The following is a 72089-nucleotide window of genomic DNA, read 5'->3' on the forward strand; positions in this document are numbered from 1 at the left end:
GAGCATTGTCCCAGAATGTCAAAGTTGTGGGTTTGACCCACAGCCAAGGTACATGCAGAAATCAACAAGTGAGTGCATGAATTGGTGGAACACTCTCTCCCTATCTCTCTATCTAAAATCAATTTTAAAAAAACTTTAAAAAATCTCTTGTGGCTTGACCCATGATGGCACAGGAGATAGAGCATCAATCTGGAATGCTGAAGTCACCAGTTCCAAGCCCTGGCTTGCCCGATGAAGACACATATGAAAAACAATTATGAGTTGATGCTTCCCGCTCCTCCCTCCCTTTCTTTCTCTCGCCTCTCTCTGAAAATCAATGAAATATATTTTTTAAAATTGTGTTCCTATCGATTAGTGATAAAATTCTAGAAAAAAACAATTCTGCCTGACCAGGCGGTGGCGTAGTGGATAGAGCGTCGGACTGGGATGCGGAAGGACCCAGGTTCGAGACCCAGAGGTCGTGCGCGCGGGCTCATCTTGAGCAAAGAGCTCGGCAGCTTGGACCCAAGGCCCCTGGCTCCAGCAGGGGGTTACTCGGTCTGCTGAAGGCCTGCGGTCAAGGCACATGTGAGAAAGCAATCAATGAACAACTAAGAAGTCACAACGCGCAACGAGAAACTGATGATTGATGCTTCTCTTCTCTCTCTGTTCCTGTCTGTCTGTCCCTGTCTATCTCTGCCTCTGTAAAATAATAAAATGTTACAAGTGTCATTAAAAAATGCTGAAGCACGACCAGTTGAAATTTAAAAAAAAAAAAAATTCTAATTGCAACAAAAACAATAAAATGCCTAGGAATCAACTTAACAAAGGATGTGAAGGACCTGTTCACTGAAAACTACAAGACATTATTGAAAGAAATTGAAGAAAACATAAAGCAATGGAAAGGTATTCTGTGTTCACAAATTATAAAAGAATTAACATAGTTAAAATGCCCATATTATCCAACTCAATTTGCAGATTTAATGCACTCTTTTTCAAAATCTCAATGGCTCTTCTTAAAAAAATAGAACAAAAAAATTAATAAATTTCCATACAACCACAAAAGACCCTAAATAGCCACAGCAATCCTGGGATGGGAGGAGGGTGGAGCTGGAATCACCACACTCCCCAACTTCAAATTATACTACAAAGTTACAATAATCAAGACAATATAGTATTGACAGAAAAACAGACACAGAAATATGAAACAGAATTAGCACTTTGGAATACAGTATGATGGTTTCGTATAAAACTAAAATACTTTTACCTGGCAATGCAATAATCACACACCTTGGTATTTACCCAAAATGAGTTGAGAATTTTTGCCACACAATAGCAGTTTTCTTCATAATGGCAAAAACTTAAGAGTAACCAAGATGTCCTTCAGTGGGTGAATGGATAAATATACTGTGGCACATATAGACAATGCACGATTGCTCAGTGCTAAAAAGAACTGACTTATCAAGCCACAGATAGACATGGAGGGATTTTAAATGTTTATTACAAAGTAAAAGAAGCCTTTCTGAAAAGGCTACATACTGTATCGTTCCAATTATATAACATTCTGGAAAAGGCAAGAAAGTGATCAATGTTTGCAGGGAGAGGTGGAGAGAGATGAACTCGCAGAGCACAGAGGATTTTCAGTGCAGTGCAAATACTCTGTACAGTATGAGATTTTAATGTTAAATACATGTCATTAATCATTTGTTCAAACTCACTGAAGGTACAACATCAAGAGTGAACCTTAATGTATACATGGGCTTTGGGTTACTACAACACGCCAATGTAGATTCATCACTGGTGTACAATGTACCATTCTGATGAGTGATGTTGATATAGGGGGAAGGTATGTTTATATGGATGCAAGGGACATATGGCAACTCTCTGTATCTCCCACTCAATTTGTTACTGGAGCAAGTTGGGGTTTGAGTTGCCTAACGCCACAGAGCCAATACACAGAAATGAGGAACAAGTAGAATATGAGTGTCTTTAATCAAATTGCCAGCAACCTGAGAAGGCAGTGAACTTCAGGTCCAAAGAACTGCCTTAATATCCTCAGTTTTCAGGCCTCTTTTATAGGGTGACCAGGGTTAGTTAGGGATGGGAAATGAATGTGCCTATGTGACCTTTCTCAGGTCCAGATTCTACTCTCCAGTAGCCTCTGGCATGTTTTTCCATCCTTGGAGATAAGATTTCTAGCCTTGTTACTTTTCTCAAGGACTAGAATCAAGTCCAAGTGCTCCGTAGTCAGGGCTGTGGACTCCTGAGTTTCGTCTGGTTTTCAAGGCCTGATAACCTGGCTAGAGAAGCAGTTCAGCTGGCATCCCTATGCCAGGAAAAAAAAAAAAGCACTCAAAGAATTCTACAGTATAGCGTGTAAGAATAGTATATTGAAAATATAACTATTGACTGTCTTAATCTCTGAGTTCTTCCCACATGATTCCCAGGGGAATATATGAAATATAAGCTTTTCACCACATTTCATAGAGAATGAATAAATCAAGAGAGAATAAAAAGCAAATGTACTCATTAACTGTTTCCTAAACCTTACATAATTTCCTGTTGATTACAACTAAAAGCTACTATTACTGAAGCCAAATTTCTAACTGTTGGGTTCCCCTCTCCAGTTTTCTTGGGTAAGCACAAGAGTCTGGGTTTGAGGAGGCTGTGCTGTACTACTGTTAGAGGCTCCATTTCCCTGTGACTTAATGCCCTGGGCTAGAGGGGAGTAAGTGGTGGCAGTGTAGGAGCTGCTGTGACCTCAGGCAGCCCACAGGGAAGGAGCCTAAGAGACCTCTGAGTAATCTGGGCCTTTGTTTTCTTCCTGTGCAGTGGCATCGCCTGCCATGAAGATGCGTTTGTCCTGTGTCACCTCCTTGGAGAAAGAGCACCTTTGGGTGTATCTGAAGATGCTGGGCTTCAAGCCCGGGCAAGCCACTGCTGCCTGCTAAAAGATCATGTCACATATGCCGCCTGGGGTGAACTGCTCGACAAGATGAACCGTGATGCCTTTCAAATAGTTTCTTATTTCTTGTTTCAAATGCTAGACCAGTCTCTCACCAAATAAGGTTTCAAACTATGTTGCCCTCCATTTGACCAAAAATGTGATACTGAATTTCGGAAACATTGCTGTGAATGGTTAAAAAAAAATTTCTGCTGAATGTGGAGGTGGCTTTCCTCAAGTTGTTGGTTCAGTATTTCTTTCTCCTGATGGTCCTAAGTTTATTCATCTGATGTATCATTTTGCAAGATTCGTTGCAATAAAATATATAAAAACCTATTCTAAAGGTTCATCCAAACATTTTGCAGAGACATTTAATGTAAAGCCACAAGATTTGCACACATGCATTGCCAGGTCCCTTATAGGTCCCATATGTAGCACGTAACAGATTTTTATGAATTTTACAAAGAGAAGATTTTGTTCTGTAAAAGTATCAGGAAAATGCACAATTATCATTAAAGAAGTATGAAATTTGAGATCAGGCCCTGGCCGGTTGGCTCAGCGGTAGAGCGTCCGCCTGGCGTGCGGGGGACCCGGGTTCGATTCCCAGCCAGGGCACATAGGAGAAGCGCCCATTTGCTTCTCCACACCCCCCCCCACTCCTTCCTCTCTGTCTCTCTCTTCCCCTCCCGCAGCCAAGGCTCCATTGGAGCAAAGATGGCCCGGGTGCTGGGGATGGCTCCTTGGCCTCTGCCCCAGGCGCTAGAGTGGCTCTGGTCATGGCAGAGTGACGCCCCGGAGGGGCAGAGCATTGCTCCCTGGTGGACAGAGCGTCGTCGCCCCTGGTGGGCGTGCGGGGTGGATCCTGGTGGGGTGCATGTGGGAGTCTGTCTGACTGTCTCTCCCCGTTTCCAGCTTCAGAAAAATACAAAAAAAAATAAATAAAATAAAATAAATTAAAAAATAAAAAAAATAAATTTGAGATCAGAATGTATAAGACAGTAAAACCAATTTACAAAAAAAAAGGAACTTTATGATGATCAGTGATATATACAAGAGAAAATTCAAAAGGTTCTGTCTCTTGGGCTTCAGTGAATGAAACGCTCCTGTTTTTGGAAAAAGAGAGAGAAGTTGTTATTTCAGTCCTTAGTCCCAATATAGTTTAGATCAGGGGTCCCCAAAGTATGGCCCAGGACGGCCTTTTACCCGGCCCCCGTCGCACTTACGGGATTCAGCTAGTTCCCTGATTCATTTCAGGATGAAAATGCTGAAAGCACCAGAGCGCTTACAATTGAAATAATGCGCCCCCGCTATACAGGAACTCTCTTTCCTGTATTGCGCTTGGTGCTCACTGTCCTACCTAGATGATCACGTCGCGACGTTGTAGCGCGCACCGTGCGTATCTAGACCTGACAGACTGAAGACCGAGGCACCGGGTCCACAGCGCAGCAGCAGCTGCCGCACTAGGTAAGTATTTTTTTATTTATTTTTTAATTGGATTTTAAAAATGGACCTACATTGTGGGCAGAGACCTGAACCTACATGGGAGGCAGAGACCTGGACCTACATGGGAGGTAGAGAACTGGACCTACATGGGAGGCAGAGACCTGGACCTACATGGGGGGCAGAGACCTGGACCTACATGGGAGGCAGAGAACTGGACCTACATGGGAGGCAGAGACCTGGACCTACATGGGAGGTAGAGAACTGGACCTACATGGGAGGCAGAGACCTGGACCTACATGGGGGGCAGAGACCTGGACCTACATGGGAGGCAGAGAACTGGACCTACATGGGAGGCAGAGGCCTGGACCTACATGGGAGGTAGAGAACTGGACCTACATGGGAGGCAGAGAACTGGACCTACATGGGAGGCAGAGAACTGGACCTACATGAGGGGCAGAGACCTAGATCTACATGGGAGGCAGAGACCTGGATCTACATGGGAGGGCAGAGACCTGGACCTACATGAGGGGCAGAGACCTAGATCTACATGGGAGGGCAGAGACCTGGACCTATATGGGGACAGAGGGCATGGACCTACATAGGGGGCAGAGACCTGGATCTACATGAGGGCAGAGACCTGGACCTACATGGGGGGCAGAGGGCATGGACCTACATGGGGGGCAGAGACCTGGATCTACATGGGAGGGCAGAGACCTGGACCTACATGAAGAGCAGAGAGCATGGGACCTATATGGAAGGGCAGAGAGCATATATATATTGGTATTTAACTATTATCAATTTGGAATCCCTAGGAAACAATGACGTCAAGAAAGAGGAAAAATTGCCTCAGAGTGTAGGATATTCAAAGAACAGTGGACTTATGATTACTTTTTCATGCAGTACAAGGAAAGAGCTGTGTGTTTGATATGTCAGAATATAGTGTCTGTGTTCAAAGAGTATAATTTGCGTTGACACTATCAAACTCAACATAAAGATAAATATGATTGTTTGGTTGGAGATGTGAGAAAAGATAAAATATTAACTGAAATATTCATTTATAACTGAAAAATTCATTTATAACTCAGCAAAATACTTTTGTGAAGCAGAAGCAGCTAAATATTTCATTACTGCGAGCAAGTTTTCAAGTTGCCAAGCTAATAGCATGCTCTGGCAGACCATTCATGGAGGGAGAATTTGTTAAAGAGTGCCTTCTTTCTGTTGCCAAAGAGATGTGTCCAGAAAAGGCAGACTTATTTAGTACAGTTAGTCTTTCAGGATCTACAATAACACGAAGGATTGAAGAAATGGGGGACAATTTGCATCAGCATTTGCAAAACTCTGCAAGAAAACTTTCTTATTTTTCCTTGGCACTCGACGAGAGCAATGATGTTTGTGATTCTGCACAACTTCTAATTTTTATTCGTGGGATAAATGACAATTTTGAAGTCACAGAAGAGCTTGCTGCACTGCAAAGCATCAAAGGAACAACTACAGGAGAGGATATCTATGAAAAGGTTTCCCAAACTGTGAAGGATTTGGAGCTGGACTGGGCTAAACTATCCAGTGTGACAACTGATGGTGCGCCTAGTATGGTGGGGCCTAAGAAAGGAGTAATTGCTCACATTAACTTAGAGATGGAAAAACTTAACCATTCTCATCCAATAGCCATACACTGCCTCATCCACCAACAAGCGTTATGTAGTAAATCACTGAAGTGGGACTCTGTTATGAAAATTGTGGTATGTTGTGTTAACTTCATTAGAAATAATGCACTAAACCACAGGCAATTTCAGGAATTTCTGTCTGAGCTAAATATGGCCTATGAAGATGTTCTGTACTACACCAAAGTCCATTGGCTGAGTCGAGGGAGAGTTTTGAGACATTTCTATGACTTACTTCCACAGATTACAGCTTTTATGCTTTCAAAAAACAAAGAAGTACCAGAGCTCAATGATGCAGAGTGGAAATGGCACCTCGCCTTTCTGACAGATGTAACAGAGCAACTCAACAGTTTCAATGTGCAACTTCAAGGAAAAGGGAAGCTCATCTGTGATATGCAATCACATGTAAAAGCATTTGAAGTAAAATTAGGCCTCCTTATTAAACAAGTGAAGGAGGAAAATTTCTGCCATCTCCCCTTAACTCAAAATCTGTTAGCAGAAAAACCCTTGATTGCATTCCCAAAAGAAGTATGTGTGGATTCACTGGAAAAGTTACAAAAGGAGTTCCAATTTAGATTTAAAGAGCTTCATCTCCATGAACAGGACATTCAGCTTTTCCGTAACCCATTTTCTATTGACATTGAAAATGTGGATTCAATTTACCAAATAGAACTGGCTGAACTGCAGAATTGTGACTCTCTGAAAGACACATTCAAGTCAAACAACTTGCCTAATTTCTATGCCTCTCTCTCATCACAGACATATCCTAATATCAGGAACCATGCTCTTAAAATGTCAACAATTTTTGGCAGCACTTATGTCTGTGAACAGACATTTTCTAGGATGAAAAATTTTAAATGTCCAACCCGATCTAGACTAACCAATGAACACTTGCATCATTTGTTGTGGCTAGCAGTGACAAATATGGAACCGGACATTGACTATCTGATTAGCCTAAAGCAAGCCCATAGTTCCCATTGAAATGTTGGTAAGTTTGTTGATTAAAATTTATTTTAAATATTGTATTTGTTCCTGTTTTGTTTTTTTACTTTAAAATAAGATGTGTGCAGTGTGCATAGAGATTTTCATAGTTTTTTTAGTCCGGCCCTCCAATGGTCTGAGGGCCAGTGAACTGGCCCCCTGTGTAAAAAGTTTGGGGACCCCTGGTTTAGATGGTACTTATGTTGCTATCAATGTTCCTATTGAGAGACAAATATGTCAGCTGCACATAGAAAGTATTTATGAGGCTGGGAAATTGAACCTGTTAACAGTTATTCAGTTATTAAATGAAGTCTCAAAAGTAATGAGATATGAATGTGGTCAGGCTGACCAAGCAAGACTGACAGTCAACCTTTACTTCCTTGAAAAAGAGACCAAATATCAGAGAGAAAGATTATTGGACCTGCATATATAAGTCATAAACTAAAAGAAGATCCTACAACTGTAACACATTCTATTGTTGAAAAACAAGGAGAATGGCATAAAAAGTGGAAAGAGGCCCTGGCTGGTTGGCTCAGTGGTAGAGCATTGTCCTGGCATGTGGAGGTCCCAGGGTCGATTCCCAGCCAGAGCACACAGGAGAAGCACACATCTGCTTCTCCACCCTTCTCCCTCTCCTTTTCCTTTGCCTCTCCCTTCTCCTCCCACAGCCAAGGCTCCACTGAAGCAAAGTTGGTCCAGGCACTGAGGATGGCTCCATGGCCTCTTCTCAGGCGCTAAAATAGCTCCAGTTGCAAAGAAGCAACACCCCAGATGGGCAGAGCATCGCCCCCTGGTGGGCATGCCGGGTGGATCCCAGTCAGGTGCATGCAGAAGTATCTCTCTGCCTCCCTGTTTCTCACTTCAGAAAAAAACAAACAAACAAAAATACACACACAAAAAAAGTGAAAAGAATTTCGTGGTCTGTCTCCTTTCAGTCTAATTAAAGGCTGGACTCCAGCTGTGGATCTCTTACTGCCTGTAAAGATGCATATACTTCTTCCTCAGAAGTATTCTTTTGAAATATCCTACTTCACTTCCAGATACACCTAAGCAGCACAACCAGCATAATCAGGAAAATGATTGTGGAAGAGCCAGAGATGTTCTGGGAACTGTATATAACCTAGCCAACAACCCTGCATCTTACCTGTTGCAGCCAACTTCTTCATTAGATACAAGCAGTGTCACAATATTTGAAAAAGACATAAAGATGACAACATCTAGAGAAAAAAATGAAATAAATTCTAAAAAAGCACCAGACTATGAAGGGGAAGACTCTCCATCATCAAGCATTGCAAAGAATACAGGGAGCAGTGCATTGGGAGGGCCTCTGCCCATTAAAAGAAAAAATGATCCATTCCAAAAAAAGCAAGATCATCTGACAGCAAAGTTTGCAAGGATAGTTTTGTCTGATTCACCACAGCCCTTTACAGGAAAAGAAGTAAAATTAGAGGAACTAATTCACTTTTTAGTTTCTAACCCATTCTTAACAAGGAACCAAATTCCCTGAACTCCGGAAAACTTGATCAGGGATATTAGGAACTGATGGAGAAAAGCTGTTGAAATGGAAGATAGTAGAAGAACAGAACCAATTCAATGGTTATGGAACTTAGAGAAGGAATCCTCACTTGTGTTGCATAATCACAGAGAATTTAGCATGGCCACTTGTTTCTCAACAACCACTGTATCCAATGATAGCCCTTCTCATTTGCCTGAAGAAAAGGCTATTTTAGATTGCCTCCAGTGTGTGCCTCAGAAACATGTGGTGACTAGTGGCATAGGTGAAACAATAACAAACACAGTATCAGTCAGGTATGTTAAATAAGAAAATACTTTGCAAGCAAGATTTAGAACATACAGCTTTACAGAACAAGCTTCTAGAAACTAGCCAAATAGAGACACTTTCTCCTCCTGTAAGGAATAGGCAAGAGGTGATAGGAATGAAGGTGGGAAGTATATGAAATTATCAGATTATTAGCAAGCTTTTTACAAAGCTCCTTCCATGCATAAAAGTATGTTAGGGAATTCTTCAGATCTCAAGGGGGAATAATTCCAGCAGTTTTAACGATGTTGATTTTGACATATTACCTGACACTCTTCCGGAAGTTGGCCATTTAAGTCTTAACAGCTCCAATAGTACAAAGGCTGACATTAAACTAGAACCAAATAGTCCTATGCACAGTAGCATTTTCCCAGAAGATGTGGGAGAAAGACACACTGCCAAAATCAGATTCCAGATTTCAGATTATTTACAGTAGCTCTGAGGCTCTAAAAAAAAATCTCTTATGAAGAAAAGGGAAGAAACTTACCTCTCCAATTCTGAAACACCTGAAAGACACAAACCAGAATTGTGCCCTACTCCTCAAAACACACAGACAGGGGATATGCTTAACATTTTGGACACTCAGGATTTGCACACTGACTATACAAAATCATCTTTACACATGTCTCTTGGTGAAAGAAAACCGTCTCTTTCACCACTATTTAAGTTTTCTCTGGCAGAACAAAAACTGAGGACCGCAATACTGTGTAGTCTTGAAGAACTTCTGCCTAATTTAAAAGAAGAAGAAATCTCCATCTCAAGATATTCAAAAGAATCAACATCTGACTGGAAGAGATGAAGCAATAGCCCAGTTCATTTAACTATGATGCACACTCCAACTGAAGCAAGTTGTTTTAAAAACTGACTTATAATTTAAACACACATTGGAAGTGTAACTCTTTTTCAAGCTCTAAAAAGTCTTAAATAATTCCTTTTAGCTTCTTCTAATACAGCGGTTCTCAACCTGTGGGTCGCGACCCCAGCCGGGTCGCCTAAAGCCATCGGAAAATACATAATGCATATCAGATATTTACATTCCGAATCATAACTGTAGCAAAATTACAGTTATGAAGTAGCCACCAAAATTATTTTTTGGTTTGAGATCACTGCAACAGGAGGTACTGTATTGCGGGGTCACGGCATTAGAAAGGTTGAGAACCACTGTTCTAATGTTTTTAGGTAAGAAGAATATTTTGTATTTTCTCTTTGTATTGATATGGGGTTGATATATGAAGTATTTAATAAGCAACCATCAAGTTTTATAAAGCCAATTTGATTTTTTTTTGACTACTCATGTAAGCATTCAGAAAATGGGAAAGTAGTAGTTTCATTTATTCTGTTATAATTTCAGTTAATTAAATTCAGGATGAGTAGTTTTTTATGTACTTTTGCTAAGAGGTTAACATAATAGCCATTGAATTTACTGAGCTTTCATTTTAGGGAAATAGACAACTTTTCTTGATGGAACATTCTAGTATTAACCAGAAAAAAAATGAGAAAAATAGTGCCTTGAGATGTGTGGTCAACATGACCGATTATTCAAATATGTTGGGCCTGAAAAATGATGTTTGATGGAATAAAATGCATGTGATAAGTGAAGACTGGGGCAGATTGAATTTAGTAAAAAGGAAAAGGATAGGAGGTGATGAGCATTTTTAAGGAACACTGTCAAAATTCAGTGAGTTGTATGGCAGATTTATATTTAGTTTAATTTAGACATTGAGAATTTAATTTAACCCTGGCTTTATATTTTAACAGAAAAGGATGTAAATTAAAAAGTTAACGAAATTTTCGTTGTAAAACTAAAATGCTCTAAAGATAGTCTTTTGAGGGAATTAGATGAAAGAAGGTAAAGGGATTAGCCAAAAAAACCATGTACATAACACACAGATATAGACGACAGGATGGCAAAGGAAGGTGGAGGTAGGAGGAGAAGGGCAACCCGGGGGTGGGGCAGGAAAAGGCTTTGCTTGGGGCGGGGGTGGGGGTGCACCATGCAGTGCACAGATGGTGATATATTGAGTTGTGCTAGTGAAACAAACCTGTATGGTTTGGCAAACCATGTCATCCTGATAAGTTAAAAATAAAATCAAGAATAGCAGAGAAAATGGTTATAATAATTAGGGATATATATTATATGTATATATGCAGATTTGTAGCTAGACTAATTTCCCATGTAGCAGACTTCAGAGCAAGGAAAATTATCAGAGCTAAGACAGGCGTTACATAATGATAAAGGAGTGAACACTCCAAGAAGCCATAACAATCTTTAATATGAATGCTCCTAACAAGAGAGTACCAAAGATGAAGCAAGAGCTGACAGAAATGCAAGGAGAGATAGCTAAACCTATTATTATAGTTGAATCTGTCAGCACTCTTTTCTCAGTTTTGACAGATTCATTGGACTGAGATAAGTAAAAATTTTATTAAACTGAACAGCACCATTAATCAACTGAATCTAATTGACATTTATAGTTCATCCAAAAACAACAGAGTATATACTCTTCTCAAACTTAAATGTAACATTTACCAAGATAGGTCACATTCTGGGCCATAAAACACACCTTAAATTTTCAAAAAACGGAAATCATACAATGTCTGTGTTCAGCCCACAGTGATATTAAACTAGAAATCAGAACTCAATTACAGAAAGATAACTGGAAAACCCCAAAATACTTTGAGATTAAATAATATGCTTCTAAATAACATGAGTCAAAAAAAATTCTTAAGCAATATTTTAAAATAACTGATAAAGAAGTTGTATCCACAATATCCACGGAACTTTTAAAACTGATAAAAAAACTATCAATGCAATTAAAAAGTAAGCAAAAGATCTGAACAGACACCTTACCAAGGAAGATGTATAGTGACAATTAAGCATATTAAAAGATGTTCCATATTTTTATTATTAAATTACAAATTAAAACCATAAAATGCCACACTAAATCCCTATTAGAATAGCCAAAATCCCAAAACACTAACAATATCAAATTCTGGTGAAGATGTGAAGAAATAGTAAGTCTCATTCATTGCTGTTGGGAATAAAAATAATATAGCCACTTTAAGAAGGTTTGACAATTTCTTTTTTTTTAATAATTTTATTTATTTATTTATTTTTAATGGGGTGACATCAGTAAATCAAGATACATATATTCAAAGTTAACATGTCCAGGTTATCTTGTCGTTCAATTATGCTGCATATCCATCACCCAAAGTCAGATTGTCCTCCGTCACCTTCTATCTAGTTCTCTTTGTGCCCCTCCCCCTCCCCCCTTCCCTCTCCCTCTCCCCCCTCCCCCCATAACCACCACACTCTTATCAATGTCTCTTGGTCTCACTTTTATGTCCCATCTACGTGAATGTAAAGTAGTACAACCATTATGGAAGAAAGTATGGTGGTTCCTCAAAAAACTGAAAATAGAACTAACTACCTTATGACAATTTCTTACCATACTAAATACAGACTTACTATACAATCCAGCAATGTGTTCCAAGGTATTTAGTCAAATGAGCTGAAAACACATACACAAAAATTTCCAAATAAATTCTTATAGCAGTTTTATTCATAATTTTCAAAAACTGGAAACAACTAAGATGTTAAGTTAATTGGCAAACTGTAATACATTCATATACTAAGATATTTCCTGAAAAAAAAATGGAAATAAGCTATCATGCCACAAAAAGATGTGGAGGGACCCTAAATGCATCTCCTAAATGATATGAGCTAGTCTGAAAAGGCTAGAAACTGTATGATTCTACATGTATGGCAATCTGAAAAAGGTGACAATTTAGAAACTGTAAAATGTCAGTGTTGTCAAAGATAATGGGGAAAGAGGAAGATACAAATAGGTGGTGTACAAGGAACTTTTAAGGTAGCAAAATTATTCTTTATGATACTGTAATGGTAGATGCATACCATCTAGGTATATATCCAAAGAAATGAAAGCACATGCCTGCAAAATACTTACATATATATATTTATATATATATTTATATATATGAATATTTATATATATTTATATATATAATACTTACATATACATATTTATATATATACGAATGTTTATAGATTTACTCAAAATAGCTAAAGCCTAGGAAGAACTCAAAGGTTACCAAAGGAGAATGAATAATAAATTATGATCTATTTATACAATAAAATACAAGTCAGCAATAAAATTAAATGTATTGCTGAAAAAATACAAAAATTTGGAGGTCACAAATGTTGAGCAAAGGTATATAGAAAGAAAAGTGCATATTTTATTATTTTGTTTATATGAAATTTTAGAGCTGGCAAACAAATATATGTTGATGGAAATGAGATTACTGTTTTCCTAGGCTAAGGGCACAGGGAATATATGACGATAATCTAAATATTCTTTATATTGATTAACATGGTGGTTCCAGCTTTGTATAAATTTGTCAAAATCATTTCATTGTCCTCTGAAATTATTAGTTTTATAATCTGTATAAGTATAACTTCAAGAAGTTTGGTCACTAAAAATAACATACTTTCTTACATAAGTCAAGATTTAATTAGACTTAAATAATTAGTAAACTTATTAGCTTTCATCATTAAAAAAATTTTTTAATTTTATTTATTTATTTTATAGAGACAGAGAAAGAGAGAGTCAGAGAGAGGGATAGACAGGGACAGACAGACAGGAACGGAGAAATGAGAAGCATCAATCATTAGTTTTTCGTTGCGCGTTGCAACACCTTAGTTGTTCATTGATTGCTTTCTCATATGTGCCTTGACCGCAGGCCTTCAGCAGACCGAGTAACCCCTTGCTCGAGCCAGCAACCTTGGGCTCAAGCCGGTGAGCTTTTGCTCAAACCAGATGAGCCCGCGCTCAAGCTGGCGACCTCGGGGTCTCGAACCTGGATCCTCCGCATCCCAGTCCCCAGTCCGTCGCTCTATCCACTGCGCCACCACCCGGTCAGGCCATCATTAAAAATTTTGATAGAATGTGTTTTAGAAATAGTCGACTCAGTTGCTCAACAACGCTGTTGAGGAACCAGGCTCTTTCCATTGCTCTGCTTTGGTATCCACGGTGTTCCTCTAGTTGTAAGGCTAGTTTCCATCATGATCATAGCAAGGAGAACTACATATGTCTTTGTTCATATTCTTTGAGATAGGGAGATAAGCACCACAATTCTTTTGAGAAAAAGAAGAGGTAGTTTATGGGAATAACTTGCAATTTGTGCCTATGGCTAAACCAACCATTATGTGGTTATTTTGATCACCCTGGATTAATTAATTGATATTCACCCATAGAGCTGAATATGAGGTTAGCATCCTGAGGCACCTGGGCTGCTGCATGAGCAAAGTGACTCTCCAAACAACACTGAAGTTTTGCTTGTAAGGAAGAAAAGATAAATAAGCAACAACATGCACCAAAGTCCTAAATATAAAATCCCATTTGCAACAATTTTAACTAATGCAGAGCATTTTGTTTTGTGGACAGAATATGATAAATCAAACCCTTATACTGAACATATGGTTTCACAGTTAAATTGTCACTTTATTTCTTTCATCCTGAAGTTGTTAAATATATCTTTGACAAAGTGTGCACTTTTGATGATTCCTTTATTATCAAAGACAGAACTATTAATTCATGTTTTGGTGTTAAAATCAGCTAGTGAAAATTAACATTATACAGACCCTGAAGAGTTGTCAGGTATCAGGAGATTCCCACCTTTCAAAGAATCATCCAGGTTCATCATTTCACTTCCAATGGGCTAAAGTACCTATATTTCGCCAGTTCTGGACGTTTCACTAAGTTTCCGCCTCCTCTTCCAGTTGTTAAGTGTCAATTTGACCCCAAAAGCTTGACGCATTGGTAGATTTATTATTTGTATGTGCATTTTTCCCAACACAATTTTTTGATTGCACATCCTTACTGGTAGAAAAAATTATATGCACACACATTATAACCACAAACCTATGATGTAATATAACATAACAAATCCACTATACAATAAATAAGAATTAGATGATAAAAAGAAAACTGAACAGTTTAGTATTGCATTTATTTACGGATAGTACAATTAATCTACACTTATTATTATATTGTTACTTATCTTTTTTGCAGCAGTGTGATTGAATATGTTTCATTATTTTGCAGTATCTGGAACTGCAATATAATTTGAAGGCGCCTAAGTTATATATTGCTGAATAATACATCACTCCAAAACATAATAACTATAAACTATTTTGTTATTTTTCACAATTCTGTTCATTGATTGGGACTCAGCTAGTTGCTTCTTCACTTAAATACCACTATCTACCACAAATCTTACATAAAATCTATCACACACAATCTTGAACTAATAACATTCTGGAAATATTAATGAAAATAGTCTCTGAACCACACTCCTATAATGTAGGTATAGGAAGGAGAAAAGTTCCAGCACTGAATGACATTATCATTCTCCATTTCACTGCAGTTCAAGCACATCTTCTATTCTGATAATCAAAGGCATTTAGTGGTTCTTTTGTCCTCCCTAATTCCATCCTCACATTATTGAAATAATAATGTGAAAAGCACATTGTAAATAAATATTGCCCAGAATTTTCCCATAGATAAAAGAGAAGTGGTTATCAGGGGGAGGAGGGCGGAAGGGTAGTAAAGAGGGACAAATATATGGTGACAGAAAATGATTTGACTTTGGGCGATGGGCACACAACACAATCAACAGTTCAAATGATATAGAAATGTTTACCTAAAACCTGTGTACTCTTACTGATCAATGTCACCCCATTAAATTTAATTTCCAAATTAAAAAAAAAGAACTCAGCATGGGCTCATTCAGCTTGAATGTGGAGTCACCAGCTTGAGCGAGGGATCATGGTCACTGGCTTGAAGCCCAAGGTCGTTGGTCTGAGCCCAAGGTTGGTATGAGCAAAGGGTTACTGGTTCAGCTGGAGCCCCCCAGTCAAGGCACGTATGAGAAGCAATCAATAAACAACTAAAGTGTTGCAACTTCGAGTTCATGCTCCTCATCTCTCTCATTTCCTGTCTCTCTCGGTCTCTCTATTGCTTAAAAAAAAAAAAGAGTGGTATATATAATTACTCATTTAAATCAAGAAAATCAGGGTATAATTTTAAGCCATATTGGGATAGTCACAGCAAGAATCAGCTTTATCATGATCAAGTATAGCTACTATAGTAAAGCAATGAATTAGTGGCTTTATTATAAATATCATATATTTTATATTGTAGAAAGAAAATTGTTGTGGACCGTTAACGGCAAAAAGCCATGATAGATTTGAGGCTTAGCAAAAGGCTAAGTTATCCCCCCTCCATCTCCATATTTGGCTTTGATGCTGAGTATTTGCACCCACTCCGCTTGCTTCCTTGGGTTGCAGGAAGCAATATACATGCCCTTCCTCTGACTCTTTGTTTATTTCAGATGTTTGTAAATTTCACTAATGTATCTTGTTTTTGCCTTGGGAGAGTTCCTGTCTTAGCCTTTGATGTGCAACTTTGTATCAGGGTCCTTGATTTGCATAGATCTATATAATAAAGCGAACTGGGGCTATGAGGCGCTCAGAAAGTGCCAGGCAGTTTGAAGAGTCCTCCCGGTCCCATCGTTTTTGTTTTGACAAGTGTGTTTCTTCAATTCCGCACCATTATTAGGAGCTGCGCTGGTTCGCGGCAAGTGGCGCCCGAACAGAGGACTTGAGTATGAGTACGAGGAAACTAAAACTGAAGGAAGGTGACGGAACTCCCCAAAGTGAAGTGCGCACAGTGAGTAAAGAAAGTTTTGGGGGAAAGTGTAGTTGGGAGTAAAAGATTATGGGAAAGATAGGGTCAAAAATAAGGGACCTTTATGTAGAAATGTTTCCGTATGAAGACAAATCATTGTCTGAAGAGCATCAGGGTGAGCTGGAAACAGAGGGATGTGAACACAAGAATAACTTAGAGTCTGAGGATGACAGGGGGGATGAAAAATCCACGGCTATGGCTGCCTTAGCCACGGGGCCTCCGCTGCCCTCAGCTCCTTCCTACATTCAAACCTCTGCTCCTGTGTTCCCTTATCAGGCTGATTGCAGAGTCTATAGCTCAAAGTCTGGGAAATCCCCTCTCCAACAATCTATAGACCAGGCTCGAAATATAGGGGAAACAATAAATGATGGCTTTACCCATTTTCCTGTTGTAGAAAGACAGGATGATACAGGGAGACTAGTGCGAGAACATAAACCTGTACCTTTTAGAACTCTGAAAGAGCTTAAACTTGCTTGTGTTCAGTATGGGCCTACTGCCCCCTTTTCACTTGGTTTATCAGATATTATTAGTATAAAGGCTCTTCCCCCCAAATGACTGGAAGGTGATTGCTTGTGCTTGTCTCTCCGGTGGTGATTATTTGCTGTGGAAGTTGGACTTTCATGAAGGGGCTGTTGAGGTAGGAGAAAAATCTCAGCATAGTCAACCTGAGCCACCAGTTACAGCAACTATAGAGTTTGAAAATGGATAGGAGATTCAGGTATTAGGAAAGTTACAGCTTTTCCTGTCATGATCTGATTTTTCTTTAATGTTTTAACTATGATCTTCTGAACTATCATTTTGTTTCTTTCTTGTTCTTTGCCTGGAGGTTGAGGCAGGGAACCTGTGTTGGATCTGACTATGGAAAATATCCCAGCAGCTGCAGAAAGCAAATTTTCTCGGGGAGATTTTGTTTAGTCACATCCTTCAGTCCCTCTGTCAGAAAATGCCCTGACTAATATCAGGCAAGCATCTTTCTAATCTGGATGTGCTCTGAAATCCAGGGTTTCTCTCTGGTTTGTCTGGTTCATCTAATTCTTGTTTCTGTTTAGTCTTTGTTTAATGTTGTCAAAATGTGTCTGTTTTTAAGGCCTGAATTAAGGCATTTTTTGCATGCAAAAATTGAAAATGCTGGCTCTAATATTTAGAAAAAATAAAATGTTTTTAGAACTTGTAAGGAGCACTCATTTAAATTTAAATAGAATAGAATGTAGATCCTTAAGACTTACTAATTTGGTTAGTGCATTGTGAGGTGTGTTCAGAGTTAGGAGCCAAATAGCAACTTAAACTCCTGCAAATTTTCTTTGTCATGCTCTTTTTACTTTAAATTTTTTTGAATACTTATGTACAGGGTCATTCAGCAGCAGAGAGACTCTGGAACCCTGCAAGGAAAACCTTCCCTGAAGTACAATGGAGAGACCTGCTCACAGGAATCTGGCAAGGGCCAGACCCTGTTTTCTTATGGGGCTGAGGATATGTGTGTGTTTTTCCTAGGTCTGCTGAAGCTCCTCAGTGGATCTCTGAATGACGGGTGAGACACCATGATTCTAGATGAGAGACTCACTTCACAAGAGCAATTTTATGAGGCTTATTTTACTATGCTCTCTTCCCTTTCTCAATTCCTTATCTAAATTTTTTTAATGTTTTAGATCATTTTATTTCTTTCCTGCTCCATTGTCTGAAAAGAGGGCAAAAGGAGGGCCTGATTTGGGTGTTGCTGAACAGAAATCTCATATGGCCGTCTTGAGATTTTTCTAGAGAGATCTCTGTTTAGTATATATCCTTATTACGTTCCTATTAAGGAAGCCCTACTTAAGACCAAGCAGGCCATAGTTTAATCTCTAAAACCCCAGGTTTCACTCTTGATTTGTGTGATTGTATGTGAAGTCTTTGTTTAATGTCTAAGTGTCTTTGTTTATAAGACCTGATTAAGTCCTTACATGAAAAGTAATAATAATAATAATTTTGGAAATGCCGGCTCTAGTATTGAAAACAAAATAAAAATAATTTCATTTCCCTACATAAATATAATTTTGTTTGGAATAAGTAAAGCACACTCATTTTGGATCCAAAAGACTTGCTGGTTTGGCCAGGCTGCTCCAGGCCCCAAGTGGAAGGCTTGGGGCAGCATAGATTTACATAATGAAAGTGTAAAAAAAAATTTTTTTACTATAGGAGAATAATGAAGATCACACTGGGATTTTTCAGTTTTGATATGTACTCTTTAAGGTGCCTGTTAATTAATATTAAGGGGGTGTTTTGATAAGTGTGGAAATGTTGCTTGAAGGTGCATTTACTATATTTTTGTTAAAAGTTAACAAAGTCAAGAATTTCTTGCAATCTTTGAAGTCAAAATATTGTAAAGTATGCTTAACATTTGCTTGAAGATTCAATTGTAAATAATATAAAAAGAAAGGGGGGGGGGAGTCATGTCCTGGAGCTCCTGCAGGTCTACCCTATCATGCTTTTTACTTCAAACAATTTCTTTTGAATGCTGATGTACAAGAGATGCCAAATTTTTTTGTCCTGCAAACTACTACCCCTTTTTTTATTTTTATTTGATTCCAGCTAATAACACTGTTTTGTCTTTTCCCAAATAGCTCCAGATATATAGGCAGATAGGGACTCTCAAGCCCTTCAGCAAGATCTTCTGAGCATGGCTTTTAAGGTACCAAGAGGCAGAAAAGCCCAAAGGAGATCAGGTAAAATACTAGCTCTTGGCATATGCCCTCAAAAGCTCCAACGCTCCAACTGGAACTTAATCAGGGCCCTGCTTCAATAGTGGAAAGGATGGTCATTTAAACCAAAGCCTGCCAGGCTTACATGCCTTTGCTGTGAGGAAGAAGGAACACACTGGAAGGTGGGCTTCCCCCTCGCTCCTCTAAGGGAGGATTCAGTCTCTTCCAGCCCTGCTCCAGCCACCTGTGACCTAACCTTGCCCAGAATACTGGGATTTGCCACTGAAGGCTAAAAGGTGCCCAGGGCTGTTGACCCCATCTATGACACTGTGGATGAGCCTGGGGTATTTCTTCCAAGTAGCCGGTAGACTGGTCTCATTTACACAAGGGCCACTTAACTATGTCTTGCCTGAATATTCAGGGTTTTTTTATTCTTCCCTCGAAGCTCTCTGTTGTGGGTATTGATAGTCCTGTTTTCTGCTGCTTTGTTTAATATATAGTCTTTTCTTTATTCCTCCTGACTCAATGCCCCACTCATATTTTAGGCTAAGACCTACTCCTAATTCAGAGCTCATTTTTCCTTTTTTGCCAACTTACAAATTTACCTCTGCCACCCAGCTTAGTGTATCCCAAGATTCTCCTCACCACTCCATGGCTGTAAAGCTCCAGTATAGGACCCCTGGGTTCATCTTTCCAGTTTAAAGAAAATGGAAGCTCCGTCTTCATGCGTGCTGCAGATGACTTTTCCAGTCTACCTGGGTCATTGCCAGCTGGCAGCAGCGGTCACTGGGACTTTAACGCTAACTGCAGAGTGTGGAAGTGTGACAGCAATTCCAGTGCCATGTGGACTTTTCCTGAATGTGGACTTTTCCTGAACTCCTGCTCCTGTGACAGTTTTTGATGGACTGAACTAGGGTTGGGTTGCATTTGCAGAGATTTGGAATGGTGTTGGTGCCAACTTGGACTTGGTGAACACTTTAAGGACATTACTCTTTTATAGATTCTTGTTGTATTAGCTTAAAGAGTTTGCTTAAAGGCTTTAATCACTGTGATGTATTAGTCTACTTGTTTTGGGTATCTGTTAGCATTGGCTATACTAATTTTGTGTTTGTTCTGTATTTTTTCTGTCTGTCTCCAAATTAGAAAATCAGATGAGTGTAAATCTCAGCACACAAATTAAAAAGAAAAGGGAGATATGTTGTGGACTGTTAATGGCAAAAAGCCATTATAGATTTGAGGCTTAGCAAAAGGCTAAATTATCCCCCCTCCATCTCCATATTTGGCTTCGATGCTGAGTATTTGCACCCACTCCACTTGCTTCCTTGGGTTGCAGGAAGCAATATACATGCCCTTCCTCTGACTCTTTGTTTATTTCAGATGTTTGTAAATTTCACTAATGTATCCTGTTTTTGCCTTGAGAGAGTTCCTGTCTTAGCCTTTGATGTGCAACTTTGTATCAGGGTCCTTGATTTGCATAGGTCTATATAATAAAGCGAACTGGGGCTATGAGGCACTCAGAAAGTGCCAGGCAGTTTGAAGAGTCCTCCCGGTCCCATCGTTTTTGTTTTAACAAGTGTGTTTCCTCAATTCCGCACCATTATTAGGAGCTGCACTGGTCCGCGGCAGAAAATGTGTACAAACTTTAGTCAAAGGGGTAATACAGTTATGGCAGGGGCCATTTTGAGTGACAACTCATACACAGAAACCATAAAACATAATCAAAGAAGAAATGTGTCAAAATACCTGGTGAATATAAATCTATGTCAACTCATCAGTGTTAACCTACAAATAAAAGGCCAAAGTGGGAAGTAACAAGCAGTTATTTGAGATCCAAAAACTATTCTGGAAGCAATGATTCATGTAGAAACTTAGTATTCCAAGTAGGAGCTGAAGGCATGCGGTATTTCAGAAAAGTGAGGAGAACAATTATATGAATAGAAGGGAGGGATTTCTATAGGTGCAGATACACTAAACATAGTCATGCTAATTCTAAAGAACGTCTTTAATTTTCAGTCAAGATTCATTATATTGCTTTTTGTTATCTTTGCAAACTTTTGTTTGGGGTACAATGCTGCTTTAGGCCCAGTTCAAAGGTTATTTTGACAAGTTTTAATAATTCAAAGGTTTGAGAAATAGGATATTCAAGGCACTTTCTCTGGGATAGCAGCTCTGACTCCATTTAAAAATGGTTCCATTTACATTATTTTCACACCAGTAATAACTTCTAATTTTATAATTCTAAACATCCAATGCCCAATCTCTGCCTGAATTATGATATTAAATGAGAATGCAAGACCAAACAGAGAATGTTAAAAAGCTTAACAGCCTACTGTACCAAAGCTGAAACTTACCTTCCATTGATATGTATTACATTCCAACTGATACATAATATACTTTCAGTAAAACTAATAAATCTTTCTGAGAGAAATAAAATATAATGGTTGGTATTATTTTGCTTTACACAAACCTATAAAGAGATAAATCCAGACAGATGAAAGAACCACATCATATTATTATAACAGTATCTAAACCCTTCACAATTAGACAAAAATTGGGACAGAAGGCTCATGCTTTCCCCCCATTTGTCTGAAAATAAGCTCTTGAGTATACTGTCTGCACATGGAAAATGTTCAATAGCTGTTCATTGTATGAAGGCATTGCCAGTGGAAATAGGATTCTTCCAAGGAGTTGTAAAAAAATCACTTAGAGGACTCATGCATAGAGGATGTGAGCAATTGTGGTAATATTTATTGGGGTGAAAGGAAATAACACCCACTCCTAGATGTAAAGCGTAGGAAGGCTGTAGTAGCAATTGCTCCCAGGTACCTGATGTCTCAACCACAACCAGGTAGCTCAATTCTATCTCACTGTCGAAGAAGTCCAGCCTTTGGGCCTCAGGCTTGTACTTGTCTTCATCAACCTTAGGAAAACCAGAACCCAGAGATGCAGAACTTCTTTGCATCTCATTCTCCTGTCTGCACATCCACTGCCGAGGCTGAGCTTGGGCCCACGTGGCTGATAGAGAGTGCGAACAAAACTCAGACTTTTATTAAGCTTTGATTATATCTCCTTGGGTTTGGGAATGGGGAAGTTTTCTTTCTAATTATCCCATCTTCTTCCAAATCCTTCATGGGCTTGTGCTGGATCATCCACTTATCCAATCCCTTTTCTGGATTTTTCATGGCTCCATACTCTGATCCTATCCAAACCTTTTCCCAGATTTTCCCAGACTGGAATCCTCCCATTTATTGCACCCTTTTAGGTCCTTTTGCACATGCCTCATAGTAGAAGGACCTCCCTCTGTATCATCTTGGTTTCTACTGCACATGTGCCCAGCAAAGAAATTTCTCTTACTGTTTTATCCCTCCCCCGGTAATCTATGAAAAAAAGATTAGAAAACCAGTCCTTCCTTCCTACTGAGAGTAAGGAAACCAAAGAATGTTAGTCTCCTTGGCAGGGCAATCTGGAAGTGGTAGCTTTCTAGTTAATCTGGTTTAATTAGATGTTTGGTTCCTCTGTTTTTTGTTAACATCTAACTAACTACTATAATAAAGGAATTTATGAACAAATGCGTACACTGATTTTATATGTTGAATAGGTGACAGCCTACTGAAAAATTCTTTGGATGTCACTTATACAGGTTTACACATATACATTAAAAAGCAAATTAACTTTCTCTTTAATGGTGGATACCAATTTAACCACATGTTCATAGAGAATTTCCCATTCATAAATAGATCTTGATCATCTTGCAAATTCGCTTGTGAGATTCGGTACAAGAGACATCATTCAAGCCCCATGAGCCCCATTGTGAACGAGTATTCAGTATAACACAATGCTCGGCAAGATTACTGGGTTCACCTTGATGCCAAAATCTGAAAGGGGAAAAAATAGGATGAGGATGTGGCTTCAAACAGTGAGAAGAGTAAGGGACAGTGAGGGAAGGAAGTGGGGTTGAATTGTGTGGAAATCAAGGCAAATAGCCCCAACCATTTTTTTCCACTTATCAGGCAGTTTTATTCTCCGTCCTAGTCTCTGACATTTCCCTTGAAAACTGTGTCTTACATCACCCAGATTCATGTCATCTATTGTATTAAACACTTTCCCAGCAAATAACCCAGAGAATCCCTTCTATTTGTTCATGCCCTGTTCCAGGGGACTGTCAGTCCGTAGGCTCCCATCAATAATGACGATTTTTTTACCCTAGTCCCAAGTCTGTATGTAGTTTGTTTCTTTCTTTTTTTATTTTTCTGGGGTTTTTTTGAAATCTAAATAAGTAGTTAAAATTTATGAATCTACTACTATGCCTTTTATCTTGAAAAGTAATTTAATTTCCCTCATTTAAATATTTAAAAAATAAAGAATAGAATAATAGCCCTATAGATTTTACACACTTGATATAAGGATCAAAAATGGGAATGTACTAAAAGGCACTAAAGTATTAAGAGGTTTTGGGGGGGGTTTTGTTTGTTTGTTTGTTTGTTTTTGTATTTTTCTGAAGCTGGAAACGGGGAGGCAGTCAGACAGACTCCCGCATGCGCCCGACCGGGATCCACCCGGCACGCCCACCAGGAGGCGCCCTCTGTCGCGACCAGAGGCACTCCAGCGCCTGGGGCAGAGGCCAAGGAGCCATCCCCAGAGCCCGGGCCATCTTTTGCTCCAATGGAGCCTTGGCTGCGGGAGGGGAAGAGAGAGACAGAGAGGAAGAAGAGGGGGAGGGGTGGAGAAGCAGATGGGTGCCTCTCCTGTATGCCCTGGCCGGGAATCGAACCCGGGACTTCCGCACGCCAGGCCGACGCTCTACCGCTTAGCCAACCGGCCAGGGGCAGTATTAAGAGTTTTTAAAGATCCATATAAATGTTAGACATTATAAAACTATCAGAATTTAGCTCATTTGTTTTATGAGAGATAAAAAATATTATGATCTTTATTGACATGATTATGTGTTTGTTTGGAGATATAAATGTGTTGGTTATAGCACAGGCTTTGGTGTCAAATGGAACTGAATTTAAGAACCATTGTCATCACTGCTAAATAGCATATGCTAAATTATCTAAACTCTTTTAACCCAGTTTCCTCAGTGAGGAAAATAGTGATGTGCGCTTCGTAGAGTTCTCTTGATAATTAAATAAGATAATAAATAAAGTTATTTAACTTAGTGCCCAAGAGTGAAAGAAGAGTGAGCTATTTTATTTAAATATCTGATAGTTTGGACACTCTAAAATATCAATGATTCAGGACCCAAGATTCCTTTATTTAATTCTATACTCACGTGGCACTTTCATTGTATGATGTATGATCGTCCCATTGCCAGTCTCCTTTACCCTCTGGGTCTGACAGCCCCACATAATAAGCGGTAGTTTTCTGCAGGTTCTGAGTAATAAAATCCTAAGCAAAGAAAAGAAACAAGTTATAGTTTTTAGAGTATGCAGGTTGAATTGAGTTCTTTATGGCTTTATGGAGAAGAAAAGAAAAGGACGGTCCAGGAAGGACCACCTAGGAGTCCTGCCCAGGAGTCTAAGCCTTCTCTTGCTGTGCAGTGCAGGATTAACCATGTCACTTGGGAGCCTGATGTTTGTCTTAATCTATTTGGGATGTTATAACAAAATGCCACAGATGGCGTAGCTTATAAACAAGAGAAATATACTTCTCACAGTTACAGAGACTTGAATTCTAGATCAGAGAACAAGAATGGTTGGGTTAATCCATCTTCCTGGTTCATAGCTGGCACCTTCTGGCTGTGTCCTCACATGGTGGAAGGCAAGGTAGCTATTTGGGGTCTCTTTTATAAGGACATTCATCTTGTTTATAAAGACTTCAACCTCATGAACTAAGCATCTCCCAAATGCCCCAATTCCTAATACCATCACTTTTGGGAATTAGAATTTTCACATATATATTTGGACAGGACACATTCAGAACGTAGCAATGTTCAATACATATAGAATCAATTTCTATCTGTGATCATAATGAATTCTCATCTTGGATTCACTCCCCCTCTTTTCTTCACTAAGAGAAGGTAGTCTTCAAAGTTACACATGAGTAAACTTTTGCAGGCTAAGTCATTTTCTTTGTGCAATCTCAAAGATTCCTTTACTTTATTTTCCTATTTAACTTAATATTTATCTGTTCATTAATAATCTATAAAACATTTATATGTTGAAATATTATATTTCAGGTAGAAGTAATTTTTATTCTTTAACTCAACCCTCACATATTATATTTTCAATGTTCTTTTTATTTAGGGGGAGTTTAGTTTTATGGAGGTAGAAAGAAGGTATGAAATGTAAATCCTTAATCATCCTTTCCTGTCTATTTTATCGAATGCCTTTTGCCACAACACCAATATCCCAAATAATGAAAACTTCCCTTAGTCAAAAGAGCTGTACAAACCCAGGCAGAATTTTTTACTCCATTATCTATTAAAACATACCTGCTCTTCCTTGGTGTTGATCACTAGCAGATGAGCTCCCATTCCTGAGCAGTTCTTTTTACTCTCTGACCAGTTTTTGTCTTCAGTAGAAATAAAGTAGCAGTTCAAACTAAATGACTTCCAATTCTTTGGGCAGCAGTTCCAGTATTTCTCTGAATTGGCAGAAGACCGTGTCGGTGCAATATAAGAAAAGTAATTTGCAAAGCGTGTGTTAAAATTACTTTTTGTTTATGAAATTGTTTTTATTTTAATAAGAGGAGGGGAGGCAGATAGACAGACTTCTGTATGCTCCCTGACCAGGATCCACCTGGCAAGCCCCCTACCAGGCCAATGCTCTGCCCATTTGGGGCAGTTGCTCTGTTGCTCAGGAACAAAGCCATTTTTTTAGCACCTGAGGCAGAGGCCTCAGAGCCATGCTCAGCACCAGAGGCCAACTTTGCTTGAACCAATCTAGCCATGGCTGTGGGAGGGAGAGATGGAGGGAAGAAGGAGAAAGGCTGGAGAAGCAGATGGTCACTTCTCCTGTGTGACCTGACCGGGAATCAAACCCAGTACATTCACACACAAGGCCAATGCTCTACCACTGAGCCAACTGGCAATGGCATGTTAAATGGCATGTTAATGGCATATGTTAAAATTAAAGACCAAGGGAACTGCGTAGACACCAAGTCAGACAAAGAAAGACAAATACCATATGATTTCACTGACATGTGAAATGTAAAGTATAAAATTAACCAACAAAATAGAAATATGCTCATAGATACAGAAAACAGAGCAGTAGTTGCCAGGGGGGAAGGAGGTTGGGGTGCATAGTAAAAAAGGCAAAGGGATTAAAATGTATAAATGGGTAGTTACAAAATAGTCCCAGAAATGTAAATCATAGTATAAGGAATATAGTCAATAATATTATAATAACTATGTATGGTGCCAGGTGAGTACTTGAAATATTGAAAGAATCACTTTATAAAATCCATGATTGTCTAACCACTATGCTGTACACCTGAAACTAATGCAAAAATATTATTGAATGTAAACTGTAATTGAAACATGATGTTTTTAAGTTAAAAAATAAAAATAAACCAAAATCTAGAAATCGAGAGTAGAATACTGGTTGTCAGGGGCTGGTGGTGGGAGTTCTGGGAAAATGATGGCCAAAGGTCCAACAGTTCTGTGATAACTAAGTCCTGGAAATCTAATGTACGGAATGATCACTATAATCAGCAATACTGTATTACATAATTCAAAGTTGTTAAGGGAGATTCAGGATGGCAACAAAGTAGGTGGAAGCTACACTCATGTCCTCCCAGGACTAAACTGGAATTATAACTAAAATATAGACAAATCAACCTGAATAACTAACTGAAGACTAGGTGAAGAAAAAGCTTATAACCAAGAATTTATACAAGAAGCTACATCAAGAGTGGTAGGAGTGGAGACACGATAAGGGCTAACCCTGGTCCCACAGGTGGCAGCTAAGAATCTGGAGGGATATCTCAGCTATAAAGATTCCCCCTAAAAAAAAAAAAAAAAAAAAAAAAAAAAACAAGCCAGGCTCCCCTCTCCAGGGAAGCAGAACTGTGAAGAAGAGCTTACATAGGATCTGGCTGTGAAAATTAGTGGGGTTTCTGATCACAAAAAAGAGACATGTCTTCTAGAGACATAGGTACCTTCTTAAAGCGCTAATGCACAAAACTTGTTCACTACCATTCATGTTGGGCTCTGGCAGAGAAAGGGCAGAATGGATGAGAGTCATACAAGGATAGAATGGGGTTTGCAGCTCTGGGAAGAAAGTTGAGGGAACAATCACCAAGATCCTCTGTGCTAAGTCACTCTACTGCAGGGGTCGGGAACCTATGGCTCACGAGCCAGATGTGGCTCTTTTGATGGCTGCATCTGGCTCGCAGACAAATCTTTAATAAAAAAATAATAACGTTAAAAATATAAAACGTTCTCATGTATTACAATCTATTCATTTCCTACCGCTCATGTTCATGGTTGCGGGTGGCTGGAGCCAATTACAGCTGCCTTCCAGGACAACACCAAACTTTTATTGGATAATGCGTAATGTACACGGATCATTGTATGCTCTCATGAAATTACATTTTAAAATATGTGGCGTTCATGGCTCTCTCAGCCTAAAAGTTTCCTGATCCTGCTCTACTGCATCAAAGACATCATCTTTCTTGGTGAAGCATACGCTTCCATACGGCATAAGCCAGAAGAAATACAACAGACCCACTCTCTGGACTTCCTATTGACCCACCCTTCAAAGCATCTGCCCTGCTGAAGAGTCAGCCACTCTTCAGGGTAAAAGATCAGGGCAGACTAAAGTGTTGTCATTGACTGAGTTGTGTTTCTTTAAGGCATCGGTCATTTGCCCGACTTTCTTGTGAATCTGAATGCTGCCTCCTCCCTTATAAGAGATCTGTTAGACCCATGTTCTTGGTTCTGAGCAGCCCCATCCTCTCAACTCTTGGTGACTCCACCCTATGGAAGTCTGATCAGAATCCAGAATAGACTGAGTTGTGTGGCTCTGAGATGGAAGCCACACTCCCAGCTTCTCCTTAAGCCTTACCAACACCTCCCCTTCTCGTGACTCCCAGCTGCCTCACCCTGTTAATATCAGGCTCCTAGCAGAACCTGAAACAGAATGAGTTGGGAGGCTCTAGGACAGAAGAAATGTTTGCGTCACACGCCCAACAGGTAAAAAGACTTTCTTTCACACAGCCAAATCTTGGTCTGTTTGGGCCTGATATATTCTGCTAACCTCACCCTGATGACTCCCTGACACAAAGGTGTGTGAGCACCCTGACAGTGGCAGCTAGTCTTGGTATATACCTGAAGACATTTGCTGAGTGGCCTCAGACCCAGCACAGGCACTAAGTTTTGAGCCTGTATAGATCTGGTGAACACCTCTTGCTCTTATCTGGTAATTCACTAAGAACTTATGGCATGCAACTCAAGTACTACCAGAGGCTCTTTCAGTTAGCACATGATTAGATAACCACTATGATGTCTATCTGAAACTAATACAGAATAATATTGAATATAAACTGTACTTGAAAATAAAAAAATTCTAAAAAGACAATTTTCTTGCACAGATATATTAGATATTCACATAAAAATTTTAGATCCTATATATACTACTCACATAAATTAGGGTATATTTTATTTCTTCATATTCATTTCTGGATATTACCTAATTTTTGTGAGTAGTATATTCCCACACTTAGGGCTTGAAATGATCATGAGACTCAACCTTTTAGTGTAATTTACTTGTGAATCTTTTCAGAAATATTGATTGGAGATCCTTACACAGTGTAATTAGCAACTAAACTATAGACACATTAATTTTTACCTTGTATGGTCAAATTTTCTTTCTTACATTCCAAAGTTGTGTGAGTGAATTCTTTTATAGTCTTTTTTTCTTTAAGAAGCTGAGAATATTTTTGAAAGAAAACTGAAAAAGAGAATAAGACCATTCATTTCCCTGGTAGTGTTATGACTTTTTTTAATTGTTACTTTCTTTCATTCTTTACGGAACAAACCTACAAATGCCCATTTAGTTGTGTAGAAAGATCCTGACTATGGGAAAGATTTACTATCACCCCACACTTAATGCAATCCAATCCTACTGATTTTGAAACCAGAGATTTCTCCAGGAATAGCTACAAGATTAATAGTTGAAAAGGACATGATGGTTCTATTATTATGGGTCAAAGGTACTTACATCCATATTCTTTTTCAATACTAAATGTATGATGCACATAAAAGCTAAGCCTTGGAGGAGGAGGAATAGAGAAAAAATGGCTTCTGCTTCTAAATATCACACCAGAAAAACCACCCTTGCAATGGTCATCAATAGAATTCCAGGGTTTCAGTTTTGTTTTCTTCCTCTTTGACCTTCTTCAATACTTGACCCCAGTTCTCTTTCCCTTAACTGTTGGCTTCAGCCAAAACCACTGAGCACAGTCCAGATTGCCAAATCACAAAATCATGAGCTAAATAAACAGCTATTGTTTTCATCCACTGTTTTAGTTTGTTTTTTTAAGCAGCAGGAGATAATTGATGCAATAACCTTTCAGGGGGAAAAAAATTCATTCTCTTAAGAAATGTTTACAACATTTTTCATGGTTGAAGCCCCACTTCTTTCTCCCACCTAGATCTTTATTTCTCACAGTTCACTTCGCACCATGTGTTCTAGTCTTTTATTAGTAGGTTTCCCCACATTTTCCCATGTTCTTTCTGTGCCATCTCATTCAGGAAGTCTATCTAAGCCTCCGCTGCTTCTTGTCTATACAATACTACCATACAATGTTGTAACCACTGTTTCAAGTGACCAGTTACTACCATTCTCTGAACTTCTTGATAATAATGGCTATGGCTTGGATTCTGTCTGGCACAGTGTTGGAAATAAAGCAGATGGCCATCATTGCTTATTAAATGACCAAGTAAATGAATAAAATATCATTCCAAATATGTACTAGTTCTTATGCCTTTTAACAATTTAATAAATTCTTAAAAACAAAGATATGCAGAAATCCACCTATTTGCCAAATTGGCCTTTAGAATTTCACATCTTGAGAAGGACAGAAATAATTAAGGTGAAAATTCAATGGGAAACTTTTCTTGGAATATTTCTTTCCATATTCTTGTTTACTTTCTCATCCGAAAGCAAGTATCTATAAACTCAAAACGTTCTGGCTTTATAAACACCAAGGAAATCTAAATTTGTCCTCACACAATGTCTAGTATAAAAATGGCGCCTTACAGATTTCACTCTACAACACAAACACATGGATACACATATACTCTTCTGTTGCTATAAAGAGTAGATTCCACTATTTTTATAGAAAAGTAACTAAATTCAAATAAAAAACATTTCCAATGGATTCCCACTAATTATGTCACTGCCCAACCCCAAGAACTTTTTTCCCTATATTTCTGTTAAATGTCAGAATCTAATGGCTATTCTGTCTTTGTGTAAGGCAGACATTCCTTATAGTTTCATTTGGATACTTACTGATAAAAGCAATAAAAAATGAGATTGCCAATAACAACAGAAGTATCAGCAATGATGGGAAGAGAGCCTTGGGAAAATCAGGGTTACTTTTGTGAGGACTGGTCTTCTCTTTTGGAGCTAAAGAAGAAATTAAATTAGTTTTATCAGTAATAAATTCTGACCTTTACTTACTCTTTCTCCTTCTCTTTCTGTTCACCCTTTTCTTGGATGGCATACTATTACTAACAATGTGACACTAGACATAATATAAAAATAGAAAGGAAATAATAATGTTCATTGTAGAAATTTTAGAAAACATATAAAATTACAAGTCCTTACTATAGAGGATAACTATTGTTAATATTTTAGTATATATTTTTCCAACAACTTTTACAGTGTTTATATAAGGTCTACCGGAAAGTTCTGTTCATTTTTGAAATAAAACAAAATACAAATTTTTCTTACCATCAATAAACTTTATTAAATAATATATTTCCACACCAATCCTATCTTCCGAATATGGTCCAAAATGGTTTGCTGAGCTGAATTAAGCCTTTCTGCGATCTCCGATGTTGTCAGAAAAAGATCTTGCTCCAACATGGTCTTAACATCATCGTCATCATCGATCAAAGATGGTGGCTTATCAGAAAGGTTGAAATCACCTATTTCGAATTTTTCGAACCATCTTCTGCATGTCCTATCAGAAACTGTACCTTCACCAAACACTTTCAATAAATTTCTACATGCTTCTGTAGCATTTCTTTCTTGTTGAAATTCGTATACAATACAGTGGCATAAATGAACTTTATCAGTAGCTATGGGTACACTATCACTTCACACATAAGACTAACATGAATCAACTTTGTTTTAGTTAATTTGCTACGTCAGTATGTATACATTAAGTGATAAAAATAGAGAGGCACACATGCACCAGCTTATTGGTTGCTTGCGTAACTGTACTAGCCAATGGGGTGAAGTTGCCACGGCTGAACGCAAATTGAGCGGGTCAGGGGGAAGGTGAACATTTGTTTGCATTGGCAATCATCTGTTTTACATAAAAACTATGTCTTAACGTAATTTCTTTTAAGAATGCCTCCTAGAAAATACAGCACTGAAGAGGAGAGAAAAGGAGCTAAAGCTGCACAAAAACGGCTTTCTCGACAAAAAGAAACCACTGAGCAGAGAAAGACAAGGCTTGCTTCAGTCACAGAGCAAATGTGTCTTTCTCGGCAAAATGAGACTGATGAGCATAGAGAAACAAAGCTTGCCTCAGATGCAAGACAAAAAAGCCTGTCTTGACAAAATGAGTCCCTTGAACAAAGGCAGGAGAGAAATGCAAAAAAACGACAGAGTAATGCTGACCGAAACGCAAAAAGGATGGTCCTCTGCAAGGCGAGCTTAAAAATGATGGAAAGACCTACACAAGAAATGTTGTGTACAAAGAGATCTTTGACATGTGAATTAACATTTTATTATTTAAATCACCTTTATTTATTGAGCTAGTGGTGGCTCTTAAGAAATGTACTGCCAGTGGTTTCCTTCATTGCATTCTACTTTAAGCAATTAAGCAAACAGAAGAGGGAAACCCCATGGGGCACTAAGCAAAGGGGCGTCCTCGCCGCCTGCCCTGGGTAATTCAGTTTGAATTAGCAGACACCTTTGCACAAATCATTTTAATTACAATTTATAATATCTAGAACAGTGGTCATTTCATATGACCTCCGGGCTTTCTAGTATATACATACGCATTTTCCTACATGATTGACACACTATATATACTAGTTTCTGACCTGTTATTTTCTTATTTTCTATATCATGAACACTTCTCATGCCATATTTTCTTCTACTACACTCTCTATTGTGGTTGCATAGTATTTCATTATATATTTAATTAATATTCCAGGCTATGACTTTATTGGAGTTATTACATTGCTTAATAAAATTATATTGATTTCAGGTATATAATATATACATCATCTGTATATTGTATTGTATATTCACCACCCAAAGTCAAGTCTCCTGTCACCATTTATCCTCCCTTTCCCTCTGGTAATCACCATATTGTTGTCAGTGTCTATGAGTTGTTGGGTTTTTTTGTTTTGTTTTGTTTTGCTTCATTTATTCACCTTTTTCACTCACCCCCCCAACTCTTCTCCACTCTGACAGCAGTCAGTCTATTCTCTCTATGAGTCTGTTTCTATTCTGTTTCTTATTTTACTACTTTAAATAATGTCATAGCAGATAAACCTTTATAGTCATCCCTTATCATATGCATAAGATAAGATCATATCTTTCTGGTTACTATTTCATGGTTAAAAATTATTTTCTCAAAAAAATGACACATGCCAAGTGAGAGGAAACCCTTCAGTGATGTATATTATAATCTCATCTTTAGAAAAAATGCAAATATTTTTGGTATATTTATGCCTGGAAAGATATATACTAAAATGTAAGTTATAGTTATTTCTAGGTGGTAAGAACAAAATTTAAAGTTTTATATGACTCTAGTTTTTTTTTTCTACAATGAACATTTTAACATCTAATAAAGAAGTTATATACATGTTTGAGGGGTTTAGAACAGTTTTCCTCAGCATTTTTCATATCTTCATAGAAATGTTTTGGAAAACATGAGCAATCATGATCACCCTCTCATGGCTTCTTATATTCTACATGCTTTTTCCTCTCTTTTTCTCTATATGTGAGATAATGTAGGTGCTACTAAAGTCATTTTTTATCTACTACCAAACTCAGTCGAATCCATCTCAGAGATGCAGTATGCAATGGATTTTCTGATCACAGAGAAATTTCAAGGGACTTTATAGGACTTTCTAGTCTTTTATTTGCAAGGATCTTTTGTTCCACGTTAGTCCAGAATTAGCAAATACACCCATAACCCTCTCCAACCAAGCTCTTTTCCTCTAACTGGTCAGAAAACAAATCCCACTAGTTCATCAATCTGTAGGAATCATAGATAATTTAGTGGGTTTTGTTACTCCTGACTGCAGTCTCACTGAGCCTCAGAAAACACTGGACAACTTTCCCCCATAATTGTCACTCTCCTCAGCTCAGGACTATATAATGAATTTCTCACATCTTAGTCTGTTATAGTACAACTATACAAGTCCTAATACGTCTCTACAGGCAACTTAATCTTCTGAGAATCTTATATTTTCAAGCTGTGACCAGTCAGAAAACCAGCAACTAATATCATCTATTCTTGTTTTATACTATTGTCTCTCTATCCTTCATCTCATCATTAATTCTGACCACCAAAAAACGTTTCTTACCTGCAGGAGGCTCTGACTTGGTGCCTGAGGACTTAAATTCATTTTGGAATCTTACTTCAGCATAAGTGATCTCTGCAGTCATATTGCAAAGAGATCTGAATAGAAAAGGGAAGAGCTCTCTTCAAATATATCTTTTTCTTCTCTTCCTTAAAACATTTTAAAATGAAAACCAAACATGATGGTAACTTGTCATACTTCCTATTATGCAACTAGTGAGAACAGAGGCCCCAGAGAGGCAAGTAACCCTGAGAAGAATCTCATGAGAACTAAAATCCTCAATACAGAGGTCCATTCTCCAGAACCAGCACAGTGAAGATTAGAGTCTTTAAATATATGCTAGCAAAGATAATAAAAGGAGGAACTCAAGATTAGGAGGGAAAATAGGAAGGAAAAGAAAAGAGGAACCAAACAATAAGAGAAACCTTTTCTGCAAATGGTGTTATCTGAACTCACCTGCAAGAGTAAAATTCAAGTATTTATGTGCATCTACATGCTAATATAATTATTTGTTGGCCAATCAGTCTTGGCATAAACTCACCTAGGCTGCTTTCTCTTCTCCATTTGTAGCTAATTAGGCAACTTTCTGAGATCACATTCTAAGAGGATCATTGACAAAAACGCATGTCAGCTTCCCACTTTCAACAGTCAGCATCCGGTAACGCATTGGGGAAGTGAGACTTTGGTTTGCATGCCTTCTGAATCTTCTCAGTGCTCTCTGCTTTTCCTTGTTGTTCTTAACTACTCCATCATGAATCTTCATTCATTTGGCTCCAGTCACCTACAGTATCTTCTGAAAGTGGGTCTCTCTGGTAGATGTCAGAGGAGTAGGCAGCCTTTCTCTATTCCATTCATCTATAGCCCTTTAGTCCCCACAACAGTATGACAAAGGTTATACAAGTATATGTAAATATTTTTTACCAGTTAGGATAATTTCATGAAATCATGATTTAGAAGGAAATAAACTGAGTGCTACATATAATTTTTTTCCCAAAAGCCAAGAGAAAAACACTCTAAAAATAAAATCTTCTGTGTGAAATCTTTCCACAGATTCGTTCCCAGCTCATACCTAATTCAGCTTCCCCAAATAATCCTCTTTTTTTAAATCTCTCCCACTAACGTCATCCTGTAACACACACACCCCTCTATATTTATTTTTATATTTAAACATATTGAAAGTGAGTTCACACTAATACCTCTAATTCTAATACCTCTAATGAACCAAAGAGTTCATTTCAGTTTTCTCCCTTTCCACATTTCTAACTCCCATCTATGAGCGTACAAAATCTTCTTCCATTATCTTGAACTGACCTCCTTATTTGATCAATCTCCTGGATATAACCAATCCAGGAGAAGCTCTTCTCTCCCTGATAGGGCTCTGATTTCCCTATCCAGGCTCCCACTGTTGTTGATGCCCTCTTCATTCTGCTTGGGTGTTCTTGCACAACCCCCAGGAACAGCCTCTTTACCTTGTTCAGATCTGACACCCTACACAAGGCCACCAGTAAGAAAGCCCTCCTTATTCTCTATGGACTCTCACCCCACTTAGACTCTAATATCCTATACAAGATCACTCTCATGTTTGTAAGCCTTTCTCACCCCACCTGGGCTCTGCTCCACCACGTGAACAGCCTCTGTATCCTGCTTAGCTTCTGAAACCCAAACAGTAAGGGAAAGGGAAGAGTTAATTCTTACAAATTTCCTAGTAAATCACTACTGAGACTAACAAGCACTTTCATGTGAACATGTGTGTATGCACACACCTTCCTCCCAATAATAATCATTGATTATCAGAGGCTTAGCTATCTAAGTTTCTAAGGAGAAAGCAAAATATATTCCTTTCCATGAAGTAAGTCATATTCTAACTGAATTATGCATTGTTTAAATAATTTAACCAAGGAATCTTTAAGGCAGTTAGAATTCTATTTTTAAGTATTTAAAATCTTAAGGAAAATAAGCTTTACTAATATCACATGGATTTATTGTATCACAAGCAACCTTCAAATGTGAGTGTCTCACAACAACCAACATTTATTTCTCCCTCACATGACATGTGGGTTCAGGATCTGTAACTCTGCTTGGCGCTTCACTACGCATTTTCTTATTCTGGAACCTAGGATCACAGAGCAGCTCCTTGTAATCTGAAACATATAGTAACATTCAGATCCTTTATTCAGATAATGTGCATATTATATCCACTATGATTCCACTGACTAGTGCAAGTCACGAGGACAAACTTGTGAATGAGGCAGGGAAGTATACTCTACTTACAGAGAGACATGTTAAGGGCATCAAAGTTTAATACTCTCACAGAAATAAATAAACACTTGAGAACAATAATTCTATCTATCCCAATCCCTTCATCTTAGTCATTTGGGTTGTCATGACAAAAGTGTTCTAGACAGGGTGGCTTAAACAACATTTATTTTGCACAGTTCTGTTGACTGGGAAGTAGCTCACGGTGCCAGAAGCAATATCTGGTGAGACTCCTCCCCTCTTCCTAGTTTATAGATTGCCATCTTCTCACCGCATCCTCACATGCCAGAAAGGGCAAGGGAGTTCTCAAGGGTCTTTTATAAGGACAGTAATCCCATTTATGAGAGTTTCAACCTCTCGACCTAATCCTCACAAAATCTAGTCCATAGCATTGTTTAAATAATTTAACCAAGGAATCTTTAAGGCAGTAATCTCAAAAATGGGGTACACAAGTGCCCCAGGTGGTATAAAGGCACAGAAATAAAGTACTAGAAATTCTATTTTTAAGTATTTAAAATGTTAAGGAAAATAAGCTTTACTAATATCACATGGATTTAGTGTTGGCTGCATGTCATGTGTGGTAGGGAATCTATCATGAGGAAGAGTGAAGGTTCTACAACTCTGAGAAGTTGGTGTGCCCTCACTTTTTCATTCCCTTCCTGTACATGGCATCAAACCTGTGCAATCAAGAATTTGGCTGGTCTTTTTACCTAGTTCCTGGAAGGTACCCTCTAAATCCTTGTATTTCCTGAGTAATAAGAGTGTCTTTGTTATTCATGCTGAGCATTGATACATTATATTAATGAAACCACTCATAGTGAGCTCCTAAATATCATAGTTTATGCTAACAAGATGATTCAAGATGGGGACTGGCCAAGCCCAAAGGACAGATCATGGGATTAGAGGGTTGGGGCTTTGAGCTGCGAGATATCAATCCAGACAGGAGAAGAAAGCAGGAGATAGAATTCAACCCGGGTCAAATGATTCCATCAAGCATACCTATTGAAGGAGTTCAGAACAGGTCTTCCCAAGATGTGACATTTTGGCGTGTGACTTACTTTGAGATGAAGATAATTGAGACCCTGTGGACTCATGAGACACTTTTGCCTCTTCTTTAAAACATTTCTGTAAAAGTCTTCCCCATAATAAAACATGATTTTATGACATTTCTATGTAGGACAAGGCAAACTTCTAATTATTGAACATCCGTCCTTCTCATTGTCCTGCAAACGACCTTCTGGCCCTCTGAAGATCCAAGGTGCCTTGCCTCATCCTTAGCTCAGAATTTTATATATACCTCACTTTAACCTTCTGTTTCTGTACCTCCTATGTACGTGGCATTCCCATACATACATATGTAATTAAATTTGGTTATTTTCTCTTTTTAAACTATCTCATGTAGATTTAACTATTAGACTAGCCAGAAAAACCTGGAAGGGCAAAGAAAAATTTTTTCTTCAGCACACTATGTAATAAACCCCAATTAAAACTCTTGGCACAGAGGCTCAGGTGAGCTCACCTGGTTGGTGATACTCTGTGTATTGTCATATATTAATATGCCATGAAGGTGACACACCCAAGGGAACAATGAAGGCTTCCCGACTGGGACCCTCCCAGACCTCGTTCTGTGTGTCTTTCTATTTGGTTGGCTCTGATTTATATCCTTTTGCTCCCACCCAGCCCCTTAACGTCCTTCCCATCTAGCAACCATTCTCTGCATCTAATTTTTTTAATGTTTTATTTTACTGATAGTTTTTAGAAAGAGGAAGGGAGAGAGCAGGGGCGAAAGACAGGAACATGTGTTCCTGTATGTGCCCTGACTGGAGATCAAACCAGCAACCTCTGTCTGTACTTTGGGTTGATGCTGAACTGCGTTATCCGATCAGGGCTAAAATGTTCTCTGTATCTTTAAGTTTGGTTTCCATTCTGCTTGTCTATTACTTTTGTTATTTAGATTTAATTGTTGATAGCTATGTATTTATTGCTATTTCTTTTTCTTTTGTTGAATTTATTGGGGTGATACTGGTTAACAAAAGTATACAGGTTTCAGGTGCACAATTACACAACATATCATCTGTACCCTGTATTATGCATTCACCAGCCCAAGTCAAGTCTCCTTCTATCACCATTTATCCCCCATACCTTCCTGCACCTCCCTTCACCTCCCTCTCCCAGCCGTCATCACACTGTTTGTTGTCTGTGTCCGTGAGTTTTTTCTCTTTTTTTCATTTTTGCTCATTTCCTCTAACCACCCCCTCCCCAGACCCCACACCCTACCAACAGCTGTAAGCCTGTTCTCTACTTATGAGTCTGTTTCTATGTTGCTTGTTAGTTCATTTTCTTCATTATATTCCTCATATGAGTAAAATCATATGGTATTTGTCTTTCTTTGACTGGCTTATTTCTCTTAACATAACACTCTCCAGGTCAATCCATGCTGTTACAAAGGGTAAGAGTTCATCTTTTTTTCCCCCACAGCCAAGTAGTATTATTCCACTGTGTAACTGTTCCACAGGTGTTGCCATCTTATTATTCATATTTTTTATTTCTTTTCTTCTTCTTCTTAAAAAGGACTCTTTAACTTTTCATTTAACACTGGTTTGGTAGCGATGAACTCCTTTAGCTTTTTCTTGTCTGGGAAGCTCTTTATCCTTCTATTCTAAATGATAGCTTTGCTGGGTAGAGTAATCTTAGTTGTAGGTGCTTCTTTTTTTATTAAGATTTTATTTATCCATTTTTATTAGAGAGAGAGGAAAGAGATAGAGAGAACAGGGGGAGGAGCAGGAAGCATCAACTCCCATATGTGCCTTGACCAGGCAAGCCCAGGGTTTTGAACCAGCAACCTCAGCATTTCCAGGTCGATGCTTTATCCACTGCGCCACCACAGGTCAGGCCGGTGCTTCTTTTTTTTATTGCTTTGAATATTTCTTGTTGATTCCTTCTGGCCTGCAAAGTTTGTTGAGAAATCAGCTGTCATTTTATGGGAGCTCCCTTGTAAATAACTAGTTGCTTTTCTTTTGCTGCTTTAAACTTTTTCTCTTTGTCTTTAACCATTAACATTTTAATAATGATGTATCTTATAGGTCTTTTGGGGTTTATTTTGTTTGAGACTTGCTACACTTCCTGGACTTATATGTGTATTTCCTTCCCCAGGGTAGGGAAGTTTTTCTCATAGGTTTTCAACTCTTTGAAATTCTCTCTCTTATCTATTTGGCACCTCAATGATGTGAATGTTGGTATGCTCGAAGTTGTCCTAGAGACGACTGTAATTGGATGGGGATCAGGCCCAGAGCCAGTCTGCCTCAGGTAGGCTGGTATTGTGTAGGTTCTTGACTTCATGCAGGAAGATTTTACATGAGCCCAGGTGATTTTGAGAGTAGGTTTATTAAAACTGGGGACAGTGAAACAAAAGAAGGTCTTAGAATAGAAGAAGCAACAGGAGGGAGCCTAGGTGGTTCTTGGCTTCGGCTCCCTAAACACATTATAGAAAAGAAGTGAGCCAAGGCAGAGCTGCTTTGTCTCATTAGGAAGTAAAAGTCACAATGACAGAAGTGAACCAAGGTGGGGCTGCTTTTAGCTCATTGGAAAACCAAGGTTGCAGATTCGATCCCCAGTTCAGGCACAGACAAGGTCTTTCTTCCTTCCTCTCTCTTCAAAATCAATCAATCAATAATTAATTATTTTAAAATGTTCTTGGTACTAGTCGCTCTCAAGGCCATTTCACCCTTGCCTTTCCTGGTAATGTGAGTCAATAATTCTCTTTCATCGTTGTGAATCAACATAGGTTTCCTCCACTTAAAAGCAAATACTCCTCCTTAGTAGAGTTATCAACAGTGAAAAGGATTGCAGTAATGGTTAACACATTTGAGCCTACTATGTTCTGTAAACTGTGATAAATACATTGCTTTCATTATCTCACCTAATATTCAAAATAATCCTTAAAAATGAATTATTACCATTTCACCAATGAGGAAATTCAGAGTCTGAGAAATTCATTAATTGCCCAATGTCACATATCCAATAGAAGCAGATTTAACTTTTTTTTTTTCTTTTGCACTTTTCCGAAGCTAGAAACGGGGAGGCAGTCAAACAGACTCCCACAAGCGCCCGACCGGGATCCACCCGGCATACCCACCAAAGGGCGATGCTCTACCCCTCTGTGGCGTTGCTCTGTTGCATCCAGAGCCATTCAAGCGCCTGAGTCAGAGGCCACAGAGCCATCCTCAGCGCCCGGGCCATCTTTGCTCCAATGGAGCCTCGGCTGCGGGAGGGGAAGAGAGAGACATAGAGGGGGAGGGGTGGAGAAGCAGATGGGCACTTCTCCTGTGTGCCCTGGCCGGGAATCGAACCCGGGACTCTTGCACACCAGGCCAACGCTCTACCACTGAGCCAGCTGGCCAGGGCCAAAACAGATTTAACTTTAACCCAGAGCTGCCTAATTCCAAAGCCCAAGTTTGTTCATATTCTAGAATATTAACTTTCAAAGAGTGAGCTATCTAGGCAGATATTGGAAAATAGTTTTTCAAAGATATAACAAAAAATATTTTCTGACAAATTGTCATTAATATTCTTTCAAATCAAAGGTTTCATCATTTCTAAAGACCAAAAAGAAAATTAAGTATTTTGATTTAAAAAAATAGAGTTTATATAGTGGCTGGTGAAAAACAGGAAAAGCTTTGGGTCTCCAATCACTCTACTGCTGAATATTATTTTTACACAAATCCCATGCAATTAAAATATGTTGTGACAACCTGTCAACGGTTGAAAGACATTCTTCCTGCCAAGAACCAGCCCCTTCGAGTCTCCAGTACTGAATAATTCCAGGTTGACCTTCAACCACCAAATATGAAGTTATCCTTAAGAAATATAAGCTAAGAGGAGTCGGGGGAGGTAGAAGAGGGTAAAAGGGGGGAAAGATGATGGAAAAAGACTTCACTTGGGGTGGTGAACACACAATACATGTATTAGACAATTGATAATGTATTATACCAGGGGTCCCCAAACTTTTTACACAGGGGGCCAGTTCACTGTCCCTCAGACCGTTGGAGGGCCAGACTATAAAAAAAACTATGAACAAATCCCTATGCACACTGCACATATCTTATTTTAAAGTAAAAAAACAAAACGGGAACAAATACAATATTTAAAATAAAGAACTAGTAAATTTAAATCAACAAATTGACCAGTATTTCAATGGAAACTATGCTCCTCTCACTGACCACCAATGAAAGAGGCGCCCCTTCCGGAAGTGCGGCGGGGGCCGGATAAATGACCTCAGGAGGCCGCATGCAGCCCACGGGCTGTAGTTAGGGGACCCCTGTATTATACAATTGTACACCTGAAATCTATATAATTTAATTAACCAATGTCACCTGAATAAATTCAATCAAAAACTTTTTAAAAAGGAAAATAAATAAAAATAAAGGAAAATAAACTAAATTGGCAATAACATCACTGGACCTTCTGTATGATATATAGAAAAGTTGTTGAGAGTAAATCCTAAGAGTTCTCATCATAAGATTTTTTTTCTTTTTTCTTTTCTTCTTTCTTTTCTTTGTATTGTCTCTATACGAGAAGATAGGTGTTAGCTGGCCCTCATGTGATAAATATTTCATAATATATGTAAATCAAACCATCATGCTATATACCTTAAACTCATGAAGTTATATATGTCAATGATTTCTCACTAAAACTTTTATCAAAATTTGTCTAAGCTCCTGAGCATAAATTAACATAATTAGTCACCTTTATTTATATTCCACTTTTTTTCAGCTTTCTTGAGACAAAATTGATATATCATTGTGTAGGTTAAGGGTGTAAAGGAGATGATTTGATATACATACATATTGTGAAATGATTATAATAGATTTAATAAACACCTCCAGAATCTCATATAATTGTCATTTTCTGTGGTGAGAACATTTATAACCTTCTCTCTTACAAAATGTCAATTATATTATACAGTATTGTTAACTATAGTCACCATGCTGTACATAAGATCCCCAGAACTTATTCACCTTAGAGTTGAAAGTTTTACCCTTTGACCAACCCTAACCACCCAGTCCTTGGCAACTACCATATCACTTTATTTCTATGAGTTCACTTCTTTAGATTTCACATATAAATGAGATCATATAGTACTTGTCATTTTTCCAGCTTTATTGAGATATTACTGACATATCACATGTAAGTTGAAGGTGTACAAGGTGATGATTTGATATATATATATCACAATGATTACTATAACAGGGTTAACACATGCCTTCACATAATTGCAATTTGTGTGTGTGGTGATAAGATTTAAGATCTACTTTTAACAATTTTCAAGTATACAATACAGTATTTTTATTTGTCACCAAAGCAAAGGCAACAAAAGAAAACATAAACAAGTGAGACTGCATCAAACTAAAAATCTGTAGAGTAAAGGGAATCATCAACAGAATAAAAAGGCAACATACACATTGGGAGAAAATACCTGCAAAGCATATATCTGATAAGGGGCTAAAAACCAAAATATATATAGAACTTATACACCTCAGTAGAAAATAAATCCAATTAAAAAATTAGCAGGGCAGATAAAACCCATGCCTATATGGTCAATCTATGATAAAAGAAGCAAGAATATAAAATGGGGTAAAGAGAGTTTCTTCAATAAATGGTGTTGGAAAATCTAGACAGACACATGCAGAAAAGTGGTACTAGACTTCTTTCTTACAACATAAACAAAAATAAACTCAAAATGGGTAAAAGACTTAAATGTAAGACTTGAAACCATAAAACTTCTAGAAGAAACATATGCAGTAAACCCTTTGACATTGGTTTTAGCAATATAACTTTTGAATATGTCTCTTAGAACAAAGACAACAAAAGCAAAAATAAACAAATGAGACTACATCAAACTAAAAAGCTTTTGTATCACAAAGGAAAATGTCAACAAAACAAAACAGCAACCTACTGAATGGGCAACCAACTGAATAGGAGAAGATATTTCCAAAGATATATCTGATAAGGAGTTAATATCCAAAACATATAAATAATGCATTCAGCTCAGCATTAAAAAACAAACAATCTGATTTATAAGTGAACAGAGGACATGACCCAAGAGGCATACAGATGGTCAACACACACATGAAAAGATGTTCAACATCCCTTCATCTTTAAATTCCATCCTGCAACCCATTACTATTATATTATTGATTTAATTCACCCATCTTGATAATGTAGATAGGTCATACAGAATGGCAGTGAATTGTCATAAATTTAGTCAACTGGTGACTCCAATTTTAGCTGATATTCCATATAAGAGATCTAGAGCAAATCAATGTAGTCCTTGGTCCTTAGTGCATACATTAACATGAAAGATATATTTTCTTCCACTTAATAAATAATCAAGAAAAATCAGAAGCAATTTTCTTTTTCTCCTATCAGAAACAACAGCACACCTTCACCATCTTGCCTCAGATCTATATACATTATTAACTCTTTCATTCTGTCCTACCATTTATACTGCAAATAACTGAAACATCTTACCATTTCACAGGATATTGTGCTGGTTCATCCCACTGATGCAGATAACATGAGAAGAACTGGAGTATCTGGTTTCTTAGATGCCTTTGTAAGAGGGGTCAAGGTGCTGATTTTTTGTGTGGTCCCCAAACTAGCAGAATCTAGCACCTGGGAAGTTGTTAGAAAAGCAAATTCTTGGGTCTCACCCTACACCAACTAAACCAATAATTTGGAGGTTGGGATCTAGGAATCTGTGCTTAAATAAGTATTCCAGGTGATTCTGATGGATATCTAGGGCATTAAAATATCCCCTCTTGAATGAAAAGTGATAGTACTTCTATAACACACTAAAAAAATTGTCTGAGCCTGACCAGTGGTGGCATGGTGGCATAGTGGATAGAGCATCAACCCGGGACACTGAGGTCCCAGGTGCAAAACCCTGAGGTCGACAACTTGAGCATGAAATTTCCAGCTTGGGCGTGGGATCATCAACATGATCCCAAGGTTGCTGGTTTGAGCTCAAGGTTGCTAGCTTGAGAAAAGGGTCACTGGCTCCGCCTGAGCTCCAGGTAAAAGCACATATGAGACGCAATCAATGAATAACTAAAGTGACACAACTATGAGTCGATGCTTACCATACTTTCCCATGTATAAGATACAACCTTTTTCAAAAAGTTTGGGGTCTAAAAACTGGGTGCATCTAATACAGTGGTTGTAGATTTTTTTACTTGCATTTTCTGCTTTTTCATGCTTGTTTCTGCGCTCATTGTTGAAGACAGCAATTCATCATCAGACACAGATGAGGACAAACTAATGGATGGGAGTTTTAACAGTGATGAGGAGTTGTATAAATTTTATGAGGAATAAAACTTGAGTTCAATAACTTTATGTAATACATATTTTTTCATATTCCAGGCCCCAAAATAAAGGCCTCTTCTTATACATGGGAGCATCTTATACATGGGGAAATATCGTATCTCTCTGTTTAAAAAAAATTTGTCTGAAAGCACATATATTAAAGATGTTTAATAAAGTGATACATACTGTCAGGATATCTTGAGAAGAGTGTTATTTCTGGGAGTTGATAGATATGCTCTTCTGTATTATACAGTATTTAGAGAAGTATTTAAGCACGTTATGTGCATGAAGTAATATTTGCAGTACACTGAGTGGAGTGTTTGTTCATGAGTGGAAGAGATAGTTTTTCTGTACAGCATTTATGAAAGTGTTTATTAAAAAATAAAAATAATAAACATCCCCTCCAAAATAACAAGTTATTATATAAATCTCTTTGGATTGTTTTTCTGATTTGGGTGTTCAAACCCATTAGTTACTAGAAAAATTAAAACATTCTAGGATTTAGTGACATAAAAAAAAGGCTGTCCAAGTGAGTTAGGCTACACTGTACAGAATTTGCATGTAGTCCAAATAAACCAATAGTATTTGAACTCTCTTTGGCAAATCCATGCTGATTGGAATCTAAGGGAAACCCTAGTAGTACAATCCAAGGGAGGCCTCTAGGATTTTTCAGAGAAAATCATGCCCTCTCAGCAAGTAACCATTCTATTCTGGAGAAATGCTTTAGCTTGCTATAGGACCATCGCAGATTCAGAATGCATGAACATGGAACAAGAGGTGAAAATGCAACCTGGGTTGGGTCACAGTCATGAGCTGAGAGTCATCTCCTCTGAGTGGGAGATTCATTAATGGTTAATGGTTTGAATTTAAATGCACATAAAGGAGATAAAACGAAACCTCAGACAAACATTAAGCTAGGAGTTGAAACTGAGTTCTCTACCTAATTTGGAATTTCTGTAAAAATGTAAATTAACTGAAAAGGAAACTAGAAAGAGAGGACCCACCAGTATTAACTCTCCCTGGGCTGGAGATTCGGGCGGGGGGGGGGGGGCAGTAGAGTAGGAAAGCACAAGTAAATCTGGAATATCTTGTTCCATCAAATATAAAGGAAGTAAATAAATTAATTTCCAGTGTCACCAAAATAGTGGAGACCACAGCTTCTGTCCTCAAGAAAAGATCAATATTAGACAGCCATCCATGAACAAAAACAGCTCTAGAAGAACTCTGGGTTCTATTAAAGAAACAATAATAACAAAAAATCAAACTAACAAAAAAATCCAAGAATAACCTCACAAGAAAAGAAGGAAGACAGTTTCATTTAGCTTGCCTGCATCATCCCACCCCCAAGACAGCACTGCTCAGCAACCAGAGGGAAGTATCCAGCTGGAAAGAGTTCCCCTTACCAGGAAAGGAAGAGTGAAATGAGTGATCAGCTTCCTTAGCCTTTCAGGGCACTTCAAGAAGGTCCAGCTTCAGTTTCACCCCACCCATACTGGCAAAGCTGAGACATATAGAGATGGCTAGAAACAAGGAAGCAAACAGGGCTACCAGCCTCAGCCAGTTCAGTGACCTGCGCTGCAGAGAAAAACAACAAATATCACCATGCAGAAACCAACAGCCTCAGCAGACCACTGAAGATTTCACCGGTTTTCACACTACAGGTTTTGTTTGTTTGTTTGTTTGTTTGTTTTTGTATTTTTCTGAAGTTGGAAACGGGGAGGCAGTCAGACAGACTCCCGCATGCACCCAACCAGGGTCCACCCGGCATGCCCACCAGGGGGTGATGCTCTGCCTATCTGGACTGTTGCTCTGTTGCAACCAGAGCCATTTTAGCACCTGAGGCAGAGGCCATGGAGCCATCCTCAGCACCTGGGCCAACTTTGCTCCAATGGAGCCTTGGCTGCAGGAGGGGAAGAGAGAGACAGAGAGGAAGGAGAGGGGGAGGGGTGGAGAAGCAGATGGGCGCTTCTCCTGTGTGCCCTGGCCGGGAATCGAACCCGGAACTCCTGCACACCAGGCCGATGCTCTACCACTGAGCCAGCCTGCCAGGGCCACACTACAGGTTTCCATATTTACTGGTGTCATCCACCTGAGTCCCTCCCTACTCTTTCCAACCCTAACTGGAACCCTTGAACCACAGCAGCAGCTAGCCCTGGCCACTTCAGCTGCAATAATACAAGATGCCAGCATAGACTCAGCCGCTGACCCCAAACACCATGTGCACGCTTGAGGGCTAGCCTCCCTCGCTGTGCACCTGCATGCTGTCACCAACCACCACTGCAGGGCACACTCCAGAGGAGGATACTATGCAACCACTAGAGAACACACCCACAGCCAGGGATTCCACAGCAACCAGTAAGCTGATAGCTGGCTCCAGCCCCTGCTGCCTTCCCTGGACCCCATTGCTATATATGTGTCTGCCACAGGCTCTAGCCACTTCACAGGTCCCTGCAGCTGGTCTCCACAGCAAAGTGTGCACACACCACAAGCTCCAGCTATCACCACTGCCTGCCATGGTATCTAACCCTGGATCTGGAGGCATTGCTAAGGACCCCCAAAGCCCTACATTCTCTGCAGACCCCCAGAAGTGCTCACAAACATCACAGTTGTCGATGCTGTGGGCTCCAACAGCCTGAGCTGAAGATACATTCTGTTCCCCACCCCAGCCCCCATTCAGTACAATTACATACCCCAGCACTTGGAACCCCGTACCACTAGACTTGGTGCCAAGCACGCTCCAGCCTGACCCCACCCACAGGGGAAAGTGTTCCCTTACAAAAGTCAGTCATAAGTCTGGTGGAGGTGACTGCTTCTTCAACTGGTCAGACAAGTATACTGTAACTACAGGGATAATACAGAATCAAGGAAACAGTTAAAGGAATACAGCAAACCTCCAGTAACTGTCCCCAAAGAAATTGTAGATCAGGAATTACCTGACAAAGAATTCAAAATAATTGTTCTGAAGCTGCTCAGAAATATCCAAGAAAACAAAATAAACAATTTAGTGATCTCAGGAAAACAATATAAGAAAAAAGGGATGTTCAACATAGAAAGAGAACATTAAAAAGAATCAAACAGACTGACTGGTGTAGTACAGTGGATACAGCATTGACCTGGACCACTAAGGTCACTGGTTCAAAGCTCTGAGGGTTGCTGGCTTGTGTAGGGGATTGTCCACACAATCCCAAAGCTCAGAAGCATGAACCGAAAGGTCACTGGTATGAAAAGCCCAAGGTCGCTGGTTTGAGCAAGGGTACACTGGCTTGGCCAAGACAAGAAACATATGTGAAAGCAACTACAAGTTGATGCTTCTCACCCTCTCTCTCCCTTCCTGTTTTTCTCTCTCTCGCAAAAAAAGAGAAGAAACTAAAATTTTGGAGCTAAAAAATGCAATGATTGAACTGAAGAATTCAATAGACGGCTTCAATAGCAGCTTTAATCATGCAGAAGAAAGAATCAGTGAGCTATATACAAGTCAATTAAAATTATACAGAGGAACAAAAAGAACAAAGAATGGAAAGGGAGGAAAAAACCTTATGGGACTTATGGGAAACCATTAAAACAAATAATCTATACAACATTAACATGCCAGAATAAGAGGGAGAAAGGAACTTCATTCTGAGTCTGCGAGTTGGGCCCAGACTGGCAAAAGTGGTTTTTGGGGTCCATTCACAAAAAAGATGCTCAACACCAGGAATCAACAGCAAAATTCAAATCAAAACCACAATAAGATATCACCTCACACCTAGTAGAATGGCTATCATCAAGAAGACAAGCGCTGGCAAGTGTTGGCAAGGATGTGAAAAAAGGGAACTCTTGTACACAGTTGGTGGGAATGCAAACTGGTATAGCCACTATGAAAAACAATATGGAGGTTCCTCAAGAAATTAAAAAATACAACTATAATATGAGATTCTACTTCTGGAGATATATCCAAAGGAAATGAAAACAGGATATGGAAGAGTTGTATGCATTCCCATGTTTACTGCAGCATTCTTCAAAATACTCAAGATAGGAAAAAAAACTAAGTGCCCATTTACAATGAATGAAGATATGGTATATGTATACAAGAGTATTATTGAGCCATGAGAAAGAAGTCAATTCTGCCATTTGCAACATGGATGGACTTTTCAGGCATTATTTTAAGTGAGGTAAGTCAGACACAGAAAGACAAATACAGTGGTCCCTTGTCTATCGCAGGGGTTAGGTTCCAGAACCCCCCACCATAGGTGAAAATCCATGAAGTAGCGACCTTATATTTATTTTATTATTTATATATATTTTAAGCTTTATAAACCTTCCCCACATTCTTATAAACCTTTCCCACACTCTTATAAACACTTCCTATGCTCTTACACACTTTCTACACTCTTAAACCTACATAATTTTAACAACATATAAAATTCTATATGGGTACTCACCAGTGAATATACAGTAATATTGTTTTAATATGGGGTTTTTTTTGTTTTTTGGTTTTTTTTGTGACAGAGACAGAGTCAGAGAGAGGGACAGACAGAAAGGGAGAGAGATGAGAAGCATCAATTCTTTGTTATGGCACCTTAGTTGTTCATTGTTTTCTCATGTGTCTTGACTGGGGGGCTACAGCAGACTGAGTGACTCCTTGCTCGAGCTAGTGACCTTGGGCTCAAGCTGGTGAGCCTTGCTCAAACCAGATGAGCCTGTGCTCAAGCTGGCGACCTCGGGGTCTCGAACCTGAGTCCTCCGCATCCCAGTCTGACACTCTATCCACTGCGCCACCACTAAGTCAGGCTCTTTTAATATGTTTGAATTAACATTTTTATATTGTTTTCACTTTTTTAGGCTAGAAAATGCTTATTTTATCGCAAAAATAATTAAAATAATATATAAAATACCTGTATACCACAAAATCCCATGATATAGCAAAAAATCCATAATACAAAATTAGTATATACAATTTAAAAATCCACAATACAATGAGACCACAAAAAGAGACCCACGATATGGTGAGGGACCACTGTACTATGTAATCTCACTTATGTGTGAAATCTAAGAAAGCCAAATTCATAGGAACAGAGTAGATTGGTGGTTACCAGGGACTAGGGGGTGAGAATTGCAGAGATATGACTTAAGGGTACAAACCTATAACCAGTAGATACGTAAGTCCCAGAGGTCTGATGAACAGCAGTCTTTATAAAAAACAATACTGTACTATAGACTTCAAAGTTGCTAAGAGACTAGATCTTAACTGTTCCCACCACACGCACAAAAAATTATTATTTTTAGATTTTATTTACTGATTTAGAGAGAAGAGAGAAGTGGGGGAGGAGTAGGAAGCATTCACTCATAGTAGTTGCTTCTCATATGTGCCTTGACCAGGGCAAGCCTGGGGTTTCAAACTATAGAAATGATCCCTGAAAGTATAGTCTTAAACCTGGGGTTTCAAACCCGCAACCTCAGTGTTTGAGGTTGATGCTTTATCCACTGCACCACCACAGATCAGGCAAAAAAAGGAAATAATTATGTGATGTGATAGAAGTGTTAGTTAACATTATGGTAGTAATGATTGCAATATATGAATGTATCAAATCACCTGTTTTACATCTAAATATGTACAATGTTATATGTCAGTTATATCTCAAAAAATTAAATGTTTTTTAAAAAGGAAAGAAACTCCCATCATGTTGGTCTTATACTTGCCATCTTATTACATATCCTGATAGCCAGAATTGGAATGCTGAACCTAGCAGCAGTGGTAGTAGCAATGAAGAGCTTACCAAATGCCAAGTCCTGTTCTAAGCACTTTAAATTTTTAACACATTTGTCACAATAACTCTATTGAGTAGGAATTATTCTCATTTTTCATGAGGAAATGGAGGTTAACAAAGGTTAGATAACTTCCCTAAGGTAAAAATAAACAGTAAGTAGCAGAGCAAAATTTTGCACCAAGGCAGTCTGCCTCCTCCCAAATCCATGCTCATAACAACTCTTTACTGCCCATTAATCATCTAATTTGGTGGAGTTTAGAGGTCATTAACAAGTGCATTCCCCATTCAGATAGTTAAGTATTAAAGTCAAAGAAAGTATTATTCCGTACTTCTTTTTCTGCCTACCCAAATATCTATTTTTCCACATTCCCAACAAACCTTGGACAGGAATGCATGTTTAGACACCATAAACAAAATGTCTCTTGAAAGTCTTCATTTATGGTTTTTTATTTTTAATTTTCCATTGACTTCAGAGAGGAAGGGACAATGAGGGGGAGAGACAGAAACACCAACTCACTCTGTTTCACCTAGTCGTGCACTCATTGGTTGCCTTTCCTATGGGCTTTGGATGGGGATCACACCTATGATCTCGGTGCAAGGGGATGACATTCTATCCACTGAAGCAACAGGCCAGGGCCTATTTCTTTTCAGATGCTTCCCCTGTGTGCAGAAGTTGAAGCAGAATTTCCTAGTTGTGCTAGTTGCTACAAGGAGCATGCCCTCTAGTGGCCCCATGCTGATATGCAGCCAGATAAAACATTCACAGAAAAGGACTTCAATGACATTTCCTTCCTATCAGAGGTTTAGTGGCAGAGCACACAGACCACTAAAAAGCAAATTTCTAAAAATCCTTAATAGGCCTTAATGCATTATTGTGTTGGGGTGGATAACAGTATCCTTAGATTAATAAGACAAAACATGAGGTCACAATGAACAATTATTCCACTCCTGGCTCAGAGCTTTTTTTTTTTTTTTTTTAATTTATTGGGGAGACATTGGTTAATAAAACCATACAGGTTTCAAGTGTACAACTCAATAAAACATCATCTGCATGCCGCTTTTTAAAAAGATACCATCTCTATATATTGATAGCTTTAAAAAAGGAGAACAAAAATAGCACTTCTTAAAATTTTTTAAAGTAAATTGCTGTGAAAACCTTATATGTGGAATCTAAAAAAACTAAATAGATGAACAAGCAGAACAAATATAGACTCAAAGATACAGAGAACATTTTGAAGGTTGCCAGATGGGGAGGGGGTTGGGGAAAGATGAAAAAGAGGAAGAGACTAAAAAGTACAAATTGGCAGTTACAGAAGTCACAGGGATTTAAAGTACAGCATAGGAAATACCATTAATAATATTGTAACAACTATGTATGGTGTCAGATGGGTACCAGACTTATTGGGGTATTACTTTGTAAGTTATACAAATGTCTAATCATGGGACTGTACACCTGAAACTAATACAATATTGTATATCAACTGCAATTTAAAAATAAAATATATATTTTTTTAAAAAGCTAAATTTTTCTTTAAAAATAATTGCTGTGAAAACCATCACAAGCTTATACATCCCCCAAGATTAAGGGACTGACAAATAAAAATTACTCTTTTTCGGCCCTGGCCAGTTGACTCAGCGGTAGAGCGTCGGCCTGGCATGCGGGGGACCCGGGTTGGATTCCCGGCCAGGGCACATAGGAGAAGCGCCCATTTGCTTCCCCACACCCCCCCCCTCCTTCCTCTCTGTCTCTCTCTTCCCCTCCCGCAGCCAAGGCTCCATTGGAGCAAAGATGGCCGGCACTGGGGATAGCTCCTTGGCCTCTGCCCCAGGCACTAGAGTGGCTCTGGTAGCGGCAGAGCGACGCCCCACAGGGGCAGAGCATCGCCCCCTGGTGGGCAGAGCGTCGCCCCCTGGTGGGCGTGCCGGGTGGATCCCGGTCAGGCACATGCGGGAGTCTGTCTGTCTCTCCCTGTTTCCAGCTTCAGAAAAATACAAAAAAAAGAAAAAATAAAAAAAAATTACTTTTTCCTTTCTTTCTCATCAATCGCAAAATATATGATTGATGAAGAGCATCAAAGTTTGAGTTCTTTAGTCACAAACCTTGTGTTTATTTTCTTCGTGTACAGTTGGAACTTTAACAGAAACAATTTTCTTAAAAAGGTAGAAAATAACCAAAGTGCAATGTAATCTTTAGCCAGTTATAATCATCAAAAGGAGAAAGTAAACTACAAAATCTATCAGCAGTTATGCCACAGTCTATGTGCTAAAGTCAAGTCTGTCATCTCCATGGCTTTCTTGATCCCAAATATTGACTACGAAGAAAATGAGATTTTCTGCAAATATGACAAAGCATATGAGGAATACTTACGTCATGTATGACATGAGAATGAGTAAAAGAAGGAAAATAGCCAATTTACTGATTTCTAGTCCCTCTTCACTGAAATCACTTAATTCAACAAGTAGTTGATGAGCATCTACTATCTAGAAAGGTATATGGGAAGTACGGTGAGTAGATAGAAATGACATGGTCCTTATATTTAAAGACAACTTCAACAGCAACCCAAAGAAAAGATCGTCTTTCCCAGTGGGAGACTGGCAACACTTCATAAAGTATTTGAGCTAGCTTTACAGGATAGGAAGGATTTCAACAGGCAGGCATAGAGAAGAAGGTATTACAGGCAGAAAGAATTTTTAGCAAGCATTCAGTGCTCACAGTGCTGATGCATTGGAAGAATGACTAGTACCCAGTTCACTGGAGCGTACTAGAGGGAAAGGGAAACAGTTAAGGATGAAATAGTGCTCTGAACTTCATTCTGCATGCAAAGGAAAATCTTTAAAGGCAATGGGCAGGGAAGAAAGGACATGGGAAAGGCATGGTTTTAGAAAGATTATTCTGGTGGCAACATGTAAACTCAACTGGAGCTAAGAAAGCTACAGGCAAGCTGACTATAGATTAACATAATGAGGAAATGAGGAGTAAGAAAGGTTCACATTTCAACCGTGAAGGCAGATGCCAATGTCGAACTGAGGGGGTTGAGCTAGAAAATGATTGCCCACATTTTTTTCCAAGCAAAACCTGAGGATTAGAACGCACGCCTATCAATGACAGTGCCTCAGAACCTCAGTAATATAAGAAAGGCCGTGGCTGGGGAAGCCAGCTAACCGCTATCCTGGGAGATCAAACGGGAAGGGATACTGGAATCTCTGGAGAAAGCAGTACATGTTGCTTTACCAAAAAAAAGGCAAGCACCCAAATCACTGTGATTTATCTACTATAAAAAATCACTGAATAAGGGCCCTGACCCAGTGGCTCAGTGGATAAAGCATCATTCTGGCACACCCAGGTCACAGGTTCAATCCAGTCAGGGCACATATGAGAAGCAACCAATAAGTGCACAACTAAATGAAACAGCAAGTTGATGCTTCTCTCTCTCCTTCCCCACTCTTTCTCCCTTCTTTTATGTGAAAGTTTTTTTTAAAAAAATTACTGAATAGGAACTCCAAGATCCTCTGGCTTCCAAAGTCTATGACTGACTTTAGTTCTATCGCTTATACTGATTCCTTACATTTATGTTGATTATAGTTCTGGGGTGTGACAGGTGGCCTAGATCATCAAGATAATAATGGTACTAGCTAATAAGTAATCTCTATTAAAGTAGTGGTCTGGTGAGTTTAGAACCATGAGCAGAGGTGTAGCCTTAACTTCTTAAAAGCCCCTGTATCTTGAAAGAGAATAGCTATAAAATGTCCTTTTTTACACACTGGCCCATTCATATTGGATCATTTAAATAAAAAAGGCAAAGAAATAGGCAAAATAAAAGATAAGAGACAGAAGCTTTTTTCATACTTTTAATTACCATTATTGCACCAATACAGCATACGCTTTATATACATGTATCTTAAACTTCAATATCAACTTTTCAGCAATTCAAATAGATAATATATTATCATCTTGAGAATACAAAGAACACAACGCGGAGGAAGATTGAGAAAATAGGTTCCCAATTGTTAGTCACCAGTGAGTCTATAGACTTTCCTTTTAGTGTTTTCAATGGAATTTTAAAATGCCTTGCCTTGCTCTGTAAGAACAGAGCTGCCTGGAAGCAGAGGCAATGAAAAATGGACCCAGAGTTAAAAGGAGTCAAGGACATTCAGGAGAGAGGATATATTTTGAAACTAAATAGTGTTCAGCCAGAGTGTGCACATCCAAATAGATAGATACTACGGGAAGAAATGATATCTCATTTCATCCTCAAAACTGCCCATTAACAAACAAAATAGGTAGTGCCCAACCATGTAGGAAAGGGAGCTCTGTTCACAGCACTGTGAAAGGAATGGTGCGGCAGCGAGAACAAAAGTGATGGGAGAGCCACTGGCCTCTGACATATCCGGGCGATGGGTATCAAGGCCGTCACGTGGGTCAAGTGTATAGTGGTTCAAGTGGTGACTCTCCAGCTTCCTTCATAAATGATACATGTAATAGCAGCCTTTCTACTGAAGAACTAGATGGATTGAAAACTGTTGATGGGAAAGGGCCAGATACACAGGCAGCAAGGCAAGGTGGGTACTGAACATGAGTTAAGTGCTGTCAACCCCTTTGCTTTACAAATCAGGTTAAAAACTCTCACCCCTCAACTTTAGGTCAAAATAATCACAGGCAAATACAAAGTAATGCTGTGCTTCAAATGCAGCAAATAGATGGGGCTGCAAGAAAGTAGAGCAGGTCGTTTTTACGCTGCTGATGAGACGCTACAGAAATTTAACTCTTGTTTCTATCAATTAGCCTATGGCAAAACTGGTTCTGTGTAAGTGGTTTAGCTTAAAGTCGCAGAACCTATCCACGACATTGAGAACGTACTGTAAACACTTTTCTAGAATATAACTTGGAAAACACAGCTCCTTGAACCTCCTTCATTCAAGAGACACTCACTGATCAAACAAGTTGCACTATTCAACAAAATAGTGAAGGTGCCACCAACACGACCCTCTTACCATAGGAAGAGACATGTAAACACATGAGAGGGCGATGGAGCTGCACCCCGCACTGGACATTCGCTGAAGAGGATCAGCCTGAAGGAGGACACAGAGCAGAGACCCGAGGGACAGGTCTGTTGTCATTCCTATTCCTGTCAAAAGTCTGTATTTGTAAACACTGAGGTCAGTCTGTCCGTTTTCAGTCTTGGGTTAGTGGAAAAGGAAGTTTCAAGGCTCTTGTCTCCCCTGGAATTGCTAAACAGGGCTTCACAAAGGGTCATGAGATGATTCTGAAATACATTAAAGAATTTAAAAGGTGGAGAAAAATTTTGCAGATGTTAGACGTCATTTCCTCCTCACAGAGACCCTGGCCTTGGAGCCCTGCATAGTCAGCCACAAGTATGATAAGACTTTCTATTCCCCTGCTTTGATAGTGAAGAGATAAGAGAGACTTTCTGGGCTGTACAGCAAATAATAACAAAGGGGAGTGACATAACCCAGCTTGAACACAACGGAGAAGCCAAGAAAATGATTGTCCAGTAATTTTGGTTCTGGGGAGAGAAGGGATTCCTAACTTCCCTCACAAATTGGTGCCCTCAAGGTCATTTTTATTCTTCAAGTCTGTCCTTAATGTCCTGCCAATGCCCTTCAGAACTGGACCCAGTTGGATGGCTGTGGTGCCTGGTTTGGAACAGAGCTGCAAGACAAACAGAGAGTCAAAGGTGTATTAGGATACCAATTCCTTTCTGTACTTAATAGTGTCACAGAAATGACTGCATGGAATTTCTGAAACCATTCTTCACAGGAATACTACTTACCAAGTCCTGAAATATCCCACTCAAACTTCATCCTACGGTTTTCTAATCCCACCATCCTCAGCACACCTATATTGCCTTACTTAGAATTCCCACCAAAGACTCTGGACGACCAACAAGTGCCCTGTTTTCCCAGAACCAAGATTTCCTCTAACTGCACACACTATCTATACCCTGACTAAGAATGTTGGTTTCACTATGCTCATACCTGGAAGCAGTGCTAAAGTCTCCCCACAAGTCATTGCTTGCAGAAACTGGAGCTGGTGCTGGTGTAGTGACAGGAGCAGGAGAATCTAAGTCTAAGAGGATATCTGAGTACAAGGTAAGAGAAGAAAAAAGGAGAAACATAATAAACATTTCAGAAATGAAAACTTATGTTCATACAGTCTATATGCAGTAGCTTTATTTGTAATAACCAAAAACTGCAAACAACCCATATATCTTTACATGGGTGACAGTTAAACGCACTGTGGTACATCCACGCCATGGAGTATTACTCTGCAATAAATAGGAAGAAACTATTGATATACACAACTTGGACGAATCTCAAAGGAATTATACTGAGTGGGAAAAGCCAACCCAAAAGGTTATATGTGATTCAATCTATGTAATATACCTGAAATGACAAAGTCAGAGATAAAGAACAGATTAGTGATTGCCAAGGGTTAGAGACTGAAGGAGGGACGAGGATAAGGAGAGGAAGGTAAGAGACTGGGAGGGAACTCTGGTTGGAAAGAATGACACAAGAAGTCCATGTAGCAATAGAACAGTTCTGTATGCTGACCATGGTGGTGGATCCAAAAACCTACACACAATAAAACTGCTCAGAACTAAATCACACTCACACACAAATGAGAACACACAGAACTGGAAATATCACAGGGTGATCAGTAGATGGTAGCAATGTCAATTTCCTAGTTGATATTAGACTCTAGTTTTGCAAAATGTTACCATTAAGGGACTTCTCTGTATTATGTTTACAACTGCATCTGAATCCATTATTATCTCAAAGTAAAACATTTATTTTAAAACAAATAAAAAAAATTTGAGATATTATCGATAGCCTTCTGGTGACACTTATAACTTACAGATTGTAATATCTGGTTCTCTAGGCTTATGAAAGTTCCCTTCTGAGTTCTAATGTTCTCATTCTTTAACTCTGAATAGTACGAATGTTCATGCACGTCCTCATGCCTCCTGACCATCCATTTTTAAAAATATAAGGCAACATTAAAAAAAGCAAATGTATGTTCTTCTTGTTTCCATCAATTGGTTATCAAACAAACATGATTTTAAGTTTATAAAACTGAAATTGGAACTAATTTCATTTTTTGAAAAAAACTCACTCCCAGGGGTCAGCGAGCATGAAAAAAACTCACTACTCAAGGATTAATGTTAATTACTATATCTATTCTTTTTCCCATTAGATAGAAAGGAAAAACAAAAATGCATTCGTAAAAAAAAAGCAAAAAATAAACAATAAGAAAGAGGAAAAAAATGTGTTCAGAAACCCAGATGTCTCATTTCCTCCCAAATGCCCTCCTGAAGAAATGGAAAGGATTAAGAAATAACATCCACGACCCTGACCAGCTAGATCAGTTGGTTTGAGCAGTTGTTTTCAACAGCCAGTCCACGGACCAGTGCAGTCTGCCAGAAATTTTGTGCTGGTCTACAAAGGAATTAACCACCGTGGAAAACCACTGGGTTAAAGCATCGTCAAGATATGCCAAGGTTGTGGATTCGATCCCCAGTCAGGGCACATACAGGAATCAACCATGAATGCATAAATAAGTGGAACAAGTCAACAATTCTCTCTCTTCTTCCCTCTCTCAAAATATCAATTTTTTAAAATTTACTGAATAGCTACCATGTTCCAAGTACCATGCTAAGTGCAGCCCATCATTTAACCTTCACAATCCTGGGGTAGTTTTACCTCCCCATTTTGCAGACAAGGGTCCTGAAACTCAAAGAACTTAAGTAATGTTACGAAGTAACTTCAAGTACAAAGTAGAAGAGCCATGACTGAAAACTTGGGCCGTCTGACTCTCTACTACTCTCTTCAGGCCTACTAGCATCTAACCAAGGTACTACGAAGGAAATAGTCTTTTTAATATTCACCCATTTTCTTCAAAGAACCTCCCAGATAGCATGACTCTCAGTTCACTAAAAAATCTTTTATCCCTTGTTATCAGCTGCCTGAATCACCTTGTCAGTAACAAGTATCATTTAATAGAAGAAACATCAACACCCTCCTTGGTAAACCTAAGGTATGATTTCTGACAGTTAAAAGTACTAGAGATTTACCTGCATCACTACCTCCATGGTTAGATTTTGGAATGGGTGGCGGAGTGACATGATTGCTGATGGCCACTGAGGACGGTGGGGGGATAGTGACTTTGCCTCCAGGTGGGGGTGGGAGTAAGCTTAGACCCCCAGTCCCTGTAATCTTGGGCTTAGAAGTACCTCCTTTCTTAGTTGTAATGTTCTATGAAAGAAAAAAGAGGGAGAGTGACAGACAAAAAAGAGGTCACAGGCTTATGGAAATGTAGGAAGGGACAGGAAAAAAATCATACTCACCCCAATGCTCAACTTGATGGTCTGTCCTTCCTTGAAGCCCAGATCCAACTTGGGACGAGTGTCCATTTCCTGAGATTCTTTGGAAATCTCAGATTCCTGCTTTACCCACCTTCAGCAAAAGAGAAAGTTATCTTAATTTGGGATTCCCAGAAAGCAGAGTTTGACACACAGATTTGAATATAGCCAATTTATGTAAAACAAGATTCCAGAAAGCAAAGTGAGGGAACATGAAGGGGAAAAAAAAGCCAAGAAAAAGGGCAACTAGGGCTCAATGTCACTGAGGAATGAAACAAAATGCATATTAAACTTGTCCTTCTACAGGAGGGCACTTAGCCACCAGTTCCCATCCCACAGGGTTGAGTTGCACCAGAGCAGGGTTTTAACGCCTCAGTTCTTCCAGGGCGCATCCCTGTGCCGAGTGGCTTTCCACAGGTTCAGAGTCCTGAGGCAGAAAAGCAGAGCTCTGCCTGCCCGTGAAGTAGGAAGCTCAAAGCACGCATGGTGCTTCCCACTACACCAAAGTCAGGTGAGGAAGAAATGGTGCAATCGGCACAAAACATGTCAGTTACACGAAGCAACAAAACTGACAGTTAACCCCCCAAATACCAAATATCTACACGCAGCCCTGCTGTTACTGTATGCCTGCTGCAGCCACCAAAAGCAATGGCAAACTCCCCAGAGGCATAAACAAAAAGCATCATCTCAAACCATTGTACAAGGGATCAAAAATGTGTTCTGGGCTACAAGGAAAGAATAAAATTGGTACAAAGATAATGTACAAAAATTAACTGAGTGGGAAAATTTATATTCATAATAAACTAATTTACCAAATAAAGAACACAGGAAGTAAAAGAAATAGCATCCATTCAACTGAGAAGCAACTTTCCTAGAACCAGTTAACCTGGTAACTAAGGACGAGCTTCACTCACTTGAAGTGATCTTGCAAGGAGACATTAAAGTCGAAGGCATCACCCCGATCTGTGAAGCCAATGCCGATGAAAGCACTGCGCCCTGGGAAAAAGACAGAAAGCCTCAGAGTAGGAGTGCCCCCAGGCAGTCTACCGAAGGAAGATAGAACAGTTACCCTACCCGAAGTCTGGGAATGTAAGTCATTTTCTCACAGGCCAAGGGTCCACAAACTACATACAGCCATGGGCCAAAGGCTGCCAGACTTGTTTTTGTAAATACCGTTTTCTTGGAACAGAGCCATATCAATCTGTTCCCGTACCACCTAGGGCTCTTCCCCACTATAACCACAGGACAGCGCAGCTGCAACAGAAACACTTGGCCCACAAAACCTGGAATGTTTACTATCTCTTTACAAAAACATCTGCCAACCTCTGATACTGACTATGAAGAAAAGATCATGGTTGCCTCAGAGATACGTGATTTAAGACAGTCCTTCCAAAAACCACTACAAACAACAAATAAGCAATATGTGGAAATACTTTTGTTAGATATACACTTTGATTTATTTTCATCTACCTATTAATTATCATATCTGGAACTTGAGTTAATATCTATTACAAATAAAATGTTAATCCTCCTTTAGCGACTACAGTTAACTCTGGAGAAAAGAGAAGAAAAATTTAGTAAACTGAGTGAGATAAATGCAATCAGGATACACTTTCACTGAAGTGCATGAACTATTTTCCTAATCTCATCCCATTCCAAATTTCAGACCCCTTACCAGTACCATCCTGGATCCGGATTACAAAGTAGCGGCTGGAATCTGTCACTGTCTCCACAGCAATCCCAGGATACTGTTCTACTGGAGCCTGAGCAAAGAGTTCCCCTGACAGGTAAGAAAAAGACTTCTTTGAGCAAAAGAAGCAAAAATCTAAAACTCTATTTAAAAGTACAATATTTCCATTTCAGTCCCCAACTTGAAGGTACTTACAAAAGGACACCAAAACAACATATTTAATATGTTAGAGGGCCATCAGCACAGGTTACCTGAAACTTTATCCTCGAGTTTGATATAAGCAATCTTCCCTTTTGAAGTGATTCGAAGTCGACCAGTCCAATCAGGCTGGTCTAATTTCCAGTCAGATGCCCTAGGATAGGAAAATGGGGAGCCTCAGGCCTCAGGTCCACATCTTTAACATACTAACAACCTATGCAGAATCACCTCCCATATTTCTATTTCCCTGTCCTGGATTACTTATTCTTTATTCCTATTAAATAACAAACAAAAATAACCCCTGATCCCCTCTCTATAGATACCTCATGTGACATTACACACAGTTCAAAACAAACAGAAACAATATTACTACTGGAGGATTCTGGGATCCAATAATTTTACCTTGCACTGAATTCAACCAATATTTACAGGCACTGTTCTAGGTGTTTTGGATACAAGAGCAAACAAAACAAAGGCCCTTGCCCTCATGAGGCTTACATTCTAATAAAAAATAGACAATAAAAAAGAAACATAATATACAAGTAAAATATATAATGGAATGTGGTGATAAGTACTAAGGTGATAAGTACTAAGGTAAAAAGAAAACACAGGGGCAGAAAAGGGGGGGGTTGGGAGGGCAGTGGAGAGTAAACAGGTTGCAGCAATCAAGAGGTAATCAGGATTCCAAGATGGCAGCAGAGTAGGCAGACACACAGACTGCCAACTCCTGGATTACAAATTAAGAACAATCATCGTGGAAAACCAACTTTGGACTAAAAGAATAGGACTGGAAAACTAAGGAGCACAGAAGAAACCACACCGAGTCTGGTAGGGAGTGTAGGGACACAGTAGAGACTCCCCTGCTCCCAAGAGCAAGGGGAGACTGAGGGTCCAGAGGGTTTCTCACTGTGAGGAGAGATACCCTGAGAGGTGGGGGTTCTCAGTCCCAGGACCAGAGCCCCGGCCTAGAGACCCAGAGACTGGAGGAGACAGCCTGACAACATTGAGTGAGGAGAAAAGCAGTTCTGTCTGTGCGAAGCGGTTGGCAAAAGAAGTTGCATCCTTAAAGGGCCAGTGCAGAAAATATTGCAAACAGCCACTTGCCTGGGGCTCCGGGGGCAAGGAGGGCTGAGAGGACTGGTCTTGCATGAGGAGAGTGGGGAGAGATCGAGGCACGATGACACAAACTTTGATGGGGAGAAGAATACCTGAGCTGAGTCATTTTCCAGTGCCCAGGCGGCCATAGCTGGTTGCTCCCTCCCTCCATTACAAGCCTAGGATAGAGTCAGTTGATCCACCTCCAAAAAACTCTCCAGCTCCAATCAGCACGAAAAGTTGTTCGAAAAGGAGGAAGTAAAGGGGAGGGGCAGTGACTCAGGTTTCCGAGGAGACCTGAGCTACACATACCCCTTCTGATAGGAAGAACCCACCACCTGGGGAGAGTCACAGGGCAGACCTCACCTTCTGGTTCTCAGAGGTCACACCCACCACGTTCCTGGATAGAGTTTCAACTGGGGCCAAAGAACAAGATACGCCCACTTCCTCTCCACACTCCCAAACACAGAAGCTCCCTGCTGGGCTCAGCAAACAAATAGCAGGGAAATTAAGACTTAAGTGGCTCTACTAGTTAAGGAGAATTAAAATCCATGCCATCAGCAGAGGGTGAGGGATAAAGACCTGGAGGAGAAACCGCATTCCATAAGCCAATCTCAGACCAACAACTCTAACAAGCTTGCAAACCGCACACAGAAAAAAAGGGAAGACAGAGGAATGTAATCCATATGAATCAACAAGAGAAATCTCCAGAAAAAGAACTGAGTAAGATGGAAGTAACCAAATTACTGGATGCAGAGTTTAAAATAATGATTGTTAGGATGCTTTAGGATCTCAGAGCTACTATGGATGGACTTAATGAGCACCTAAATAAAGAAATTGCAAGCATAAAAAAGGACACTGAAATCATAAAAAAGAATCAATCAGAAATGACAATTACAATATCAGAAATGAAGACGACACCAGAAGGAATCAACAGCAAGCTGGATGAAGCAGAGAATCGAATCAGTGAATTAAAGGACAAGATAAATAAAAACACAGAAACAGAGCAGCAAAAAGATAAGAGGCTCAAAAAGTCTAAGGAAACTATAAGAGAACTCTGTGACAATATGAAGAAAAATAACATCCGCATCATAGGGGTTCCTGAAGGAGAAGAGAAAGAACAAATGATAAAGAATCTGTTTCAAGAAATCAGCTGAAAACATTCCTAAATTGCTGAAGAAAAAAGTCACACAAGTTCAAGAAGCACAGAGAGTCCCAGTAAAGAGAAACTCAATGAGGCATACATCAAAATACATCATAATTAAAATACCAAAGTTAAGAGATAAAAATATACTAAAAGCAGCAAGAGAAAAGAAGTCAATTACTTATACAGGAGCCCCCATAAAGATGATATCCGACTTTTCAGCAGAAACACTTGAACCAGAAGGGAATGGCAAGAAATATTCAAAGTAATGCAAAACAAGAGCCTACAACCAAGACTTCTCTATCCCCAGCAAGGCTATTGTTTAAAATTAAAGGAGAAAAATAAGCTTCCCAGACCAAAAAAAAAAAAACCCTCAAGGAATTCATTACAACCAAATCATTACTGCAGTAAATGTTAAGGGGCTTGCTGTAAAAAGAGCAAAGGAAAAAAGAAATTGAGAAAAAAAGGATTATAGTTTTAAAGAATAAAATGTCAATAAACAACTACATATCAATAATAACCTTAAATGTAAATGGATTAAATGCTCCAGTCAAAATACATAGGGTAGTTGCATGGATAAGAAAACAGGACTTGTACATATGCTGTCTACAAGAGATCCACCTCAAAACAAAAGATACACATAGACCGAGAGTAAAGAGATGGAAAGAAATATTTCACACAAATGGAAAGAAAAAAAAGCTGAGGTAGCAATACTAATATTTGACAAAATAAACTTTAAAACAAAGAGATAAGTCACTACATAATGATAAAAGGAACATTACAACAGGAAGATATAACTATTATAAATATATATGTGCTTAATATAGGAGCACCTAAATTCCTAAAATAGATTTTGATGGACAAAAAGGGCAAGATCAACAGCAATACTATAATAGTAGCGGATTTTAATACACCACTAACATCAATGGATAGAACCTTCAGACAGAAAATTAACAAAGAAACAGAGGCCTTAAATGACACACTAGATCAACTGGATTTAATAGATATCTTCAGAACCTTTCAACTCAAAGCAGCAGAATATATATTCCTTTCAAGTGCTCACAGTACATTGTCAAGGATAGACCACATGTTAGGACACAAAACAAGTCTTAACAAATTTAAGAAGACTGAAATCATATCAAGCACCTTCTCTGATCACAACGGCATGAAACTAGAAATCAACTACAATAAAAAAACTGAAAAACATTCAAACACTTGGAGACTAAATAGCATACTATTAAATAATGAATGGGTTAAAAATGAGATCAAGGAAGAAATCAAAAACATTCTTGAAACAAATAAAAATGAACATACAACAACTCAAAATGTATGGGACACAGCAAAAGCAGTCCTGAGAGGGAAGTTCATAGCATTACAGGCATACCTTAAGAAGAAAAAGCTCAAATTAACAACTTAACCCTGCACCTAAAAGAACTAGAAAAAGAACAGCAAGTAAAGCCCAGAGGAAATAGAAGGAAGGAAACAATCAAGATCAGAGCAGAAATAAATGACATAGAGGCTAAAGAAACAATACAGAGGATCAATGAAACCAGGAGCTGGTTCTTTGAAAAGGTAAATGAAATTGATGAATCTTTAACCAGACTCACCAAGAAAAACAGAGAGAGTGCTCAAATAAATAAAATTAGAAATGAGAGTGGAGAAGTAACAACTGACACAGCAGAAAATCAATGGATTTAAGAAAATACTATGAAGAACTGTATGCTCAAAAATGGGACAACCTAGATGAAATGGATAAATTCCTGGAAAAATAAAATCATTCAAAAATCATCTGGAGGAATCAGAAAACCTAAACAGACCGATTACACCTAAAGAGATTGAAACAGTTATCAAAAAACTCCCAACAAACAAAAGTCCTGGGCCTGATGGCTTCACAGGAGAATTTTACCAAATATTCAAAGAAGAACAAACTCCCATCCTTCTCAAGCTATTTCAAAAAATTCAAGAGGAGGGAAAACTTTCAAACTCCTTTTATGAGGAGAACATAATCCTTATTCCAAAACCAGGCAAAGACACTACAAAGAAAGAAAATTATAGGGCAATATCCCTGATGAACTTAGATGCTAAAATTCTCAACCAAATATTAGCAAATTGGATCCAGCAATACATAAAAATAATCATACATTATGATCAAGTGGTATTTATTATGGGGAGGCAAGGCTGGTACAATATTTGCAAATCAATCAACGTGATTCATCACATAAACAAAAGGAAGGATAAAAACTACATGATAATATCCATAGATGCAGAAAAAGCATTTGATAAAATCCAGCACCCATTTATGATCAAAACTCTCAGCAAAATGGGAGTACAGGGAACATATTTCAACATGATAAAGGCCATCTATGACAAACCCACAGCCAACATCATACTCAATGGGCAAAAATTAAAAACAATCCCTTTAAGAACAGGAACAAGGCAGGGGTGTCCCCTTTCACCACTCTTATTCAACATAGTTCTGGAAGTCCTAGCCTCAGCAATCAGACAAGAAGAAATAAAAAGCATCCAAATTGGAAAAGAAGAAGTAAAACTTTCATTATTTCCTGATGACTTGGTACTATACATAGAAAACCCTAAAGCCTCAGTCAAAAAACTACTGGAACTGATAAATAAATTCAGCATGGTGGCAGGATATAAGATCAATATTCAGAAATCAGTGGCATTTTTATACATCAACAATGAACTGTCAGAAAGAGATATTAAGGAAACAATCCCTTTCACTACCAAAAAAATAAAGTACCTAGGAGTAAATTTAACCAAGGGGTTAAAGACCTGTACTCAGGAAATTATAAGACATTGATAAAAGAAATCAAGGAAGATACAAACAAGTGGAAGCACATACCGTGTTCATGCATAGGAAGAATAAACATCATTAAAATGTTTATACTACCCAAAGCAATATATAAATCCAATGCAATTCCTATTAAAATACCAATGTCATACTTCAAAGATATAGAATATTCCAAAAATTTATACAGAACCAAAAAAGAACAGCCTCAGCAATCTTGAAAAAGAAGAATAAAGTGGGTGGTATCACACTTCCTGATATCAAATTATACTACAAGGCCATTGTACTCAAAACAGCTTGGTACTGGCATAAGAACAGGCATATAGATCAATGGAACAGAACTGAGAACCCAGAAATAAACCCACACCTTTATGTCAATTGATATTTGACAAAGGAGGTAAGAGCATACAGTGGAGTAAGGACAGTCTCTTTAACAAATGGTGCTGGGAAAATTGGACCAACACATGCAAGAAATTGAAACTAGACCACCAACTTACACCATTCACAAAAATAAACTCAAAACAGATAAAAGACTTGAATGTAAGTCACGAAGCCATGATCACCTTGGAAGAAAACATAGGCAGTAAGCTCTCTGACATCTCTCGCAGCTATATATTTGCTGATTTAACTCTACAGGCAAGAGAAATAAAGGACAGGATGAACAAATGGGACTATATCAAACTAAAAAGCTTTTGCACAGCAAAAGACAACATGAACAAAATAAAAAGACAACCCACACAATGGGAGAACATATTCGCCAGTACATCTGATAAGGGGTTAATAACCAAAATCTACAAAGAACTTGTAAAACTTAACACCAGGAAAGTAAACAATCCAATCAAAAATTGGGCTAAAGAAATGAATAGACACTTATCCAAAGAGGACATACAGATGGCCAATGGGCATATGAAAAAATATTCAACATCACTAATCAGTAGAGAAATGCAAATTAAAACCATAATGAGATATCACCATACACCAGTCAGAATGGCGCTCATTAACAAAACAACACACAATAAGTGCTGGAGGGGGTGTGGAGAAAAGGGAACCCTCCTGCACTGCTGGTGGGAATGCAGACTGGTGCAGCCACTGTGGAAAACAATATGGAGATACTTTAAAAAATTAAAAATCGAACTGCCTTTTGACCCAGCTCTCCCACTTCTAGGAATATATCCTAAGAATAACAAATCACTTATTCAAAAGAAGAAATGCACCCCGATGTTTATTGCAGCATTGTTTACAATAGCCAAGATCTGGAAACAGCCCAAGAGTCCATCAGTAGACAAGTGGATTAAAAAGCTGTGGTATAATCCTGGCCGGTTGGCTCAGTGGTAGAGCGTCAGCCTGGTGTGCAGGAGTCCCGGGTTCGATTCCCGGCCAGGGCACACAGGAGAAGCGCCCATCTGCTTCTCCACCCCTCTCCTTCCTCTCTCTCTTCCCCTCCCGCAGCCGAGGCTCCATTGGAGCAAAGTTGGCCTGGGCGCTGAGGATGGCTCCATGGCCTCTGCCTCAGGCGCTACAATGGCTCTGGTCGCAGCAGGGCAGCCCCCAGATGGGCAGAGCATTGCCCCCTGGTGGGCGTGCCAGATGGATCCCGGTTGGGCGCATGCAAGAGTCTGTCTGACTGCCTCCCCATTTCCAACTTTAGAAAAATTAAAAAAATAAAATAAAATAAAACAAAATAAGCTGTGGTACATATATACAATGGAATACTACACGGCTGTGAAAAAGAAGGAAATCTTACCCTTTGCAACAACATGGATGAACCTGGAGTCTATTATGCTAAGCGAAATAAGTCAGGCAGAGAAAGAAAAATATCATATGACCTCACTCATATGAGGAATCCAATGAACAATGTGAACTGAGGAACGGAAGAGAGGCAGAGAAGGGGTCAGAGTCAAGAGGGAAAGTAGGCAGAGGGAAAGGGGATGAGAGGAGGGGATCAAAGAAAGGAAAGACATTAGTGAAAGTATATACACATAACACAGAGAGATAGAGGGCAGGATAGTAAATCATGGAGGGAAGGGGGAAAGGCAGTGGGGGGAAGGGGCAAAAGGGGTAAAGGAGACAAGGAGGGAGATATATTTGGGGGTACACTTGTAACTATGTAAACACAACAAATTAAAATCAATTAAAAAATTTAAAAAGAGGTGGTCAGAATAGGCCTCTTTAACCAGCTGAAATGTAGGCAAAAATCTGAAGGGAGTCAGAGTTACCCAGGCAGGTAATGGGAAAAAGCACTCCAGTCCCAGAGGAGAACTGGCCCAAAGGTGCTAAAACCGGAACCTGCCTGGAATGTTTGCCCTCAAGCCAGGTGGCCACTGTAGTGAGAATAAAGTGAGAGGAGGTGGGAGAGCTAAGAGGGGGCCTGCTCACACAGGGCCTTATAGGTCATTGGAAGAACTTTGGCTTTCACTCTGAGTCAATGAGGAGCCTGTACAGATTCGAAGCAGAGGTATGACACGATCTCCCTTTTATTTTAAAAGAATTACTTTGTCTGTTGTGTACAGAAGCAGGTATGAGTGCTGAAGAAGCGGGACTAGTCAGGAGACTATTGCAGTAATATAAGAGCCATGACAGTGACCAGGAAGAAAGTGTTGCAGAAGTGGCTAGATTCTGGATAAGGTCTACCGGAAAGTTCTGTCCGTTTCTATCACAAGTTTCGACACGTAAGCACATGTTTATTTGGCGCATGTGTGCCTCTCTATTTTTATCACTTAATGTGTACATACTGACGAAGCAAATTAACTAAAACAAAGTTGATTCACGTTAGTCTTATGTGTGAAGCGATAGTGTACCCATGGCCACTGATAAAGTTCATTTACGCCACTGTAATTTTTATGAATTTCAACAAGGAAGAAATGCTACAGAAGCATGTCTGTCGCATCCACCATATTCCCCAGACTTAGCACCCTCCGACTATCACTTGTTTTTGTCCTTACAAAATTTTTTGAAGGGCAAAAAATTCAAAAATGAAGAAGATATCAAACAAGCACTGGTTCAACTTTTCGCATCAAAAGATAAAACATTTTTCAAAAACGGGATATACAAATTTCCCTCACGCTGGCAAGAAATCATTAATAATAATGGCAATTATATTATTTAATAAAGTTTACTGACGGTAAGAAAAATTTGTATTTTGTTTTATTCCCAAAACAGACAGAACTTTCCATAAGACCTTATATTTAAGGTAATGGCAACAAAATTTTCTAACAGATGGAAGAATCAGAGAAAAGTCAAGGACGACTCCAAGGCGTTTAGCCTCAACAAAGAAGTTGCCACAACTAAGACGAGGAAGAGCATGTCTGGGAAGAATGATCAGGAGTTCTGGATATGCTGAATTTGAGGTGTCTGGTAGATTTTCAAGAGAAGATACAAACAGTTGAATATATGAGTCTAGAATTCAGGAAAGACATGTAGGCTAAAGATACAAATATTCATGAAACACTAAAAAAAACACTGAATACTTATGTTATAAATAAATTTGAATGAAATTTATGCAATTTAAATATGATCAATTTTACAAAACATTGCATTTGTGATTCTGTTTTGACAGGAGTGTAGACAAGGAAGAATAAAGTAAAAGTTATTAATAACTCATCCCTTTGGGACCTGAGGACTAATACTTTTAGGATAGAAAGGTAACAGCAGGGTATATCTGAATAAAAATGAATTTAACAACAGAATAAGCAAAAGGTGGAAAGGACAGTGAAAATTAAAATTAGCACAGGATTCTCAAGATAAATCCTGGTCATGCCCTTTTCTCCTGATGCCCTCAAGTACTTGAACCTGATCCAGATTAGAGCCCTCTGTAGGTCCCATCTATTAAATTTTTCAAATTGAATTGTTACTTATTCTACCATACTACAAAGAGCTAGACATAGTGAAAATAGCTATTCAAAGTATTAGGAGTCAGCCTAGCCCGCTAGATGTGGTTCCTTGTCTTATTTATTGTGTGTATCAGGAGGTCAGTATTTAACAAATTCTTAGAAAGTGAATAGATTTTCCTGGGAGCAGTTTCCCGCAGCCTTCGGCCTTCATTCTTTTCCAGGACCTCACCTGAAGAATTCTTGGTTTTGCTCTGGTCTTCTAACAATACTCTACACACTAACCTCCCCAATTTTCATTTACCTTAGCAATAAATCTTTACAGCAGCCACATGAAATAGGCACAAAAACCCTATCATGTCTCTTTCTCTTTCTACAAGAAGGCAAGAACAACAATACAGTAACTAATAATGCTTAAGTTCAAAGTCTAGCATTCTTTTTCATTACATTAAAACACACAATAGAATTTAATATTAATTTAGCTGAGGAGAAAGGTAAGAATGAGTTAAAATATTTTAAAGTTTGGGAAACCATTTTTTAATTATGTATAAAGTTTCTCATCAACCTAAATTTTCCTTCCATTTGTCTAGTCACTGAGAGTCTGGGAAGCGATAGCTTATAGGGAGGTGAAGCAGTCTTTTATCCTCTCTGATATTATTAGTCACTAAAAGAAAGGTTTTCTCTGGCTTCCTAAAAAGCCCAGTTTTTCCTTTTACAGTAGCCTAGAGAATAAATCATGCTCAGAAAGTAAAAAGGGTTCTGGTACACAACAAAAAAATTATGTAGATAAGAAAAGTACTATTTATCGAGCATTTATTATGTGTCAGTCATTATGCCCATTCTTGTGAAAATTAAGTGAGAGGATGTTGCAAGGTATAATAATTAGTATCATATCCACTTTTATAGATGAGGAAACTAAAGCTCAAAAGAGTTAAGTGACTTGTCAAAGATAACCCAGCAAATAAATGAGAATCACAATTGAAACTTAGTTCTGCTCCACTCACTCACTATACTAAGAGTAAAAGAGAAAAATTCAAAAACTGCTTTGATAACTCCTAAGGATAAAGGCTGTGGACAAACTAGGAAATAAAGGTAAGGAATGCAGATGAGTGAAAGTCGGCCTTTTAAAAAGCTTGAAGTACAAGGAAAACAACAGAACCCCACTTCAATGTTTATTATATCCTTTAGGAAATCTTCACACCTAAAGCTGAAAGGCTTGAGCTGTTTTCCTTATGTAACACTTTAATCAATGCTAATTTATGTAATTAAGTGTAATTACTAATTTCTTCTTCCAGTCAACATTTACAGAGTGCCCACTATGTGCCAGACACTGTGCTAGGCTTGGGAATGTAAAGTTAAAAAAGTCCTCAAATTGCTCATAATCTAATCTGGAGCTACAGGAGACCAAACAATCAATTACAAAACAGAAGGAAAAGCATTGTGATAGAGACTTGCATAGGTGGTATGGAAGCACAGAGAGCATACCGAAACCAGAATAGCATGGTCCAGAGAGCTTCCCAAAGAAGGTGATGTCTCAGATTAGTCACATACATAGTACTACCATCAAAAATGCATGCACATTCCTATTCACGTCCAATTTGGGGTTTGACTGAACGCTTGAAATTAGGATTGCCTCTTTGCCAAAAGGTACAACCCACAGTGTTCATTCAATACATAGGTCAACAAGCACAAAGATACTGATTCGTGAAAAATGAATCTCTGCTACAAAAGCAAAATAATAGACATAGGGAGAGGATAAGTTTTCAGCCAAGGTAAAAATAAACGCCAAGAGGAAAATCATGATAATGATATGGGTCAGAGAGAGGAATAAAAACAGTATTGCATATTTACATACTGCAATATATAAATAAAGAATTTACTGTTTCTTAAATTCTTTCACATTATATTATCTCATTTAACCCTCCAAAAACGTCTGTGAGGTCCATAACTACAGCAGGTTTTATTATCATTAACTTTATTTTTTCTATTTTCCAGCTGAGAAAACTGAGGCTTGGAGAAGAGCTTAGTCCAAAATCATATAGCTGTTCATAGTAATACTTTTAAAATATGTAACCCATTGAGTTACACGTTAATTCTTTCCACTACTGACTTCATAACTTCCTACAGCATCCTCAGACCCTCCATCACTGAATAGTAAGGTGGTTAGTTAGCCCCCTAGAGAGAAAATGCTGTATTAACTCTTAAGGGAAAAGTTATAGGAGAGGTTAAGAGGCGAGGGAGGGGAAAAGATAGAAAATATTGGGTAAGCATCAAGAAAATATATTGAAAAGAAACAAAACAGTCAACCATTGGAAAACCTATGATCATAACCTTTGCCCACTGGCAAAAGATCTGAAAAGAAAACCAGTTGGTGGATGATGATATTTGGTAGAAAGACTGATAACAGCACAAAAGATAAACTGAATCATCCAGAGAGTGTCAAGAACACAAACGATTATTCACACATGTGCACGGAGTACTGGAAATGGAGGGGGGGGGGGACGAAGGTGACAAACTGAAGGGCGCAGGGAAGAGCGAACCAAAGGTGACAGGCGCTGAAGCTGACAAAACTGGATGTGCATGATGGGGAG

The 72089-nt window shown here is 38.8% G+C and overlaps 2 protein-coding genes, 1 long non-coding RNA gene and 2 pseudogenes across 4 annotated transcripts in view; 3 read left to right on the plus strand and 2 right to left on the minus strand.

Moving 5' to 3' along the window:
* Positions 1–2831: 2831 nt before the first annotated feature.
* LOC136319267 (HAUS augmin-like complex subunit 6 pseudogene) lies at positions 2832–4086 on the plus strand (annotated as a pseudogene).
* A 1584-nt stretch (positions 4087–5670) lies between these two features.
* Positions 5671–9626, plus strand: LOC136319268 (HAUS augmin-like complex subunit 6 pseudogene; annotated as a pseudogene).
* Positions 9627–21999: 12373 nt separating this feature from the next.
* CLEC4A (C-type lectin domain family 4 member A) lies at positions 22000–34225 on the minus strand. 2 transcript variants are annotated; one of them, XM_066261355.1, is made up of 6 exons: positions 33994–34222; positions 30728–30844; positions 29063–29164; positions 25705–25856; positions 24544–24659; positions 22000–23146 (listed from the first exon to the last, which is right to left on the minus strand). In XM_066261355.1, the coding sequence occupies exons 1-6, from the start codon at positions 34073–34075 to the stop codon at positions 22999–23001; spliced, it is 717 nt and encodes a 238-aa protein (XP_066117452.1). In that variant the 5' UTR covers positions 34076–34222; the 3' UTR covers positions 22000–22998. The 2 variants fall into 2 exon arrangements, with proteins under 2 accessions (XP_066117452.1, XP_066117462.1); XM_066261365.1 differs by lacking the exon at positions 30728–30844 and having other exon boundaries at positions 33994–34225.
* Positions 34226–54216: 19991 nt separating this feature from the next.
* The window catches only part of NECAP1 (NECAP endocytosis associated 1), an 18208-nt gene continuing 335 nt past the window's right edge, over positions 54217–72089 (minus strand). The window contains exons 2-8 of the mRNA XM_066261379.1: positions 60680–60780; positions 60414–60518; positions 59653–59734; positions 58724–58832; positions 58451–58631; positions 56355–56457; positions 54217–56028 (exon numbers count right to left, since the gene is read on the minus strand). Of these exons, the coding sequence (XP_066117476.1) occupies positions 55980–56028; positions 56355–56457; positions 58451–58631; positions 58724–58832; positions 59653–59734; positions 60414–60518; positions 60680–60780 (730 nt within the window). The 3' untranslated portion in view covers positions 54217–55979. The remainder of the gene's footprint in view (positions 56029–56354; positions 56458–58450; positions 58632–58723; positions 58833–59652; positions 59735–60413; positions 60519–60679; positions 60781–72089) is intronic.
* Positions 72033–72089, plus strand: part of LOC136326049 (uncharacterized) — a 15118-nt gene continuing 15061 nt past the window's right edge. Inside the window, exon 1 of the long non-coding RNA XR_010729378.1 lies at positions 72033–72089. This exon is cut by the window's right edge and continues 125 nt beyond it. This is a non-coding gene — a long non-coding RNA (uncharacterized lncRNA).

This window comes from Saccopteryx bilineata, chromosome 1 (genome assembly GCF_036850765.1).
Source record: "Saccopteryx bilineata isolate mSacBil1 chromosome 1, mSacBil1_pri_phased_curated, whole genome shotgun sequence".
Taxonomy (NCBI): Eukaryota; Metazoa; Chordata; class Mammalia; order Chiroptera; family Emballonuridae; genus Saccopteryx; species Saccopteryx bilineata.

Coding starts and splice junctions, on each gene's coding strand:
- CLEC4A (XM_066261355.1), bottom strand. CDS start 34,075: ATGACTGCAGAGATCACTTATGCTGAAGTAAGATTCCAAAATGAATTT. Junction 25,857..29,062: donor AGAAAATTTGACCATACAAG/GTAAAAATTAAT, acceptor CTGCCAATTCAG/AGAAATACTGGAACTGCTGC. Junction 23,147..24,543: donor TCATACAATGAAAGTGCCAC/GTGAGTATAGAA, acceptor TTCCCCTTTCAG/ATTTTGGCATCAAGGTGAAC.